Source organism: Scatophagus argus, chromosome 10 (genome assembly GCF_020382885.2).
Source record: "Scatophagus argus isolate fScaArg1 chromosome 10, fScaArg1.pri, whole genome shotgun sequence".
Taxonomy (NCBI): domain Eukaryota; kingdom Metazoa; phylum Chordata; class Actinopteri; family Scatophagidae; genus Scatophagus; species Scatophagus argus.
In genome coordinates, this window is record NC_058502.1 from 3,485,180 (window position 1) to 3,556,888 (window position 71,709).

Here is a 71,709-nt window from a genome sequence, read left to right on the forward strand (position 1 = left end):
GGATAAAGTAATGGATGAGTAGAGGGTAAGGAGGAATCATAAAGGAAGATAGGGGTGTAAAGGCAGGCTGGGACAAAGGGGAATAAAGTGAAAGATGGATGGATAAAGGTAGAGAGAGGGGGTATTAAACAGTGCTTTGGAGAAGCGGACAGGGGCCAGAGGGCCACTAACAGCTTTTGGTTCTCTTTGAGGATCACTCTGATAGCAGCTCACAGACAGCTAATTCTGCTTTGATTCAACTTTTCTAGAAGGATCACGCAGCATCTATAAAAAAGTGATCATAAGGCTACAATGTTGTCTGGCAGAACCGATCGAAGATAAGGTTGGTACAAAAATAAGGTGCCGTGCAATTATTTTCTATGAACTGAACTCTGATGATCTACATAGTATCAAACATTTACAAAGATGGACTCTCTGAGCACCCGAACATAGTCCTCACTGTGGCTGAGGAAGTTAAGAAAGCCAAACTCGATCGGGTCAGGGCAAACTTCATCAGCACATTTCATTTCTCACAAGGATAAATAACACAAAGAGTAATTCTTACAGTACACAGTGAACACAAAGTCACATCACATCACTTTTGCTGAGTCAAACAATGCCATCATCTTCCTCACATCTGTTTTAAAAACTAAAGCCAGAACAGGACGTTTCAGTTACCATGGTGATCAAACGCCGGTCTGCCCAATCAGAAGCCACGCTGCAGGACGCCCCCACTGCTGTGGACTGGGACATATTCAGGACAAGCTCTGTTGACGTTACCTTCATACCAACACACAGTCCACCAACACCATCATAAAGTGTGCAAATGACGCAGTAGTGGCTGGCCTGATCAGTGACAACAGTAAGAAGGTGTGGGGACAACTATCTCTAGTTTTATGTCTGCAAGAGAAAAGCACTGCTGCTTGACTTCAAGAAAACCCACCAGCAATCACCTACAGCCCACTCTGCATCGACGGGACCCCCGTGGAGAGAGTCAAGTCATTACAAGTAGCCTGGTGTGTGGGCTCTCTGACAACCTGTCCTCCTCAAACCTCACAGAGAAGATAATTAAGAAGTCCAGGCAGCACCTGTATCATCTGAGGCTGCTGACAAAGGCCTCACCTGCAGTCCTCAATGAATCACAACCGCCCCAGAGAGCAGGGAGCATCACCAACTGGTACAGCAGGGACTCCGTCGGGGACCATAAAGCCCTTACAGAGGGAGGTGCATTCAGCAGAATGCATCACCAGGACCACCCTACACACCCTGCACACCATCTACACCACACGCTGCAGGAACAAGCAGCAAAACAAATAAACAGCCATAAAAGTCATGTTTACATTTGCTGTGTAATGAGCATAGTATAGTGTGTGGACATGACTAAAAATCTTTATTATATTCATGTTTCAACTCCTTCTCACCCCTTTATCTTATTACAATTTTTCTTTTCAATCTTACCAGCTACAAGCCAATGTGCAGTGTGTGCTGACAAATAAAGAAATCTGAACCCTGATGTGATAAAGTCCTACATTAGTCTACATTTAATCCATTTAAATCAACATAAGTCATAGCATTCAAAAACTTTAAAATATGATGTTGCATTTGTTTACAATGTCCACTTGGCTGATTTAAATTGGTAACAACAATAATGACACACTGATTTTAAATCACATCATGATGATGTTTCTGCATGGCCCGTGAGCCCCTCCTGACCTGATGAACTGTGGTGGCAACAGAACAAAAAAAAAAAAACATCAGCACAAATCTTCTGTGCCCCTCCTAACCCGTTAGGACAGCCATGAAAACACCAGATTTGAGCCGCTAAGGTAAAAAACAAACTTTCTTTTTCCTTCCCAAATGCAAGTGATGTTTTCCTCTCTTGTGGTTGCCTGTGATTGTGATTAGCATGACTGGATGTCACCTTTCTTGTCAGGGTTAAAATGATTTGTCCACTGGCAGATCTTTGTTCATTTGCTTGTATTGGAAGCCGTCCATCTATGGCTAATTAGATGGCCTTTGAGTGTGGCTGCTGCTGGAATTCCCATCAGAAGGAAAATCCCCACATAATAGGACAGAGGAGACTCTTTAAGGAGAGATTACCGGGGGAAAGGACGAGGAGGAGGAGGAGAGGCTCTGTGTGGATGTGTGTGTTTATATACAGGCTGGCTGTGTGTGTAGGAATGTGTGTTCATGTGTGTTTATGCTGAGGCCGGATTTAGCTTTGAAAGCTATGTGGCTTTTCTGTGTAGGCAAGTAGTTTTGTGTGTGTGTGTGTGTGTGTGTGTATTTGTTTGCTGTTGTTTTGTCAAGACATCTGTAGCATGGGAGAGGAGCAAAAGACAATGAAGAAGGGGGCAATGAAGACAACAAATGAGAACCAAATGAGACGTACGTGTGCGCTCATAAAAAATTCACATGAATGAATGTTTTGAAAATTCCTATAAAGTCAAACATGCACCCTTTTCACATGAACATTTTTTTAATTTTTATTATTATTTTATTTTATTTTTCCTGTTGCTGAACCAAACCCTATAAAAAGTGATCAGGCAGATTTTAAATAAATACAACTAACACCAACTTTAACCACTTATTTGACGTGCACACCAAGATAAACTCTTTACCCAAACTGTCCATCGTGGTTCAGCACTGATCTCCCAAACTTAAAGAACGCAGTCGATGGTTACACTGGACATGTGAGCTCTTTAGACAACAAGATTAGAGGAAACCCCACAGACACACTCAATTCAACAAAACAATATATGAACAATAATGAAACTGCTGGCCTTTTTGTGTTGTGTTTTATGTGTTTTGTAAAATCAGAAATGAACTGAAATCATGAACTTTAAAAGAAATACATTTACCAGGTGCTGGAGTCAGATACACACAGATACACGTGTGTGTGTGTGTGTGTGTGTGTGTGAAGCAGGCGAGGATAAGGGCAGCGTGTCACTTGACAGAGTTAAAAAGTGCAATATTGGACAAGATTTCTGCATAAAACCAGCAAACATCCCCGAAAAGACATTTATTTAGCTGTTGACCTTGGGGATACAGCGATGGCTTAGAGAGGCGGAAACAACATGATAAGAGCTTTTCATTGCGATAAGCCCCTCTCTCTCTCTCTCTCTCTCTCTCGCTCTCTCAAGCTCCCGGTCCTTTTCCTACACTCTGCATAACGTTATAAAGTGCCACTGGGTGATTTTTCAGCACTCCAATTGGAATAATAACGCTGCCTGCTTTTTGGTGAAAAACACCCCTAATTACCACAACCTTGCAGCGCAAGAAAAAGGGCAAACTACTTACTTTGACTACATGCGCACTGAGTAGCTCTTGACTTACAACAGTCTTATGCATGAATCTGCATCTTTATTTGCTTTTAATGCATCAATTTGTCAGTCTATAAATAGAAGGTTACGCTGTTGCTCCTTTCATTTTATGATCTGCAAAAATTCTGCAGTTCAGTATTTTGCTGGAAAACGTCAACAAGCACAAAAGAGTCTGATTCTGACAAGAAAAGCTTTCTTTTCCCCCCTAAGTACTATATGTTCACTGAATCATTAAGCTCTCAGCAAGAACTTAAAAGTCAGGCTTCTGAGCGTTTTTTTGTCAGTTATCATCGACACATTTGACACCTTTGCAGTGAGCAAATGACAGTCAACAGAGTTTTTGTGAATGACTGAGGGACTTATATACACCGAATACACTGAACGCCCCTTTCTCGCCTTTTAAACGCTGTTGGTCGTGCAGTTGCTCTGATCGTCTCACACTCATGCGGATGAGGTACAATAACGCCCAGTGAGCCTCATCCAGATGCAATTCTGCATACGAATGATACGCCATCAAACCAAAAACACGCAGTATTTCACGTGCTGGGAATGAGACGGTGCTCTGGTAGCAGGGTGGTCCTCCAATGGTTGCCTTCCACTGCTGCATGAACGCTACAGAAACCACGCTCAGTTCTTTTCAGGAGCAGGGCTATTCATCACAGAGCTGCTGGGGACTGATTTGGAGACACAGCTGTCGCAATCTCCATCTTTCCCTCTCTCGGTTTCTCTCCAAATCACTATTTCAGTCTCTCTCTTTCTCTCTCCCTCTCAATCCCTCCCAAGTGTCAACCCCTTCTCTCTTCTCTGTCCACTATTTCTCTTCTTAATGCTGACTGGGATCATCACGCTCCACTGAGACTCTCACCCCTGCAGTGCATTTTCCTTTGTCTGAGCCATAGAAAAGTTTACTGTGTTGTTCACACTGACCAAGACAACGCAAAACGGGGCTTGTGGACAAGATAAGAAGACAATAAATATGGGTACTGACCATTTTGTAGTCCCTTTGTATCTTTTTTGTTATGCAAAGGCTTTCATGCAGTCTCTGTGCGATGATTATATGCAAAAATTGCATTTTGCTCGTCGGCTCGAATGAGTCAACTGCTCAAGAGTTCAGTTCAGAGTTCCAAACATGCCACCCACCGACTCGCTTTCACTTCCTCCCCCTCTCTCCCTCTGCGCCTATCCATCTATCTTTCCTCCACTCTCCGTCTCTCTGGATAATAATAACCTACCACACCGGGCTCATTACAGCATCAAAGAGGGTCTCCATGAAAACACTGATCACTGCGTTGGGAGCACTCAGCTTTGATTCCCTCTCACGCCCGCATGAAAAGAAACAGCCGAGAAAAACAAGAAAGAAAATCCAGTTCAGAGACTTTTCTTTAACAGGAAATTTATGCTGTCTCTAAATGCAACAAACATTCAACAAAGAATCCAAAGGCAAGTTTGGCCGATCTGAAACGGCAGACGGTTTTGATGGTTGTTTATGATCTTTCGCCTTTGTCCATCAGAGATTTATTATGTTGTGTGATTGCTGTGTCTGCTATTCCAGGAGGTGAGTTTTATTCTGATAATAAGGCTTTCAAATGTCTGAAAGCTGTCTGTGGAAATGACACCTTTTCTTGGTGAGGATACAAACTGGAGGCTGATTAAGTGACAGAACTGTATTTCCTTTCAAAATCTATACGTTACTTTACCATATCTGGGACACAATGAGCAGTCTGCAGCCGACTCAGAGAAAGAGACAGTCTGGCAGAGAAACTGATTGGCCATGAAACTATACTGATTGGGGAGCACAGTAGGCTGACCACCGACCAGCTGACTGAGCGCCTGTAGGAGAAGCTAACCAGATAACCTGCAGAGCACTGGACAGACCCTGACAAACTGAGATCCAGCATATGCAGAAACACAAACCCAACATGAAACTCCTCTCCACAAAAATAAAAATAAATGTTATGGTGTGAAACTAAACTTTAAAGCCTTGTGACACTTGTGGGCTGTGACACGTTTGCATAAGTTATATCAGACTGTAAAAAACAGAAAACAGCCATTAGATGATGTTTTTATTCTCTTTCTCTTCAGTACATTTGTTAATAATAATATTAATAAAATAATTCTTGAATATCATGGCTTGTACCCACAGCAAGTAAAATCTGTAAAATGCAAAGCAAAAACTTTGGTTAAACTAGTTTCTGCAAGTCATGGAACACATAATGAAATGAAAAAGACAGAACTAAAACATGACTGTCAATGAAATTGACAATACAATACAAAAAAATTAAAACAATTAAAATTAAATTTATTAAATTAAAATTATTAATTTAAAAAACTAAAATGATTATTTTTTAATGTCTGGGTTTTATTTTTCAGTGCCAGTTCAACTTTTTCCAGTACAAAAGTTTCAATGCCAGTGTTTCCTTTTACTTTCTTTCTTTGGAAGTTATCGTTCTCTGGTTAGAAATGAGGGTTAAAAATGACTGAACTAACCTTCTCCTTCAAATCAACAAGGCTTTGAAAAATTCACTCGCAACTTCCAATCACTAACTTTAATTTGCTGTCTATTCCAACAAGACAGACAGAGACGGAAAGAGGACAGACACACAATCAAGACGATGGTCTCTTAAGTTTTAGCTCGCCTCCTTCTTTTCGCCTTCCTCTCCCTCTCTTTCACTTAGTCATATGGAGGACCTTGATGTTAAAGAGCAGCTATATTGAAATTCAAAGCAGACAAGTGGAAATCAGTCTGAGTCTGAGAGTTGCAATTATCAGACTGAGATGGTTCTGAGGGCAAGTGCACCACGCGCACACACACACACACACACACACACACACACGCAAAACAGACTGGCATCCATGCGACATGGATGCGTTGATATTTACACAAGCAGAGGGAAGTAAAGACATATTAAAATACTAACAGCAGCAAAGTTGCTAACCGACCACAAAGGAAAGTGTCCGCACTGACCCGTCTGTAGTGGCAGGCCAACAGACAGGAAGACCAACATACAGAGAACCCATACTCATCTGGGAGAAGCACAACAACAACTTTGACTCAAGTTCAAAAAGCTCTTCCTGTGCATGTCTGGCCTCCAGTTAAATGAGGCCAGGCTGTTCATCACATTTTATCCACAGACATGCTGACCCTGTGAGTGCAGCTTGTTTCTTCTAACCCCTGTGCAGTAACTCTCTGCGGGGGCAGCCATCAGTCAAATACAGGGTGGATGTGCTCTACTGCTCAGAAGTACTTTCAGGAAATGTACAACAGAGGGAAAAAAAAAAAAGATTTTTTTCTTTTTTTGTTCTTTAAAATAATGACTCTTTTCAGAAGCAGTGAAATCTTTGTTTTTAATATTGCTGAGGACTGAGGTGTATCATCCATCCAAAACCATCATTCACCCTGAACTGTCACTTCTGTAAAACAGCAACACCCATAGTCTGCTGACGAGCTGACAGGCAAATGTGTCTAAGGACAACTGCTCGCAAAAATGAGAAAAGCATGAAGAAGTTACTGATCGGGTTCAGAGGTGCAGAATTGGCCTAAAAAAAGTTTTTTTGTGCTCATTTCTTTACAGGTTTAAGCTGCGGCGGATAAAAGCATCAGCTAAATGCCCGAAACGTCAAATGGATATGTCTGCAGCAAATAACCAATTGCCCAGGCAACTAGCTATCTCCATGACTGCGTTATTATTACACCGCAGGACCGTTCTATTATGCATGAGAGTGATTATGCCTTAGCAGATTACAAGCTGACCCCATTGCCTTTGCTTACCTGAAGTGTAATTTGGATTCGAGAGAGACGGGAAAGAATGTTTGCACCATCAATCTCTCTGATGTCTGCAGATCGAATGCAATAGAACAGAATAGCATGGGTAGGCTCTTAATGACGTCCTGATATCATTTTAAAATGGAACGGGACAACAACATGATGAAAATGCTTATTTCCCTTGCTGACAACAAAAGCAGTACAAATGGTGTCCCACACACCGAGTCATTCACAGACGCGCGCGCACACACTCCGACAATGTTTCCAGTGGAGATGGAGTCTGCATGTGTGTACACGCTGCAGTATGATGTATTTCAAAGCTGATGTTAAGGGAATGGATTCCAACTGACTGAGAGTGCCAATTGGATATGGCTGGGTGAAAATGACCTCTGCTGTAGCTCTCTCCGAGCAGTCTTATATTTTTGGCCCTTGGTTGTCTCTATTCAGTGCCTTCAACACACAAAAATAGACTTCCCACTTCCCTCCTATGGTTTGCAGGTCTCACTGTGGAAAGCCTATGACACAAGGTTGCTGGTTTCAATCTCTCACCTGGTGGGAAAAGTGCAGACACAGACCTTTAAGTGGCTTTAGGCAAAGCACCGAACTGCTTCAGCGCAGGAGAATAAATCAACACTTATTCAGTCTCCATTAAGTGCAACTTTGAATTTATCACCTTCAATCATTATTGATTCACGATGCCAATTTACCAGCCAGGTTTGCATGGATGCTTTTGCCAAACTTTTGTTCATACACTGATTAGTCTGAGGCACAAAATTCCATCATCTCCTACAAAATATTGTATTTTTTAAGTATGATTTATGTCCGTTCTTCTCTCATTATCAGACCCTCAACACTTTTTCTCTGGATTCTGCCACAGTGGTAGCTGAATTTCTCTTTCTACAAGTCTGGTTTTACTTTTTTCTCATTTGCACTTCTGCCACTCAAAAAGATTTGACGCTCCAGTTTCAATGATCTCTTCACGTGGAAGCTTACCCACACACACAGACACACACAATCTCTTCATTCAAGGTTAGGATCAAAAGACCAGTTTCTACCTGTCCTTTTTTCCCCTCTCTCAAGTGTGTCTCTTTAATGTTGAATAGCCAGAACAGAAAACACACACACTTTCTCTCTCGCTTTTATACACACATACTCATGCACACACAGGCCAGTCAGATCAAAAGGTCTGATGTCCAGCCTGCCGTCTTTGTCTGATCCAGCTTCAAACGGTCACATGTTGACAGCACAAGGCCGGGTTAGAATGTTAATCAGATATTAAAGGATGGCAACACTGAAAAACAACATCTTCAATAAGTTGATGCAAAGTCATTGTACTTCTGGATGTAAAGATCTCTGCTGTATACGCATCCGTCATGCCCAGGCCTCCCTGTTCCTTCAGATAAAGATGGGATTGTTGTATCTACGTACATACAGATGTATGTGGAAAACTAAATTTGCATCCAACACAATCAGCCACACCTCATTCACTCGAGTGCTGCTGTCCTGACAGAAAGGACAAAGGATGAGGCTGGAAAGGCTGGATGCACTGATGATGCATGGCCACGCCCTGGAGACCAAACAGGTAGAGAACATCCTGGTGACAGAAGAGACCAGAAATCATTGTTTTGATCAACATTAACCACCGTGAAGGTGCATTTTTCCAAGCAAAAACTTATCATCCAACATGACAAGCTGGTGTAAAAGATTAAAAAAAGAAAGAAAAAAAAAGACTTACAAGGTAACTGGAGGTGTGCAATACATGCATTTGGATACTGGATTTAGTTCAGCTCTAATGCACAGGATGGGACATGTGCAAAAGACACATGAGAAACAAATGAATAAAACTAATGTTGCAGAGGCTGAGAAATTCTCAGCTACTTTGGAGGAAACCCAGCGTTTGTCTGAATGCAGTCTCAGCTAGTGTAAAAGAAATGCTGGAAACTATATTCAAAATGTTTTCTAAGACAGTCAGAAAACAATGTCATAAGGGTCTGTTCAAGCACTATGAACAATCAAGAAGAAATATTACAATGGATCCCAAAGCATTATGATAACCCAGCTGCTTATTTGCACTGAAGCACAATTATTTAAACCAATAAAACACAAAAAAATTGGATAAAACACCATGAGGGAAAAAAAAGAGCAACGTGAGAAACCAATTTATGCAGGTGACATAAAAGAAGCCTCAAGTGCTTATAAAAACATCCCACCTCACACCAGAGAAAACAAGCAATCAGCACGCAGCTCTGAGAGAATTGGTATCAAGGGTTACGGTGTGAGAAGAACAAGAGTGGGACAGAAAGGAAATAAAAAGTTGGGGAGCAACAGATGTAATGGGATTACAACAGTCTGATTTCAAACAAACCGACAACCCTGCACCACAGTTCTCGAGTTATTTCTAAAATACCAATTAAGCGTTGTGATGTTTTATGAAAATACAAACGCAAAAAGCAATAAAAACTGCACGTCCCCAGTGTTCATAATGCATCTTAGCCACTGTGTAATGAGTTCATAAGCCTTACAACGTGAGGCTCTATGATCTTCATGAAAACAAATTCAATTAAAAGGCAGACAGCAGTACTGATTTAAATTTCACCATTCACATTTTCTTATACGTTTCAGAGAAGTGAAGGAGCCCTGCAATCGTAGACTCGCATTCAAAATGCGTCTCCAGTGTGTGCTTTTTAATGTGTTAAATGATCAGCTCTTGATGCCAGTCTTGCTATAAGTTTATTGCCAAGTTCTTATCTTGATGGTATCAGAGGGAATCACATGTGGAGGACTGTGAATATCCACGCTGAATTTCACCGCATTCTGATCAGCAGGTGTGAAGCTCTCCTGAACACAATGGCTATAGGCAGGAACGAACATGAACACTGCGTTGTTGTGTGGATGAAATGTTTGGCTGTACGGAGAGTTATGGATGATGATTATGAATTCTCCCATGTAACACGCTGACGAACGTGAAGGGTGAGCAATAAATGTTCCATTTAAGACAAAAAGCATAAGTTTAGCGTCTAGCTTCACTGCAACGCCCCTCAGTGGCTTTAAGTTTACGCTTAGCCACTACAGTACGGTACGTTTATATAATCTGACTGGTAAGTTTAAACTTTGCCAAGAAACATCAGGGAAATTAGTCAATAGGTACCATCCCCAGTAGCGTCACGCTGTTAACAAATGTCACAGACGGCGATCAAGAGGTAAAACTTACAAACCGTAACAGTTCTTGGGAAGAGGAAACAGAAAGCACATTTGTGGAAAAGCCCTGTATTTCTGGGCCCTCTGGGTGAGTGTCTGGATGGGTGCCAGTTGTCAGGATGGCCGTGTCCACCGTCCCCTGTCTCTCAACTAATTGTCAAGGACAGCCTGGTAATTCAGCAGGTAATAGCGGAGCAGCCCTCTGCTAATGTATTCCTGCCCAGGAAATGAGACTTTGGAGCCACCATGACAAGATGACTGACAGCTAGATTAGAGCACAGACAAGAGGGAGGACAGGACAGGGAAAAGGAGAAAGGGAGAGAGGGAAGGCTACACAAACAGATAATGTGACAGGAAGACATTTTTTCTAAGAAAAGACAATTTTAATGTGGAGTGAATGTCCATAATCTATGACTTAAGGTGTTTACTAATCACTGAAATATTTATGGACAGGGGGTTTTAGGATAGAATAATGAGTAACCATAGTAACTTATTTTAGAAGTGCCTGTGTCATATTAATAATTAGTTTAATTCACAGAAAAAGCCCCTCCACATCAAGACAACCTTTTCTTGATGCTTTAAACCAGTCATCGTGCTGGCACAGACCTGTCCCACCTTTAAAAGACATTTCACTGTGGCTCATATTCTCTCCACCCTAATGAGACGTTTGTTTGTAACACGTAGTCATCCCACCTTTATAAGAGGCTTTAGGCAAACAAGTTTATTCCTTATTAATCTCAGTGCTGACAGTCTCCGAGAAGCCAAATGCCATTCAGAGAGAGTTTTTAAGTCAACCTTGGAAGGTGAAGGTGATTAAAGTTCTGACATCGTTTGACAACATGAAATCCTTTGCATGGAAAAGGTCGGCCAGGGAAAGCAACAGTGACTTTGAAGAAGCAGCACAAGACATGTTCTCCGTGTCTTCAGGCAGTTCAGACTACAGTGGATAGCTTCAATACCCAGGAGACAGACATTTATGAAGCTTAAACCACCACTCTGCCGGAATAGCAACAATTAGAAAGCAGGCAGGGAGAATATAACAGCTTTATCGATGCCAGTACAAAAGCAGTGTTTTCTCGGTTGTATCAGATCTACAACATTTGGACAACACATGAGTGGAGCAGCAATAACAGGTTGTAAAAGCAAGGCGAAAAAGGCAAGTTTTTGACAATCACTGAAATGCCTCAGTTGATGTCAAATTTAGTGGCAGAGAATTGCAGTCTTCTACAGCATCTTCAGATAATCATGTTGGAATTGATTTTCTATCTGCCCTAGCTGTGTTGTGGTGGAAGAACGCAAGGTCCCTGTTCTTCACTGATCCTCAAAAACCCAACCTGATAGCACACATCACAGAGGATGAAAAAAAAAAGAAACAAGCTGCTAACTAGTCTCAGTAATAACATGGTGATGTTACAACGATGTCAAGTGCCCTTTGAAGTCAACTGATTTCAGTGCTCATAACACAGCAGGGCGTCACTGATAGCAACTGGGAGGTATTTTTCCCCAAACAGTCCATGACAAAAATGGGGATTTTCTGGGGATTGCTTCAGTGAGCTTCAGAGGGCGAACGCTATTACTGCCGGGACATCATTTGACGGCAACAGATGGAACAAGCATTACAGTAAGTCACACTACAAGGTCAGACTCGGGTAAGTCTGTTGTAACCGTGATTGGGGCTTGATTGCTTTGGCCCCACAACAAAGGAAATGACAGCTAGAAGCAGCTGTACGTCTCACACAGAAATCACAATTGGTCGCTTTTTGGATGAAATCCTCCTTGCGCAAACGGTCGCTTTTCAGGAATTTAGGAATTAACATTATCATGCTCGGATTGATCATCATCTTGTGGGTGAGCTGGATATGTGCTGCTACTTTAGAAGTAATTGTCACAAGAACAGAGAAAATAATATCAAGTATTTAGAACAATTATCTGAATTCTCATCTCTGTGCTTATGTTCCTCCCTTTGCAGCTTTTTCTCCATCTCGTGCTGCTCGCCTGCCGTCTTTCCCATTTGCACCTCCTTTGCAGAATACAGAGGAGTGAATCACAGATGAGACAACAAGTTTGTTGTTTTACAGTTTCTGTTTGCTGTAGTTTCTGGTTTTCTGTCACTCCCATTCTCCTTTATTTCCCCCCTTTTTGTTCTTTCTCCACTCTTGTTTCCTCCTTTGAAGCTTAGACGAAAGTTGTCGCTTTGCCGTCTGCACTGCTGTGGTTTCTTCCTCTGTCCGACTGTTGTATTTCTTTTTTTTTTTATTCCTCACAATGTTTTGTCAGCACTCATCTGTCTCTCTTTGCTCCTCTTTTTTCTCTCTTCACTCCTTTCCTTTTCCAACAGAGATGAGAGGATCTGTTGTTTCCTTGTACTTCATATGGTTGTCTTTGTCCTTGTCTATTTCTTTTCAGTCTGTTTTGCAGTCTCTGTTCTCTCCTTCACTCTTTCAGTTTTTCTGTGCTAAGATTAAAAGATCACTCTTGTCTGCCGTTTGCTGTCTTCGCTCTGAGAGTTTTTTCTCTGGTTTTTTGCCACATGCTGCTAGTCTGACGGCTTGGGTCAAACGAGCTGACCCGCCGCGCATTGCTAATGTGCTCTGGGGGGAATCAGTTAAATTATGCTCACTGCGGGGGTGAAGACATACATAACACTGGCATCAAACTCCTCAAGGTTACGCAGTATTTAGCCCTACAGCTTCCAGCTGTTTACAGAAGATGAGGCATGTTTTGCCAAACCGACACGCACATGTCCTATGCCTGTGCTGGCCATGAGGCTGACTGAGGGCAATCACCACGGTTGCTGGCCTACACTGGCCTCCAGCGCTTTCAGGATAGATTTAAGATGACAGTTTGTTGGCAGACACCCAGCTAACCAAACTACTACTATCTCAAGGTGCTTGATTCTCAACACCTTTACCAGAACGCAAACACACACACAGAAGCACATTTCAGTGTGTAGGGTGTGTCTCTGGTTTAGGTCTAACACTAGCAAGCTGCAAATTATTACTTAAACAAAGCTTTACTACTCCTTACGTTTACTTTTGTTATGTATTATGTAGAGGACACAGTCATAAACAGGCAGGCTTTCATTTAATAGAATAACATATTGATCTGTAAGCCAGCTTCTTCCATCTCAAGTGTGCCAGTTAGGAAAGAGAAAATGACAATGGTTTGATGTGGTTATCGATTAACGTTCATGAATCACATAAGACTTAGGCCACAAGATTTCTGACTTTGTAAATCTCACCTTCCAGACTCAATAGGCAGACAAACAAGAAGACAGGCGGATAAACAAAAATAGATCAGCAGGCCGACAGAGGAGAGCAGACGTGTGAAGCCCCCAGAGAGATGCTGTGTCTAGGTGAGCTTTTACAATGTGGAACATCACAACACATCAAACATCAAGAGGATTTCTACAACAACTCTGTTCAGTCTTTTTGCTCACTTCCTCTCTCCCTCAACTCAAATTTTTCCCCTGAAAATCTTTATGTAGTCATTCCTTGTCGGCCACCTTTTGTCTTCCTGTCAAATCTGTCCCTTTCTGTATCGGGTGGAAGGAAACGGGTAAGTGCTTTTCTGGACGTTCTGAAGTAAAAGTGCAGTTTCTGTGCTGAAGTCAGGACAAAATTTCTGAAGTAAGTGAAAGTTATACAATTTTGTGAGAAGCCTGCAGACATCCAAGTCATTCAACTTGACTGGTCAATGGGGGGTCAGATCAGCTTTCACCTAAATAAATGTACAGAACAAACCTTCACTTCGTACGTCTGCAGTTCTGACTGTTTTGTACGTCTGATGCACGTCTGCAGTTCTGAATATCTTGATTTTGGGAATGCTTGGCTAGTAGGAAGTTCACCACAAGTTCTCTCATCAGGTTAAATTATTTAGTGTCCCTGTGGCTAGATGTGTCACGTATAAAATGCAAGGAAACATATCTGTTATGTGTGAGTTCTGTTTTTCCCCTCTCCCTATATTTAAATTAAGGATTTTTGTGATGCATTGTCCCAGTGACATTGTTTGAGCTCTGCTGAGAGGAGCCCTGCATCAAGGTGTCAGAGGCAGCAGGTACATGACCAGTACATGCTTTGATTGTGACATAAAGCGAAGGGAAAGAGAACAATGAAACAGTGAAAAACATAAAAACAGAAGCATCACCTGACTTTAGTTTGCCTGTTTTCACACTCACTGAAATGTCAGCAGTTGAACCTGGGAATCCACAGATGCTATACAGAGAGACAGACAGACTGACAGGAATGCATGAAATGTGAGGATTTTTTTTAGCTAAATACTCAACATAGCCAGAAGTCTCGTGTCTCTGTCACTATTGATGAGGACACCTAAACTTTAAAACAACCATTCAGTGACAACATGACCGCAAAGACACACTTTTAAACTCACATGTAGCATTAGGTTGGACTGATTTCAGCTCGATGCTATAAGGATACAAGGAGCTTTTACTGTCATTACAACCGTAGTACACATTGCTGAGTATAAAAATAAATAAAAATAAGAAGTGAAAAATAAAAAAGGAAAAAAGCACCCTTTAACATGGCAGACAGTGCAAATACAGAATACAACAGTGCAGCACAACAGCACAGACAAGACTGGCTGTGTGTGATCTTCTCTTAAGAGAGTAAAGACTGATTTGCCCTTCTCTATCAAATCACACACACACACACAGGATACCTTGTCCTCAAACGATCACCATATGCTGTGTGTTTGCATATGATCACACATTCATTTTTAACATCTGTATGTGAATTTCTTTGTTCGTGTGTGTGTGCATCGGTGTGTGGTGTTCATGTGTGTGAGAGAGAGCGAGAGGGAGAGAATACCAGCACTGTCAGGTGTATTTAGCTCAAAGCCCAGTGATGAGTTCTCCACTGTGGCTGCAGGGGTCACGGCCCCATTATACGCAGGTCACACACTGACCCCCAGCATGAGAGTTTATGGGACTGAAAGTCCTGCAGTGGTCCAATTGTGTACTATAGATTATTATAGATTACACATATATGTAGAGTAAATGTTTGAAAGACAGACAAAAAACAAAAATAAAATAAGTTAAGCTGAATTAGTTTTACCTAATTCATATGTCAAGTTTATGTCCAATGGCAAACTTACCATTTTTGTACCTTTGAATTTAAAATGAAACCGATGAATTAAAAACGGCACATGAACAAAAGTGGCCGACACTTTTTGATGAAACATTTATGTCGTGTAAGGGTATATTGCTTCGAAACGGAGTAAATGAAGTCTCTTTGTCTCGATCTCAGACACATTAAACCTCTTAAAGGGGAATCACACTGAATATTTATTCCCACACCGTGGTAGAGTGTGTACATTGTGTACCTTGCTTATCACAGCAGAGTATACACAGGACATAATATAAAACAAGGAACTGTCTGAAGTGGTTTGCCGTGGGCTTTTAAAGTTGCATTAACTGAATTTTTTTTGGGGGGGGGAGAAAATTACAAACCTTTCATATATTTTTATCTTGGAAAGCAGTTTATTTACATGTCGCCCACATCTACTTGAGGCCAGTCTCTCAACTCATTTTGCTGCAGTTCTGAGAGAAAACTATAGGACAAAATGCAAGTCAGTCCAACTTCGTTAAAGTCTCGAGGAGCAAAATGTGATTTATTTGTGCCCTCCCCACCGGGCAGAAACAAATCCATCCAAATAACACTTGTCAGTTCATGTGGCTTCTGTTTACACGACTTGCTTCCTTTGCAGTCAGACAGTTTAAATTAAAAAAAACAGGACAGATTTCATGTTGTTATCACCAAATGAAGTAAATGTGAGCTGTGCTCCCTGGGACACAATCATACTACCTTGTGTCCATCAGGGACCAAAACGTAAATGTGGGTATATTAAAAACACATCAGTGCTCTTGTCTAACAAGGACCAAATGTGAGTAAATATAGTATCTCAACCAAGAATCCAGGCTAATTAAAAAAAAATTAGTAGGACTCTTATCATTTGGGGACTGAACACTTAGTAATCATCTCTCACCTGGGGCGTGTTCAAGGGGACAACTGACATTTGTCTTTTGAATTCCCTTCCCTCAATCGCTTTCTTTTAAACAGAAGAGCAGGTCAGACTTCATGCTCCAGGACTCGCAAAGGGGGGCAGAAGGAGAACTGGATTGGGGGGGCCCTGAACCAGCAATTAAATTTCTCTTTTTGCTTGTATTTCTGTCTCCTTCAACTTCCACACTGCACCACAGTCAGCACACCATGGAGTCAACTCGTGACAATACTGCCTGTGGAAAGATCTCGCATGCACCACAGTCAAGCTGCATCGTTTTGCTGCCTGGTTCCACAACATGTATGATGCATGATTACATACCTGCAAATCCTCTGATTGCGTGTCACACTGAAGCGACAACCCAGAGGACAGTACCTCCCTCTGATGCTGAAGAACAACACAGCTGTCAGTGTGATCCAGCCCTCTTAAAGCAGACATATTATGCTCCTTTTCCTTTATTTTAGGAATCTAAAAGAATAGGCTCCCATTAAAGAGAAACTCAGGTATTTCACAAGAGGAAACATGAGTTGGAGCTGGGGAGAGAAGTTTGGAGTTCACTGGGAGGAACTGCCAGCAGGAATTTATTTCCAAAGTCATGGCTGAATATTCAGCTGATTTCAACAGAGTAGATGAGGGAACAATTGCAACAATTCACCAGAGTGAGACTTCGGCTTCTGGTTAAACAAAAAAGGATTTTACTCTTAAACAAAAAAGTCTCCCATTGTATGAACCTTTTCGATAATGTTGACCCGTAGCTTAACAATCTCAGCCTGCAACCAAAAAAAAAAAAAACACTTTTATAGGACGTCATGTTGACGGTCAACGTTGCCTAAAAAGGATTAAGCGGCAGCCACTGCAACTGTGGGCGGTTGAGGTGATCTTCTGAACCAATTACAAAATATTTTGCATACACAAAGAAAAAGCTGTGTAACACACGAAAGATAAGAACAAATATATAAAAATAAAAAATAGAAACAATATGTCCTCATTAACCTTATATTCTGCTCTTCTCAGGTGCAATGAACATGACTGTGGACTGTAATTCTCACATTAAAATGTGATGAGATAAAATAACCACAAATCAATGAATAAACAAACACGGGAAGTCAAGTAGAAATGCAGCAGCAGAATAACTTGTTTAAAATGGCTGATGCGTATAATGCGTATAATTACTGCCAAAAATAAAAAGCGTGGTCAGCAGCAACATGCTGATGTGGTGATAGCAGATCTGTGTTCAGTATCCACTGTGTGAGAGGACAAAGCAGTCCTACTCAGTCAGGAGAAGGGCTGAGTTCTCCTCCAGAAGCAGCAACACGCTTGTTATTTAAAATGATGTATTAGGGATGGAGCTGATGACATGGGTGAGTGAATCAGAACAATGTCTTACACAATAAACCAAGCAGGAAACCTGTGGAAGCAGCTCAGACGCCTTTGTAAGCCTCAGTGCCAAAGAATAAATACAAACGTTGAAAAGAATACTTTCATGCCAGACATGCATCTGATGTGAATGAACCACCTTCAGGCACAGTCTGGATGATGTAGTCAGACATGTAATAATTTCGGGACACAGAAGTGAGATGTTGAAAACACCAACACAATGACAGTGGTCTCATCTTCATCAGTAGTCTTTTTCTGCTCATTTCACTCCCTGTGTCCTTCAGCGAGTCATTGTTTGCCTTACATTTCTCCTGGCTTCACAGATGCTGCTCTGTGGCTGGCTCTAACTTGACCTCGCTACAGGCTGGGACATGTGACATAACATATTCCATCCTTTGTGATGTGTGAGGAAATAAAAGTTATATAACTTTCTTCTGTTGTGCTCTCCGTTGTACTCCAGGTGACTGTATAACATTCTGTACTCACACAGACATGCACATATTTTTCAATCCTTTCAAATAACTGCTCTCTGAGGGAGAAAAAAAAACCTTTTGTCACAAAAAGGTGCATTGACGAATACCATAAGGGGACGAAACTGGGGGATTTTTATGGTGTCTCACAACAAAGGCTTTAAGCAAGACCCCTTATAACAGATTTCATTTGGAAAATCACTGCATTCAGGGTAAGGGCTTGCTCTGGTTTAATCTACAGTATGTCTGTCCCTTTTCCTCCTCTCTCTCTTTACTTTCTGTTTGTTATTAACTTTCCACTCTCATGTCCTTCACATGGACTTTTACAGCCAATATACATCACTTTAACTTATCATCAACCACCTCACAACGTGAATCTTTTCATTCAACACATGTTAAACTTATTTCTCCCTGGTCTGGAACGTGAGCTCTTCACCAGACATCTTTCAGCCAGCTGGTAAAATCTGCTCTTTTTTTATCTGAAAGCATTCCAACTTTATCTCCACACATCCTGCTCGGATGAAATATCAAACCCTCCTCCTCCAGAGCTCCAGCCTGGGTCCATTCAGCAGCTGTGGGAACATCAACACCTCTCCAAATGACAAAATTAACACACAACTCTCGGCGATGTATGCAGCCTTTAAACAGAACACAGAAGCAACCAAGATAATAACTAAAACTGTTGAGAAACTCCTGGGAATGAGAGTCAACAATCAACTGACAATAATCAGATTAGAGACATTACATTCTTTGTTACAGTAGTCTGGAACAGTTTGTCTCTAGTATGCAAGAACAGTGTGCAGCCCAAATGAAATCCTTCATTTACTCTGACCGTTCGTTTCCTTTGACAGTTAGCTGTATTAATAAAGGATAACCGTCAGCTCAGACTAGAGAAGGCTTACACTGCCATGTTCTACTGGGTGCAGAGCTGCCTTCATCCTCACTGCGGTTGCATTTAAAACAATGACTTAAACAGGAAGGAAACCACATGTTTTAAACTCTGATTCACATTTCTGAAAAGAAAAATGTGTGCGTGCGTGTGTGTGTATGTATGCGTGTGCACTGGAAGATGGGAATAATGCAATATACTGAATATTGCATTATTCCCTCCCGTTACCCTTTAGTAAAAGCACCCATTCATCTCAAAAACACAAAGATATTTGAATGACAAACACCTTTTATATGTGTGGCGCACATCCCAATAATGCATTCAAAAGTAGGTTTTCTTGAACCTGCTTTAAGTGTGCATGTCATAATCGGAGAACAGCTTCGCTCTGACCCTTCCTCTCACTGCGAGAGTAAATTAATCCCTTGTGATACACTTTGCAGCTTCTTTCCCCACCAACTTTAAATTTTGTCTTTGCCAAGCAGAGCACAACGTCCGTGTCCGTTTCTGAGTCTCCAGTCATATTAAATTATAACTGCTCATTTGCCTGTGGGATAAGTAGTTTAGGATAAATCCAAACAATACAGTAAGTGCGGTCTCTGAACTGTCCCACCAGTTATTTTTTTCATCAAAAAGTGAATTTAGTTTCATTCTACACCAGATAGCAGCAGTAGCAGTGGAGAACCTCACTTATCTAAAAAAATTAGATTTTTAAAAGGGTATTTGGCAATTTATTGACAGCCCCTGATGATATAGTTATACAGATGAACTCCGATTTTAGGCCAGAATGGGAATGGAAATGGTATTTTGACATGCCATTAAATCCTTCAAAATTCAGTCTCAAGTTGCGTCCTACGTGTGAGTGAGGAAAGAGGGGAAAACAGAGGTCTCAGTGTGTGTGTGTGTGTGTGTGTGTGTGTGTGTGTGTGTGCGTGTGCGTGTGTGTGAACAGAAACAGAGATGGAAAGGCAGGAAGGGAAACAAGCAGACAGAAAGACACAGAGAGAGAAACCAATTGGAAGCAAATATACAGACTGGCAGAGAGAAGCCTGCATTAGAGAGCCACAGAGACAGAAATCTGGACACACACACACACACACACACACAGAGTTATATTTACACATCCATCCTCATGAAGGCCATGATGCCATGCAAACCCTGTCCTGTGCTCTGCTTTCTCAGTCTTGTACTGCCATCTAGTGGAGAAGCACATGATCAAACATCAACATGCAGCAATCTGTGAATCTCGTAAGCACAAGGGCACTACGGAAGAACAAGTGACACATCGACAAGCTGCAAAAGCCTCGACGGCTAACAGATGAGCTACTGTCACTACCCAAAGTGTGTTGCTTGCCTGACCAAGAGCAGGTTTCTGATTCAGAAATAGTAAGAGTATTTTCAGTTCACTGTTAAATAACACGAAGGAAAGAGAGAAAGGAAGTTCACTCAAACCATAAGCCATGAACACTCTCATGAGGCTAAAGCATGAAGAATGAAAAGTTATATCATAATCTGTTCACCGACCACAACACACTACTGCCAACATTTAAACAGTGTCCTGTAATTGGAAGAAATCTGACAAATATCAGCATAAAATATTGTTCATTTACATGCAGAGGCAAAACAGTTTGCTCCGAATGCAGTGAGAATATGAGGGCATGGATCTGCTCCCACTTACCATGTGTGGTGTGTGTCTGATTCATAAATACGGGATCCAATGGGTTTGACTCCATTAAAACAAGAAAGTCGAGCCACAGGCCCATTTTGTTTGTGTTATTTGTTCCCGTTGTGATGCTCAGAGCTTCCTGAGCTTCCTTGACTGCTTCCTGCCATCCAGTGGACGGAGAGCAACATAACAACCTCAGTCTGGTTACCAACAAAAATAAAAACTTTTTGATTTTGATGTGATGTTTGAAGACTTGTTCACCAACACTAAGTGCAAAGTGCCACAGATTTTGAACTGGATTAACCTTATTTAGCTTACTTTATCCATTGTTCACTGGACCAAACAACAAATTCAGTATTAAATTTTTATTTTGATCAATCAACATAAAATCTCAACAACAATGCTGATAAAGGGGCATTACGAGCTATGAGAGCTGACAGTGATACAAAAACATGACTTGTGAATTGAAAGGTTTGTGGTTTCTTAACTGCATAGTCACACCAGCAACTGAAGTCTTCCATTTTTGAAGGTATATGAACATGTGTTACATAAAACAACATAAAATGGTGCCTCAAAACGCAGTGAAACCTTTAACTGTTGTTGCCTTTGGATGTTGTATAAATGGTCAGTTGTTCAGTCTGACACACACACGCATGCACACACACACACACACACACGTGGGTTTTCTGTCATGTCATGAGTGCTGGCAGGGTGGAGGGTACAGTGTGTGTGTGTGTGTGTGTGTGTGTGTGTTAGGAGGTAGGAGCATGTGTGGACATGCTTTTCATTCTATCAGTGACAGCTCTCAGCTGTCCTCCTGTCTGCCTCCCCGTCTCCGTCTCTGTCCCCTACACTGCTCGTCTTTCCTTCTCGTCCCTTCGTTGTCCGTCTTCATGCCACACACTGCACTCTGCTTCTCCGTCTCACTCATATAAGATGTTATACAGGAACAGGAGTCACAGACATAAGAAAAACTTCCACATGCATAAATGATGACTGTTAATTTGAGTATACTGCGGCCACACACACACGCACGCACACACACACACGCACACACACACACACACTCCCAGCTGTCTCCCATGCCTTGAAGTGTGCTGAGAGGTTGGGATGTTGTTGGGTGGGGGAGGTGGAATGCAGAAACCAGAGCCCACTTACTGGCCGATCCACCTTCCCACCAGTCCCGTTAACCCCACAGTGACTGCTACAGCGTTCGCACGCATGTCTGCTTCTGTGTAAAGTCAGCTCACAAGCCTGCGAGCTGCTAGCTGGTTAGCAACACGCTATCAAACGGATGCTGTAGACTTGAGGGCTTGTTCTCCTAAAAACAGTCTGGTGGAGATATGAACCTTTCTCGGGTCCAGATCTTGCTGGTATGGACTCTCAGCGTATTTGCTGGTAAGTCTGTGTGTGTGTGTGTGTCTACTTGCATGTGTGTGTTTATGCATTGGGGGTCTTGATAGTTCAACCGTCTTGATTTTGCTTTTGTGCTTGCTGGAGCAGCACGGGTAATGAAAATGTCTCAATAAATTAGTCGTATTTTTGAATGATACAACAATAGCAAAAAAAAAAATCTCAAATGACAGACAGACTTGCTGTTTCGGCTATCTTAAACTGAATCTCACCAACTTACCAGCTGTCTTTTGTCACCTGCACACAGTTCCAAGAACAATTTACAGAACCAATGAAACAGACACACAGCAATAAACCAGCACAACAAAGCTGAACAAAGGAAGGTAAAAACTGGACTACAAGCGAGTGGGCTTTTTATGAAAACCAGTTAAATGTCATTTTAGGTTATAGTCATGAATACACATTTAAGCAAAGTACTTTGCATGTTGCTAAATTCATCTCATCTGCGGATAAAATGCAGATCTCTCCAGAGACTGTACGAGTGTGTCAGGTGGCTGTGCTCGGGAACAGGAGACGGCTTCCAGACACGTGGCCTGGGAAACAAATAAATACACACTAAAGCTAAGCAATATGAAGTAAATATTATATGTCATTTTATTTTCGTGATATATTCTGGGTGAAAAAAAAAACGTTGCGAAATCCCTGTTAATTAAAAAAAAAACAAACAGAAAGGATGTAGTTTTGGCAAATGCAGAGAATTCAACACCTGACAAATCAAAGTGCGCATTGATTAGCAACATTCTCACAATGGCAACAAGAGATATTTAAAGGATAACTGCCAGGGTATAAACTGTATTAGCACGAGAAGGAAAAAGTCACATAACAATTGTGAATCTTATCTTCTACAATTCTGAAACTTTTATTGAATACCATATATGAAATTACCCTCTGTGGGAAACGCATGTAGTGATGAGCGTCTTAGCATTTGTCCTTCAGGCAGCCTACAAAAGGCAGCTCTGCATTGTTAGCATTTCTCCCTGCATTCACATTTAAGTAATTTAATGTAGCTGACGTTCCTCTTCGAGAGTGACTTATATTTGTCAGTGAGTAGTAATGGGTTTGGCGTCTTTGTTCAAGGACACTTGGACAGGACATTGGACGCCTGTTGATGCACACGCTGTCTCTGGGGGGGATTAACATGTGAGCTGGACAGTTTAACAAACAGGTCTGTCCAAACTGTGGAGCACTTCACAGACTTGAAAGCGATCCATAATTCAACGCTTGATCTCTTTAACGATTCTCTGTATCACTTAAAAAAGTATTTTGCGCATGAAGTGCGTGGTCTTATCCTCATCCACTCATTCCTGCAAATTAATAGACCACACATTAATTAAATTCCCGTGTATTTTACGCACTCTGGTGTGAGAGGACGACGGTAATTATGATGTAACGTGACTGGTTTATCTGGTAAGCAGAGAAAAATTAATGAAGAGAAAAGGAGTCCAATTACTGAAAACATCTATTTAACATCAAATCATATGATCTACTCCTACCTGCTGGGAGGTGTGAGCACTTGGCAGCATCTCAGAGAGAACATACGATGTAAGATTAACTGTAAATGAAATCAGGCAGAAGCAACGAGAGCTGGGAAATCTCCCACTGTCCTCTGTGTTGATCACATGGTCATGAAATCACACTGGATGTAAAACGGAAGAAAGTTATCTACACAAAGGTGCCATCCACAGACGCATGATTATTAACAGCTCAGAAGAGCTTTAAATGCACTTCAGGATAGAGAGTTGGAATGAATGATCTCTAGCTGGTGTTCAGTTTCATGTAGTTTAACCCAGAATGACTAGCAGATCAGGTCTTCAGAGTGTTTAAGTGTTTTACATTTCATAACTGCATTAGTCAGGGCTTTTTTAACTTGCAATTTAGTTTTCATTTGAGCAGTGTATTCATCTTGGTTCTATAGCTGATTTTACTTGATATTTGATTTGTTGTCCAGTGTTTGCTTCAGTTATTTCTACATCATGAACTCAGTGTCTGAACAAGACATCACCAGTTCATTAATTTCAACAGGAATTACTTTTAATTTTCCTTTCCATTTCAGTGATTCGGTTACTGCCATTTTTCATGAAACACACCACTGACAAATTGTTGTGATGGTCAGAGTGGATGCAGCCTGTGAGCCAGTCGGACATTATCTGCATCGCTGCAGATGTGCAATAAAAATGGGGCTCAGTAAATCATTTGAAGGCCTTTATTTCCAGACGCTACTCATCCACTTAGAAAGATATTTCCTTGCCACAGCTTGTCAGAATGTCAAACAAATTATTCCAGCCTCCAAACATGATTCTTTGGCCTCAGGTAGAATAAATTAAGATCTCCAGACAACAAAAAACTTTCAAACTGAATCATAGTGGCCTTTCATGAAACTCTTGAGCTCTTTATTCAGTTGTTACAGGATGGGATCAGGTCAGCTCACCTTGAGTGAAAAATATATGGAGTCTCAAGAACAAAGGTAAAACTAAAATGAATAAACTGAACAGCTGAAGTGTGAAATCTCACCAATCCTCACTATTGTGTAAAACAGGTTTTGGTATCACAACAACATAGCATCTGTTCCCTTTGAAAGGAAGACAATAAAGCAATACGGCAAATATTTCTGACCACGTAAATACACTGATAAGTATTTTACCATAAACATCATGTTTATGTTCTGTATATGTATAAAACCAACGGGTTGGACAACCATAATGTCTCAATCACAACTCCAGTGTTTATAATCCTATTTAAAAGCTAAATAGTTGTCAGACAGAGTTAACAATGTCAGTCTATGAGTGGCAACAAAAAGCATTTCTAGAGGACATAACTTTCTTGGTCAAAGTTGTCCCAAAGGATTACATGGCAGCATTGCAGCCGAGTCACAGCTGCCAGCTGAGGCGATCTACTGGACCAGTTTCAAAACTTTTGTTAAGCGTGACTCATTTGCACACTGGAATATGTATATTTATCAGGCCCACGTTTAATACCCCTTTAACAATAAAGGTAAAGTCACCTGTGGCCAGTACGAAACAGCTCAGATGAACAGATGTTAAAAGATTAAGGATTTAGCTTTATTTATTTCATTTGATTCTAGGTTGCATTTATCCAGTGAAAGTCTTACCAAAGCATGATTATCTGGTCAAGCACAGAAGAAACCAGCCTCATCAACAGATCGCAGATTAACAGAAATGTTACAGCTATCTACAAGATCAACGACAAACTTCAGAACTGGTGTCAGTCACAGAAAACACAGCCAAGACTCTTTCCACCAATGTTATACCATCAGTCAGGTTTCACACACTGCCAGTTCATATACCACCTAAATTTCATAATAATAATGAATAACACACAATGTAGTGATCACGATAAGATAACTGACTGATGATTCAAGCCCATTCTCTGGAAGTTACAAAAAGTCAGTGGGGACACAGACTGAGGAGGCAACTTGAGGTTCAGTGCCCCCCACAATTTTTCTCTTTTAAAGCCTGCTTAAATGTCTTGTCAGTAGGGATTGTTTCAATTCGCTCACCACCATTTCCCACCGGTCACATGACTCAAACCAGTGACATTTGGTCAATAGCTGGCACATGCCCACATCCTCATGGACCGAAACGCAGCTCAAAATGATCTCCACGCCCACACTTTTGTTACCTTTCAGCCCGTAAGTGGCAGAAAATAGCAAGAGTCTTAGCTGTTGTTGTTCTGTCGCGAGTGTTGCTTCATGCGGAAATTAGAGTTCGGTGGGCGATGACTGACAGCTCCAAGTGGCTGCTCTGCTCCTCCCTTCTATTTTTGTATGTGGTCACATCAAAGCGTACTGGCAGGACGAGGGAGGAAGCCAGCGACAGACAGAGACAATGGCTGACAGCCAAGGAAATGAACACTGGCACACTCCTCTTGCAGTTTTAGAAAGTTTTAAAAAGATCCAAGAAGAAGCCCTGAAAGTGTGTGTGTGTGTGTGTGTGTGTGTGTGTGTGTGTGTGTGTGTCCTCTACTCTTGCTGTCTGAAAGAAACAGGATCCTAGCCTGCTCAGCTCAGGCTGACAGTGGATCACCACTAGATTCCAGAAATAACATGCAAAAGATGTAACTGGCCAGCGGCGCTATGCTAATCTACTGGGTCATATTAGAACAAAACTGGGCGTCCACTTCTACTTGGACAAATCATTCAACGTCACAAAGTTCAGTGACCACTCACAGATACTAACTTGTTTTCAACTCACGAACTCAAATTACAAAATACCAGATACCAGACTCATCAAGAGCAACCTTGGTCTTTTGGATTGTTGCACATAAGATAAGCATAAAACACAAGATAATGTTTTATTGATCCCCAGAGGGGAAGTTTGAGTATTGCAGAATCTCAGAACAGAATAGGTACAGCAACAAACAGGAAGCAAAAAGTAGAAATAGGATAGGAACTATCATGTATCAAATGCTCAAAACTAAATGTACAATAAAAACTACATATACCCACATAAATACAAGTAAGCTATCATGTATTACACACCACAAAACCACAAAATACACGCACACTCTGCATGTACAGTACAGTACTACAGAGTACTGACCTAACGTGGATGGTACAAAAGTGTTGCATACAATGAACCGATTTAGAATTGATTTTAAGATTTTATTGATCACTTTTAAAGTGATCTGGGTCTGGCCACCATATAAGCCAGTTCACAGTCTCAGATCCTGCCATTGCAAAGCTGAGGTTTAAATCTCGGGGTTTTGTCATCAGGACCCTGCGGCTTTGAAATGACCTGCCTGAGGAGGAGCAGGCGAGCAGAACATTTTAAATCATTTCTTAAACGAGTCATTTTTAGAATTTGCTTTAATATAATGTTGTTGTTTTTCTTTTATTCATTTCTTGCTCTATTTTTTTTTAATCTGTATTTGCTTCCTCTTAAGTGATGCAGTCTTTTTATTGCTCGCTCTCATTTATTTGTATTTATTTGCTGCAATGAAGTTAAATGTTTGTCAGAAATAAAAAGCAATCTGCCACTCTGGATAATGGTGCCGCTACACTCTCATTCATGCACACGTCTCTCACATGCAACACCTAGTGGTGAAATCCGGTATTACCGATCCAGCAGCAGCGCTTTCCATAAGCGCCAGTTGTCTGCAGTACAAGTCACGTCAGTGTCACTTTTTACATCATATTAGCGGCAGCTCAACTCACAATCAGTTGTAGTGGACTGCAGTGCATCTTTATGGTGCGTAGCAGAATTTACATGCTCATAAAAATACAGTTTTAACTGTAAGTCTTCCAGCTGGAAACAACATTTGTATGAAGTGGTGCTAAATGCAGGTCAACCGTTCTGAACTCTAACTGATCCAGACTTAATGTCAAGTGGACTGTAGGTGGTCTTCCCAAACTCCCTCTTAGCACTCAGATTATAGATTCGTGCCAAGGACTTACACAGAAACAGAACTGATCGCAGTGCTCAGACGGACTCATGAGGCATTCAGCCCGGAGGCTTTTCACCAACATGGACCGCGGGTCACCTGACTGCTGCTGATCTGTCTGCATCTGTCTGTCCCTGCCTCCCTCTCATCTGATAATTCACCTCTCTTCCAGTCTTTCTCTCTTCCTGTAAATTCTCTCACAGTCACATTAAAGAGTTTCAGGTTGCAGACTGTTTGCCAGGGAAATGTTTGGTGTGTGAATCACAGTCGCCTGTTGCTTCAGCTGTGATTTCAGTTCCGGTGTGTTAGCATTTGGGGTATGACAACATGTCACACTCACCGAGTACCTCAGCCAAAGTGAGCCCAAAATAAAACGTGTTATGAAAGTATGAATCAGAGTTTGAGCGCAGAATAAATCACGGGATCCAAGTATGCTCAGTCTGAGGACGACACCGATCAAGTAAAGAGACAAAAGAAAGTCTGGCTGCCCGATTGAACCTTTGTGCATATCTGTGTGTCCCAGGTCCAGTACTCTGCTCCGAGGACGAGACTCGTCTGGTGAAGACCCTGTTTACTGGGTACAACAAAGTGGTTCGTCCAGTGAACCACTTCAGTGAAGTTGTCGTGGTCACTGTGGGACTGCAGCTAATACAGCTGATCAGTGTGGTAAGGGACAGAGCTGGTAAGAGTTGGTACTAGCAAAGACATGATATTAGGCTCACAATATTTTTATATGAAAGCTTCAGACTTCCTCCAAATGCGTTTTGTTCAAGACCATCTGCATTATAAACAAAAAAAGAAATTAAAGACTGTCATCACTGTAATTTAGCAGCTCTTATATTGTCCTTATACTTTCTGAGAATCTGAAAAAAAGACTGATGAAAACTACGACGAAAAATATTTGTCAATGAAATTAAGACAGTTTTTCAGCTGAAACCGAGTCAGTGACTGAAGAAAAATTAATGCACAAGAACAAAAACAATGACAAAGTCTATCCACATTTTCTTCACTGAATAAAACGAGATGAAAATGATTGGCAGAGACAAAATCCAATCTGGACACTAAAATTTCTTAACTTTAAGAAATATCCTGCATTGCAAGAACCAAAAAGGCCATCCAGTTAAAGCAGCAGCAGACAAGCTATTTGACACAAAGGTAAAACGGCTTTTCATACAACGCATCATAGGGTTAACAGCAATCATGAGGTGAAATCACGTGAACATGTCTGAAGTGAAATGGGAGAATTCATCAAATGACATTAACAAAGGACAAGCAAGCAGAGACAAAGAGCAACAAACATGTGTCACTGGCCTTGGTACTGAACCCTACAAGGCAGGTCTGAAAAGCTTCAGTCAATACAGGAACAATTACATTTCATGCACTGGCCAAGCGATATCCAACAGAAGATAAGCCACAACACCTTTAACGAAGCTGCAGTGCCTGAACAAACAACAACAAACCGCAAGACTTCACACCATCCGATAGCAAAGCAGCCAAAACGAAGCAAACAAACCGCCAAACAGCCGGGAACGCGGGCGATTCAGGCTGACTGCTCACCTGAGTCCAGCCACAGCCCGTTAATGAGCTCACAAGTCAATGCAAACAGGTGAAGGTGACGAGTGTCGACACGCGGAGGCCTCGAGCCTCGGCGGCCATATATGCGTTCACAGGCTCAGTGATGGCGCGGCGGCCACAAACACAAGCGCAATGCGAATTGAAACAAAGTTGCTCTTACTGTTCGTAGCTCTCCTTCTGCGTCCTCACCTCGTTACACCTGTCCGTAAGGACGACCTCTGAAGGCGGCCATGAAAGTCCCTCCACAGCACTTCATTTGTCTTTCTTCATGAACTGGAAAGATCTCCTCCTCCTCGTTGCAGTCTTTATATCCAAGTTTTTCCACGAGCTGTCGACAGTGGAAAATTGTCTCACTCACGACAATATCCGTTACTGCTGATAACATCTGTGTAGCTTCGTGTACAGAACTTATTTTTATCCAAAGTCGCGCTGGCGTTTGGTCCACCATTAAATACCTTCACTGGGAAGTTTGCGCAGGCGTAACCGGCCTGTCTTCAAGGTAATATGGCGGGGAAAATATCGCCTTTGGTTTTTTTAGAAAATTACACATTCCATAAAAAGCATTTAAAAGTTGTAGAGTGTACAAATACAAACAATACAAATCATATTTTGTCCCCGAATGTCTGAAGTGGATTGTGACTGTTTCCCATCCTTTTCAGGATGAAGTTAACCAGATTGTGACCAGCAATGTCCGCCTCAGACAGGTAAATGTGTGTGAATTTATCACAACAGAAAGAAAATATGCAAACTGTTCTTATAGAAATCCCACTAACAATGATTAATAGGCTGCACAATGTACAACTATGCCACATTGCAGAAAGGTACATAAAAACAAAGATCCACTCTTTAGCACTTCTGAGCTTTGCATGACACCTGCAGTGCAGTTCATAAACTAGTTATCAATAACTTTCAGACAATCAGTCTGTTGTGGAATTTATGTACACAGCTGTAACTGCAGCTCTAATATTATTCTTATCATATATTTAAGTGCTTTGTTTACCTGTGTAAAAGATTATATTTGTTGTTTTAACTTCTAGCACTTTTAGATAATCCTCAGCTGGAAATAAGACAACTGAACTTTGCTTTATTGGTTTAGTGTGTTTTCTGTGCATGTTTTCCAATTTTCACCCCAGCAATGGTTGGATGTGAACCTGAAGTGGAATCCAGATGATTACGGAGGCATCAAGAAGATCAGAGTCCCTTCAACCGACATCTGGAAACCCGACCTGGTGCTTTACAACAAGTAAACACACACTCGCTGTTTCTTCAGTACATTAAAAGTCCTCGCACATTGCGCTGCTCCTGTCACACTCCTCCTCCTCCTCCTCCTCCTCCTCCTCCTCTTCCATAGTGCTGATGGTGACTTTGCCATCATCCATGAAACTAAAGTCCTGCTGGAGCACACTGGGATGATAACATGGAACCCTCCAGCCATCTTTAAGAGCTACTGTGAAATCATTGTCCTCCATTTCCCATTTGACCTGCAGAACTGCAGCATGAAACTGGGAACCTGGACATACGATGGCCTGCTGGTCGTCATCAACCCGGTGAGTGTTATTTAGAAATGTGTAGGGTTGGAAATAGAAGTGTCAGACACACACACCAAAAACAAGTGACTGAACTGTGAAAATACCAGTTTAAATATGCAACCCACAAATACCCTTACCTTATTCACCACAGTTACCTGTTGTATTGCATTATTTCCTGTTCTTCTGTCTATTAGGACAGCGATCGGCCTGACCTCAGTAACTTTATGGAGTCGGGTGAATGGGTGTTAAAGGACTACAGGAGCTGGAAACACTGGGTGTACTACACCTGCTGTCCTGACACACCCTACCTTGACATCACCTACCATTTCCTGATGTTGCGGCTGCCTCTCTACTTCATTGTCAACGTCATCATTCCCTGCATGCTCTTCTCTTTTCTCACCGGACTGGTCTTCTATCTGCCCACCGACTCAGGTAGAGTCCACAAAAACCAAAGAGAAGGACAAGCTAAAGCATTGATGCTGATTAAAGAATACCAGTTTATACACGTAGCCCATTTCAAAGGTATTTGCTCACACGTGGCACATTTCTGACAAGTATTATGAACTGTGAAACAGCACATGAAGTCAGCTGTTCAGATGCCTACAGGGACACTTTCATATGTGGAAAATCCAGTAAATCAAATAGAATGTGGGTACTGATCCCGATAACTTTCATTTAAACTCACAGATTGGAATTTTCCGGTCATTTGCTCATACTGTCCAGAACCTGTGATGTTAGAGCACAGAAAAACACAGAAATGTCACCCAGCGCCGCCGGCTGCTTGTATCATGACCTGCAGTGTAAATGAATGTCCGTCTCTGTGCGTCTGTCTCTCCAGGTGAAAAGATGACTCTGTCCATCTCCGTCCTGCTGTCTCTGACTGTCTTCCTGCTCGTTATTGTGGAGCTGATCCCCTCCACATCCAGCGCCGTTCCTCTCATCGGGAAATACATGCTCTTCACGATGGTGTTTGTCATCGCTTCCATCATCATCACCGTCATCGTCATCAACACGCATCACCGCTCTCCCAGCACACACACCATGCCCCCCTGGATCCGCAAGGTTCACCATTTATTCTTACTACCTGCCAGTGACCCTTTTAAATGTGCCACAGCTGTTGTTTGAAAGGGTCGTAATCAAAGCCTGCATCTGCCTGTCTCTCAGGTCTTCATCGAAACCATTCCCAACATGATGTTCTTCTCAACAATGAAGCGTCCCAGCCAGGAGATCCGGCAGAAGAGGTTGTTCCCCACTGACATGGACATCTCTGACATCTCAGGCAAGGCTGCTACTAAGTGACGGATCCAGCAGACATGTTCACTTCGGACAAGTGGTGCATGTGCTGGTTGAAAGACAGACTTGGTTTATTTTTTTCCTAATATGCAGTTAATTTCACTCTTAAAATATCAGTCAAAGAGGTAAAGCCAAGTAACCCCAGAGGTGAAGAAATCCGTCATATCACAGAAGACAGAGCATCCTAAAGTTGTCCAGAATGTTTTATGTCTTATGTCTGTCCAACTAGAACTACAGTCTGTCCCTGCGTTCTCCTCTGCAGGCAACCCCACCCCCACCAGTGTAACGTACCAGTCTCCCATTGCTAAAAACCCTGACGTCCGCAGTGCCATTGAAGGGGTGAAGTACATCGCTGAGACCATGAAGGCAGACGAGGAATCCAACAATGTAAGACAACCCCTGCATGAATAACAGACACAAGTGTGTGTGGACCTATGCAGGCTCTTTAAAAAGGCTGTAAAATACAGAAAATGTTCCACATTCAATGTAACCATGTGTGCCATATTTCTTTCCTTCCTCAAACACGACTTTCCGTCTCCTCTCATCTCCTTCCAGGCAGCAGAGGAGTGGAAGTTCGTCGCCATGGTTTTGGACCACATCCTGCTTTGTGTGTTCATGGCCGTGTGCATCATCGGGACGGTTGCCGTCTTTGCTGGTAGACTCATCGAGCTCAACTCGCTGTAGAGGCCTGAGCCACCGAGAGCACATGTTGTGTTATCAGGACGGACGTCAGAGTCGTGTTTGTCATTGAACTAGTTCAGGTTGTGTTTGCTCTCTTTATCCCCCCCGTCCCTCACACACAGTTTGAATTGATTTTTAATGCTGTGAAGTTTGTGCGTTTGAGTCTTGTGATCTCGATGGGTCATACTTGAAGATTATTCTTGTCACTAACAATTTTTCTATTGTATTAGGTTTTTTTCTACAGTGTTTTATTGCTCTGGTGGGCTCTCTGAGTGTATTTTTTGGCAGCTTGATTTCAGGTGAGAGGATTTAATTCAATGTTACAACAAGAAAATAAAAACGTCAGACTGTATAAATATTAATGTCCACCGTGCTGAGGACTAACTGCTACATTATTAGAAAACGCGTGCACTTCCTGTTAACATTGTGAGTGAATAAAAAATCCCATTCCTGTAGGTCAGTCGAGATCTTCAGCTCAGAGTGAACGTGTAGGTAGAAACTCCATGTGGTTGTTGGAGGTGAGGGAAGAACATGTGTTCAGCTCGTTCACAACAGACCTAATTTAAGTGCATCCCAGTCCAATTTAATTAGCAGTTCTGTAAGTGGAGTCTGGTTGACAACATGGTCCTGGTCTTTGAGTGAAGGCAAGATATTTTCCTGTCTGGAAGTTTTATTGTCTTGTTCTGCCTGATACTCATTTACTTCTGAACTTCCTGTTTATATTTATGAGTCGAGGTTGTGTGCCAACATTTATGGGCGAGTGATTACTTTGTTACTGATGCATCTAAATTCCTCTTAACTCTGTTGTACAGCTTGTCAAGAGCTCATTTTGAATGTTATTTGATAAATGTTTCTGACGTTTGTTGAAGGAACTCCATTCTCAGGCAGTCATCTCAGAGCTGCCTGAAGCTGCTGCTCCTCCAGAACAGTTTTGATTTGTCACTTCATGGGCATGGAGTTTTTCCACCAGTGACCATATACCTGGCATCAAAATAGCTGGAATAAGTGAGGTCAAATGATCGTTCCTCATTTAGGGAACGTGACGTAAGCACAGGTTCGGATTGTGCCAAAGCAAATGAAAAGTGATGTTAACAGATAAAACAGTGATATTTTAAACAATGGATGGGAAAAAATTCCATGACATCAGACATATCACAGTTGCGGTGTTGCCTGAGTTAACAGCAAGCGGCTGAAGGCAACGTGATTTATTTTGCAGCTGTGATTCCTTAGTTTGGGTTAATAATAATAATAATAATAAAGTTCTGCTGTCCTATTGAGCTGATCGTTTTCTGTTTTTGTCATTTACATGTATTTGCAGTTGTCTGTGAGTTAAATACACAAAATTAAGAAAAATCATGTTCTATTTAACTCACTTAATCTAACGAATTACAGTACATGGCTTTAGTATGGCGGAGAGCTTCTGCAAAGGAAGATCAGTTTCTGAAATTGTTTTATTGGAGCTCACAATCTGAGTTTTTCTGTAGGCTAAATGTTGCTTTAACAACTGCAAGAAACAGCACATTTCAGTCTGTGAAGTCTCACTGTGGTTTGTAATTTATTTTCATGAATAAAAACATTGTTTAACAAATTGCCCCATGGAAGTGGGGGTGTGCTTTGAACATGTCCAGTTCACTAGTCTGGTCAGACCTACTTATTGCATAGCTGTTTATTTGTTTGCCATTTTATCTTTATTATTGTATTATGAGGGTAATGTCATCTAAAGTCAATTTCACTAATGCAACTCCATCATAAAATCTATAGCCTTTCTTAGTCTTGATAGCAGGCCTATAATCTACTCATGATTGTGCACTTTCTTATTCGCATTTCCCCATTAAAACACTGCAGTTTCCACATGGCTTACAGAAGGGTGTTGAGGATACCATGTGAGCACATTCTCAGACTGAGTAAATCAAAATTTCACCCAAATCACAACAAGCAAATATTTGTTCACTTACCCACAGTGGTTTATGGCCTCACAGATAAAACTAAACTAATCTATAAACAGTCAGAAGATAGCAGATGTAGGAAGCAGAACAAAGCAACTACTGCCTTCCTATGTTGTTGAAAAATTTTATTAGGCGTGCCATGCACACACTTAAAGACAACCAGCATTGGCAAAAACATAACAAAGAAACCTAACGGAAGAAAAACTACAAATACAAACAGGTATGAACACGTGTCAATGTGTTGAGGAGCTGAGAAGTTTTTAAATAATAAAATGACAGCTTCACGTTTTCATCACCAGCAGGTTTTATGGGGGATACGAAGCTTGTTAACACTGTATCATCCAGCTCACCACAAGTCAGTTAGCTGGTGCAGTTTACCGCCACGCAGCATTTTGCACAGGAAATGACCAAGAAGTCAGGCTATTTTAAATTCATGACATAAACTTTTCTCAGCATTCAACAAAGGGTTTTTTGTGCCGTGTGCACATTCAGAAGGCTCTCCCAAAGCTTTACAACTTTTATCAGACGACTTTGTGCCGTTGTGAGGTTTTGAGGACGTCACAGCTGACTGGTAAAATCCCAAATGAAACAGACCAGAATACACATATCAACTGTTTTCCCCTAAAGAATATTTTGTCCACTTAGCCTGGGTGTGTTGCTTGGACCAGACCTGGTGATGCAACATATTTACATTTGCATAGACACTCACTATTTCTTCCAGTTCCATTCAATAACAGAATAAACTGTAGTCAAAACCTGAACCTCCTCAATTTTAATGTTGCCACAATGGCTAACATACGGCAGATCACGCGGTAAACTAACGAAAACAGCAGCAGCAACCAAAGCAAGCACTGTGACAGCACCAGGCATCTACGGAGTGCACACATTTAAAAATGCTTAAAATTAATGTAAATACCTAAAATATTTCAATAAATGTTAATCTGCAGCTTCTTGAAGGCCTCTATGCCTCTGATTATTTAAAACCAAACAGTGCAGCAATACTTGAACTACAAGTTAAAACTCATGGCCAAATAAATACACAAAGAAACTCAGTACAAATGGAGTCAACAAATACAGGACAACAAGAAAACGCAGTGCATTTGGCAAATGATAATCCGACTGAGAACTATGAATGGCAACAACCAGAACGAGATAATTTGGCATTTTTAGCTCCAGTCTGTAAATCTTTCCTCAACTGCCAAAAAGTTCAGTTCATTGTCAGCATTGTTTATTAACACTCATGCTAGCATCAAACTAATAAGCTGTCTAAGGTTGACAGCCTTCACCTAAAAAAGCTAAACTAAAATGCAACTGTAAATGTTCACCTTTCCCATACTGCAAAAAAAAAAGCTTGGTTAAGAAAAATGACATCAAATTTTTTCCCACATGTTGTTTCTACCCAGAGAGAGCACACAGAACTGCAGGGTTACACTGAAAGGTCTGAAGAATCACATTTGACCTACAGCTTCAGAAGCTGCTCTGCAGACGTGAGTGCAGCTCACAAGGAGAAGTTGTGTTAGTCGTGTTCAAATGCACCAACTGCAGTTTGTCTGGGTAACCTCTCATGTCTTAGATATCACTCGTCTGGAGCAACGGAATAAATTAAAAAACAAAAATAAAAAAAAGACCACGAATCGTTAAAAATTACAGCAGGATAAAACATGTACATGCATATAAGGGTGGGCGGTTTTAGGTCTTAGCTCGTGATTGATCTTCAACAGATGAGGAAAATGAATGTCCTCTTAAATGAACTCTCTTTTATGCAAAGCTTTGTTTAAATGGAGAAATTCATGGGCTGTTTAAAGTCTGGCTACAGTCTACAAGGCCTACAGACTGAAGGCAAAGGTCAGAATTCAGTGGATGTGGATCTTGACTGCAATTACATAGACTGTGATTTTATATTTTCGCCACCCTCACATGCATCAGTGTTAAATGTAGTTACAACAAAATTATCAACCTTATTTATCATTAGGCTAAAGGTTTGTATGGGGGATTAAAAACAGCAGCCTGAAACCTCATATGTACTGTAAACACATCTGACGATGTTCTGACTCTGAACAAGTTTGTGTTAAGAACTATTGTTATGATCTTAACAATAAATAATGAGTACGTACAATACTTAAATCTTCATCATACTAAACTGTGATATTCAGCAAAGTGTGGCGGCACCACTCCGAGTGGAGTCAGGGTCAGTGAAGGAATTTAGATTTAAGCTGCAACTATTTGTGAACCAGCAGTTCTATCTAAAACCATACCAAACCTAAAAGAACCTCTTACTGTAAATCACAGAACACAAAAAAAAATATCTGTCGGCCACTACACACAAAGCATCACCAGCAGCCATCTTGTCTACTGAGAAACAGCCCGAAGATTAAAACTACAATCATCCATCTGACGCCTTCCCAATCAACCAATCCATGTGTTTAGGCCGTGATACACTGGCATCATTTTTGGCAATATCACTGGACAATTTGAATATTAAATATCATGAAGCGTGCGTTATGTTTTTAAATAAAAATACATTTCATCTACATGATCTCCTCTGCGAGCTCGAGCTTAATATGATGGTCAGTCAAAATTAGACAAAAAAAAGAAGAAAATGATGAAACAAAAAGCTCCAAACTGAGTAAGATTGATTACGTTTTTGGTTGCAAGGAAGACAGATATCATTAAAGTACAGTTGGTGACCATCCTTGTCCAACTATATTAATCTGAAATGCCACCTGTCTATCATGGCCAGAAGCAACACCTTTCATTGGAACAGAACAATCAGACGTCACTGCTCCTCTCCGAAGCTATGATGGCTGAGAGTCTGTCTCACAGGGGGCGCTGTCACTCTGCTGACTCTCTGTTTCCACCACTTCCTCCTCCTGAACCATTTCTTCTCCCTCCTCCTGCTGCTGCTCCTCTGATTGGGTCTCACACTCTACTTCTTGAGTGGGTCCTTCATCTTCTCCGCACTCTTTCTCATCTGAGGAGAAGAAGAGGAAGACGTGTATTCAACCAGTAAGTGAAGACGCAGAACGAACAGAACGGTGAGACAAAGAGGCAGCGATTGAGATAAGGTGAAGAGTTTCCAAGACAGTAAAGGATTGATTCTTGGGAGTTAAAAATCAGTGATGAATGAAGAAAAATTAGCACCATTCCCTTTGTTAAGTTTAATAAAGTTAAACAGGAGTTGATTGAGCAACAGAGAGTTTCAGAAGCTTTACTAACATCCCTCAAAGTCTCACATCCAACAGCTTCAAGAGGAAAATTAAAACGGTCTCTGTTTGACACAAATAAAACCCTTTCATGATCAGAATCAAATCTAGAGGCTCCCGTGTTTCAGAAACACAGATTTAAAGAGCATAATTACATCGTTAAAATCACTGCCTCTTAATGTAATTTTTGGTATGATTCACAGTGGATCTTAAAATCAAACAGGATTCACAATCTGAACACACCATCATGGGCACACTTAAAATTTCATTTAGTTACACAGAAAATAATCATAAATCCAGACTGTGGCAAAAGGAAGCTAAGAGCCCCATTCGGACAAGATCAAGTTAATAAAATAGTTAAAGCCCTGCTCTTCGATTACTGAACTCTTTGCAGATCACACTGTCCAGTTACAGGAGGTGATTTATGATAGACGAGAATATTCGGTGGAAAATCACATGTTCTGAAGTGAAAGTAACAGGAAACGCGGGTCTGAAAACTCAGATATATACCGTAAAATCAAAATAAAACTATATGTGCGATTTAAATTAAGGAAGAGTACACAAAAAGGAGGAATTAACTTCTATAACTATAACTAGGATTGGGTAAAAATGTGCTAAAGGTAAAATTAAAACCACTAATCAGACCTCTTACGTTGAAACAAAAAATATATCAACAAGCTCCCATCAAGAAACACATCTTGTCAGAATGGAGGTCAAACAGATAAAATATAACACCTGATGCACAAAATATTTGACATCCTTGATTTTTTTTATGTGAAGTGATGTGACCAGGCACCAACACTGCTGTCATACTGACATACTGCTGGTGTAAGTGACACAAGTTAACAAGAAAATGTTCCACATTAACTGTGCAGACTGGAGAGCAAATCAATCAATAAGGAGAGTTGTCTAAATATTTTGTACAGTCAGTGAAGACCATATCTGGGTCAAATAAGTGTTTGTTTTAATTACAGTTTTGTTTAGCATTTACTTAAATTCAGAGGGCACCAAATGTGAAAACTAAATGCATCAGGACAATTCAGATAATACTGGATCAGTAGTCCTGCAACTTTTGCAAGAGCCTAGGAGATTTTACAAACTTTGCATGATGAATCATAGCTGTCTGATCAGGATCAAACGTATCAGTAAACACTATTTAACCCAGGTCTGGTGTAGACATCCGGTAACGGCTAAAATCCGTTGTAGTTTTAGTTTGATTAGTGATGGTGATTCATGGTAGGCATCGGTCTGCAGTCTACAATGTTATTGATTCTATAGCAAAGAAAATGGACCCATTAATCATCAGATCTATCAAATCAGTTCAAATTAAGCCAGATCAGACAGTGCAGGGAGAAGAGGGGAACCTGGACTCTGCAGAGGTCGGTTCTGAGGGTTCTTTGGACTCTGCTGGATCTTGAAACTGTGGACCAAATTCCACGGAGCTGGAGCCTTGGCTAGAGGCAAGATCACACCATCAAACCCACTGGTCACTATAACGCAACACAGTTAGTGTGCTCAGAGGAAATGTGCTGAGGAAATTCTGTGAATGCACAATCTAATGGATGCAGGCTGTGGTGGGAAGTAAAGACTTATTTTTGCTGCTTCGACTTTGAGCTAAAGATTATTAACTTGTGTTTTTAAACAATGAACCACTGAAATTGACTAACTGGAATTTTTCTGTGACATATACTCTGTAACTGATATGCCACTCTTAATTAGTTCAAAAGAAAGCAAGCAAAGAAATTTGTTTCCATTTTTTGTAGCTGGTGTTGCAGCGCCATGAAAACAAGAAAGTTGTTTTTTTCTACTAATTTAATTTGGTAAAATTGTTGTATTTCTCATGTCTAATATGATAAGTTCAGTTGTTCTGTTCTGTTCCTGTAGCAGACAGGATGGTGATATTTGAAGGTGGTGGTGTCTCACCGCTGTTGGCTCACTGCTCACTAACTACTCGAGATGACAAAAGTTATCAAATTGGGAAAAGAATCAAACACAAACAAATGAGGTCAACAGGCGCACTAGCTAAGAAGCACTGAACATGGCAGGTTAGGACATGGATTAAATAACAAAAAGATGCACAAAACAGTGTGAGTATGAATATGTGTGTTTGTGCAGATCCCAAGTCTGAACCAACTTATTTTACCTTGTTTAATGATGTATTTTCAGATGTTTATTTTAGTCAAACGATGTCTGACTGTGGTTCCAGTATGTGTGAATCAGACACAGTTGTAGCAGGGGTTCTAATTAGGACTTGCTTCTTTCAGCGTAGCTCTTCAGTTTAACACAAAGCCCTTTCACTGATTTCTCAGATCTGAGGAGACCTGGTCTTGGTGTCTCTTTCTTGCTGCTGGTCTGTGTTTTTGTGTTTTTCAATACCTCCAGAAGGGGGCGCGCTTTCCTCCGTGTCAGTCCCAGAACGAGGTGACGGTCCAGGGGAACGTGATTCTGCTCTCAGCCGCCTCTCATAGCTGAACTCTGGAAGCCGTGGAGCCTGAGGGCGTGTCTTCCTGGCCGGATTCAGGAAGTAGCAATATGCACAACGAAATGCTAGGAGGTTGGAAACAGAAAGAAGGAGAGAGAAAGAAAACAAAAACTCAACTAACATGGTTTTCTTTTAACTGAGACAGACCTTCTCATTCAGCGTGGAGAGTTGCTGTTATTACCTAGATATTCAAACTCCTCTTTCAGAGCCATGCCGTTGTGAGAAAAGCACTGCTGGCAGATCAGGGCGTACCTATGGAAAGGAAGGAAGAACAGAACAAGGGAGAGAGGTGGTTTGATATAACAATTTTGTGACATTCAAAGTATAGTCCATGAGTTATTTGGGAAAAAAATCCACTTATCTGTCAATTCGACTTCTGTCACTGATTGCCTCTTTCCTAGAGGACTTCAGTTAAGGCCCTCAAAGGTTAACAGGGCCCAATAGGTACAACTAACTAGCAAACTCAGAGGGTCTTTGTGATGAAGGGCTCCACTGTTCCTTTACAGTTTCTGTTGCAGACTAATATCAACATGTCTTCATCTACACAATTAAACTGCTGGTGACACCACTGACACCAATCCCTTGTGGAGAATCTGCAGACTGCTCAGTCAGAATATGAGTTTGGGAATAAGCTGTGTCTGACATGTTAAGAAAGGGTCTTCACCTGTTCTGTGGTCCATCCCCTACCAGGTACTCAATGACTCGGTCCACAGTTCCTCTGTCTTTGGGCAGAATCGGTCTTGCTAATGGAGGACCTGGAGGGTGCAGGCCTGCAAAGACAGTGCACACAAGTAAATTAACACACACACACACATATATTTTTTTCTGTCAATATGAGTTTTTACATTTTAGACTTGGTGCATTCAGCCAACACAGGCTCTGCTAGCATCAGCTGCTGATGTTTCTTTTTTTCATGCTCACACAGCAACTTTTATGCTAGAAAACAGTCATTCAAAGGCTTTGCAACCTACCTACACCTGGTACAGGGGAGCACGGTGTCCTGGGTACTGCCCCCTGGTGGACAGAGCCAGACAGAGCAGATCTCTCTGGCGGTCCTCCTGGAGCTGAGAGAGGGACAGGTTCTGTAGGGAGAGCAACATGGGATAAAAACACAGACAGATGCCTAAAAGAACTAAGTCAAAGGCAGCTGGACGTGCTGCTCATTTATGCGGCCTTTGACTTGGTACTTCACCCATGACCTGGATGCCTCAGAATCAGAAGACTTCACTTGTAATATTCCGCGATGGAACAAAACAACAGACAAGCTCTCACTGTCAGGCTTGAAGCCGTGGCACTTACAAACTGTGATACTGAATCACACTTAATGTTAAGTATCTCTGTGTGCCCCCTTACCCACAGGTGTGACCCCTGGTCCCACTGGGGGCCGTGCTCCCACAGGAGTCATTGCCATGGCAACTGGGGTTCCCATGGGCATGGGTCTCATTGCCACCCCTCTCTGTCGAATCTCTGCAGAGAGGAAAGAAATTCATTGCATAATTAATTATGTTGCAGAGGTAAGTATTTGTGTGATCAATCCTCCAACCATTTTATTCTTCCCTTTATGACGCTTTCTTCTCTCTGCAGAACTGCGATCAGCGTTCCATCAACGGCAACAACCAGCAACCTTTAAATATGATACTTTATCTTACTGTTGAGTACTGATGTGTGTCATACCTTGTCCTGGTCTGGGAGTCATCTGAGGACGAACTGGAGTCGACTCCAGCTCCTGCAAAATAGCAGCAAATAAAACCACCAAAGTCAAACAAAACAAAAGTTAAACTGAGCAAACAGATATACAGGGCAGAAAACCAACTGCACTCACAGCTTTCTTCTTAGCTTCAGGATCAAAACGTTCCAGGATGAGTTTGGCATTTTTGTACGTCTCTGTCTCCATCACCTCCTCCAGCTGGATACACAAAACATGGAAACGGATGTTCTAACATTCTGACTGAATTTGGTGATTGGGTTCATACCAAAAGGAGCACTGGGTCAAACCAGGGCAAAATAGCCTATGCCATTTTAGCAAAATCTAAATGCTGAAAAGAAAAACGTAAAATAAGTATTAAATGTTCAAAGGCAGCTGCAGTGAACAGCAGTTCTTGTTTGATGAATCAATATCAAAAAACACCACTTTTTAAACTGAAGAAAGAGAGATCATTTTGCATTTTGACTTTGAGAGAACAGTCAGACTCCCTCACACCATAATATCAAAACTACCCTTCAACAAGTAAATAAAAGTTGCATGAGTGAAATGTGAACTGTGAAGAATTTGTCACTTACAATCTTTTTTTTGGCAGCCTTTAAATCTTCTAATTTATCATCTAAAAAGAAAGGAAGCAAAAAAACTGTTTTTGTTGCACAGTTTAAAATAGTTTCAACAGAGCTGTTTGTCTGCATAGAGCAAGCAATAAAAGTCATGTTTCTATGAGACAGCACGATAGTTCACTATTGTTAAAATATGTGACAGCAAAGCATCAACAAAAACCTGAAAAAGGGTTAGCTGGAGGGACAGATGGACAGAGAGGGACTGATGGACGACTTACTGTTTCTCTCAGTGCGTTTTGAGAAAAGGAAGATCAACAGCTTCCTGATGAACCACACCCTGTTGAGGAGAAGGAAAAGGACAGCAAGACAGAGGTTCAGTTTTCTTTATAATAAACTTCAGATTCAGATTTGTAAACAAACACAAGTACTCTATGCTCACAGCTTATCGAACACTGCACATAAGGAACAGAGTATTCAAATATTATTTTAAGATTGCAGGTGGATCAGATTGAAAAACACACGTCTGCACTTGGCAGAGGGTCGCGAAGGACATCATAAAACAACATGAGCACTCACAGCACAGGGTATATGAAGAAAGGCAGAGCCATCGCTATTCTGTGCAGCCATTGTTCAGGCAGGTAGAGGCAGTACACAATCAGAGAGGTCAACAGGTACAGGATCGACGAGTAGAGGAGCAGGCGGCCGACCCACAGCTGCAGACACAAACATTCATACATACGGATGAGAGAAAAGAAATCACAGCTCAGGATATCAATGCACGTCTTGGATGTTTTGGTGTCTTTACCTTTTGCAGACGTTGATTCTTGGCTCTAAACTCCTCCAGCTCTTTAATCTCCTACAACGGAAACATGAGGATTAAAACCTATTTAAACTTTTTCTTGATTTCTTTAACTCGAAGTTCTCTTCTGTTGTCTCTTTGATTTAAATGGGTATAATCAAATGTCAGTTGCTATTTCAGGCTGGTTCAATAATGACCATTCTGATAAAGCAAAGACCAATGATGTCAGCTGGATAACTGTATCAATTAAAACACAGAATTCCTGTCACACATTTTGTGACCATCCCATAATTCAACAATCTTACTTTTGAGACACTAGACATCTTCATTATGTAAAAGTGTAACGCAAACTGTTACTATGTAAACCTAAAATGCAAACCGTGACAACAGTTTCTTGTTTTTGTGTAGTCTCACTGAAAATCCAAGTATAACTGTATATGTTGAACTAAAACGCAGACTGTGAGTCATATAATTTGATAAAATGTTAGTCAGTACCTTGTCGAGGTTCTCCAGCTGCTCAACAGTGGTTGGCTTTGTCTGGATTGAGGATAAAGATCAAGAAAGTATCATCAGGTTTGTCAGATCAATTAAAGCTGGGCTTCTCAGTTTCACTCACGGCCAACATATTCAGTACTGATTGGTTTAATTCAGTAAACAATCAACCCTGATTATGTAAACACGTTTACTTTGGAGTTAACAAGGTGTCAGCTCGTGCTTCACTGGAATATCACAGCTACAGGCAAATAAAGGTCAATGTGACGTACCACTCCTTATTTCTCTACATCTGTATTATGTGGATGTTTCTGAAAAATGACTGAATGTAAAAACCAAGAGTAAGACTTTCTATTGCTCAACCTCTTGTGCTGTCTCTCTGCCTCCCTCTCTTTCCCTTTGACTTCTCCATGTCTAAAAATAGTACATGAATTTCATCCAGCTCGGGAACAGGGTTCAGTGTGTTGCTGGTTACACATCCAAATTGTTGGTTATCTTCATGACACTTCAGTGTTCAGAAATAAGTTTTTGTCGGTCAGAAATTAGTCACCTCACCTCTTCTCAGTGGTGTTTTTCTCATTTTAATCTAAGAATCGGGTGTGCTGTGATCAGGTAAATGTTGCCATCTGCCGTATACCCAGTGAAACAAAGCTATCATGAAACAGAATAAATTTTTTTAAGGCAAGTTTTGAGACATCTGCTGAAGACCAAACACCAAATAAAACATTTGAGTAAAAGCATTCAAATCTCTCCATTTTAAAATGAGACTGGGCAGCCTTGTTGATTTCTGTTTATCTTCAGTTGTTACCTTTATACTTTGGAACTGATATTAAGACTGACTAATACTTGTTGAGGTATGGAATGACTTTATGTATAATTCCTCTTAAATCCTCATAATGAAAGACAACCATTCAAATGTCACTGTCAGCTCTCTCCCTGAGGATCAAAGGCCTAAAATAATAATAATAATAATGATAGTAACCAATTTTATCAACTAAATTTCTTCTTTACAAGGTCTTTCATTAAGATTTAATGAAATTCTTCCTTTTCTATCATCCACTTACCTTCCATCTGGATATCAAGGCTCCCATATCTGTTAATTACAGTGGTCTCCTCTTTGATTCTTTTGCTTCACTGTGGAAGAGGAAGTTTCAGGTAAACAAAGCACCTAATCTTCACTGTTAGAGTTAGACAACATATGCTGCTGGCATTAAACAACACATTTAAGCCTTGCTACATTTACATGACACTTACATCATCACAGGATTTAGCAAGCTCCTTAAGGAATAACTGGACACAATGGTTTCCATTATGTTACTGAACTTCTTAGGAAATTCTTTGCTTATGGAACCTATTTAAGTAACACCACAAACCTGGGACTGATAAATACCACCCTGCGGGGTGGGTCGTTTGCTTTTACTGAACATAGTTCTTACTCTGTAACATATTCAACGTACTGGAAACTGTTCACTCTCCATGGCCGATAAAGACTCACTATGAACAGCTCTTGTTTTATCTTGCTGAGTAAAGGGCAACATCTACTCAAAGGTTATGATGACATCCATGAGCGATTTACATTCTGACTAAACATGACATGACTCAGTAATGCTTAGACATGATTCTTACACATGCCACCGCTGTTGTGATACCACGGCTATCATTTCAGGGCATTTCAAAGAAAAGACAATGTGAAACCGGCAAGAAGATAGCTAGTGAAACGTTCAGTGCGAAAATGAGTTTCGTTGGTTTGCACTCGCAACATTTTCAATACGTTCATTTCAGTAAAAAGGTTCAGACCTCTGACATTACATTTATAACCCTTGCAAGCAAAGTTGATAAAAACTTGAGGTTAGCATTGTTGTTTCAGCTAGCCTAATGGCTGGACTGAATAGAGTTATAAGTTAGCATAAATGACACATTAATGAGTTACGGCTAACGTTAGCTGCTCCATCAGAACACTGGATGTTTCAAGCAGCTGCTAGCAAGCAAGATTAACGTTACATAACCACACAAAGAAGCCGTTAGTCACCTAAGCTTTACCTTCCCTAATTCCTTTGGTGTGAAATTGACAAAAACCATATGTAAAGCGTGAGTGAACTGTTGTACCGCTGTCGTAGCTAGCGACTGCACCATTGTTAGTAATAACATTAACAGTTAACAGCAACACACAAACCCCGTCTGACTGAGGTTGTTCTTCTACATAAAGCTTTTCATTTAAATAAATACTTACATTAGGTGGCGTTAATTTGTTTCTGTTATTCGGTCATTTGGTCAAGTTAGTGAAGAAACGAGCAAACAGCAGACTTTCGCTGTTACCTGAACTGACATTTGAACTGCACAAGCGACAGTTGGCGCGGCGTGGAGACGTAACGGACGTAGCTTGTGGATGACGTATGCCGGGAGCAGAGGTTGACTTGTTTCCCAGAGTCCTTTGCGTTGTAGTCTTTTATGATTTATTTAATTTTTCCCCATGTTGGGAATGTCAAAGCACTAATGCTAAAAGAAGGGCTGCAGTGAGCCATTAAACAATTAAATGATTTATCATTTAATTCAACCGATTCATTAGTTAAAAATTACATGTTTATTTGTTGAATGGACGTATTTGGCACATCTTATTTCAAGTAGTCCCATTTTTAGAGCGTAACTGCCCACTGACTACAGTCCCAAACACTGGAGCAACACACACCATTATTTTACCTTATTGACTGTTACATGAAGCAGAATTGATGCCAACACCCAGCAATGAATCGTCCTATCCAGCCACTGATGTTAAACTCACAGCTGAAATAATAAGTGATGAATAAGAGAATGTGCACATGAAAGCCTGCAAATAATAAATATTCACAGCAAATGATGAAAAGCCAAACATCAAATAAATATCAGTGTAAAATAATGAAAACAAAAAAAAAAATACACACTGGAGTTAATTAAAACCCAACAACTACAGAATAATACAAATCCAGTCGTCAAATAAAAACATTTTAAGATGTACGTCCCATTTTCATCACTAGATGTCGCAATTTTATTATTTCATGTGAATGCAGGATTCAAGTGTGTTTCTTTTTATGTCTATTTCACCCAGAAGTCCCATTGACATTAAAATCTCTTTTACAAGAGAGACCTGGCCGAGGTAGCAGACACAAATCGCAACATGTTAAATCAACAAACAACACATTACACACCAAAACTCACTCAAACAAAAGAGAAAACAGCTATTTTGAGTGAATAATGCCCTTAAATTCGTTAATAGTTACTAATGTATCTACATTCAGTGGAACAGAATAAAACATTTTTACTGGGCTGTCACTAAAATGTGATGATTTCACATATTTTGGCCATCACGCATGTCATAAATGTGTGTTATGTTAATGTATATTATAATACAGTCACCTCCAAAATATCTACGACGGAATAATTTCTTATCCAGCTGAAAAAGGGGCCAATTCATCTCCCTTCCTGCAGGTAACAACAGCAGGTGAGGCTGATATACAATATAAGTAAAAGAATGTCATAGTTTTCCTTTGAGTAAAAGTGACTCAGTCTAATAAAAAGCGAAGTCAATCTGAGTGGTGAATGTCACACATCAAAACAAACTGGGGTCCAGCTCAGCTCCTCAAACACACATTATGCTCCCGTCGTGTTTCCACATGGTAGAAAGTGTTGTGAAGCCGTGGAATCTCCAATATTCAGCAGCATTTTCTCAACTCCCAGCAGAGCTGTTTCGGATTAGGCTGCAGTGTGCACAGATTTGGCCTTCAGCTTTTATGCTTACAGCTTCCTCTGGAGTCCGAAGAGTTATGGGCCTAATAAAACGCTCCTTTTTCCTCCTTCTTCCTCCTCACTCACTCACACACACACACACACACACACACACACACACGCAAAGTGCTGATGTATATTATAGCTGATGGATAATCCTGATGCTGATGTTATTTCCGTTTCATTAACCTTTAATAAATTAAACACTCTGAATAAAAAATGAACAGTGGGGACTTCACGATTCTCCAGTTTATATACACACAGAATGCGTTTGTGTGCGTGTGTGTGTGTGTGTGTGGGACAAATGGATGTTTCAGAGTCGACACCATCATGAACGCACAGCGTAGCCAGTTTGACAAAACAAAACAAAATAAAAAGCCTTAAATGAGCATTCTCTCTCATCACAATGAAAGCAGAGACGAAATGGCGGACAGGTTGTGTTCGTGTGTTCTGATTCTTAATCCTGAAACGCAGGAGAAAATCTGTGAACTTTTCCCCTAATTTCCCCAGCTAAAAAAATCTAACGTGCCTTCATACTGTGTCACTCTCACCTGATTTTAAGAGCCACGCTTTGCTCCTGTCGCCTCCTTCCCACGCAGATATCTGCGTGGAGGAAAGGCCTCCTGCACGCCACCATTTGCTGTCTGTATCTCTTTTATTGACTGCTCTTTGCAGCGGACGACACATGGTACAAAGACACTTCGGTCTGGGGAGTTAGACCACTTACTGGACTTGGCAGTCAGTGTGTGTGTGTGTGTGTGTGTGTGTGTGTGAACAGGAGACACCTGCGTTGTCGACATTTCGGTAAGACGAATTCTTCCATCCTTCTGCTTCTTCATCATCCAATGAGATGGTGTTTTATTCGCTCTTTTGATGAGTCTGTCCTTATCCTCGTTTGCTCTCTTCAGTTTGTGTTCTTTCATCCAGCCAGACTTTCCACACAAAAGCGCCACGTGTCGACATGCTTCCGTTTTTCATCTGGGTCTTAATTAAATAATCGGAATATTTTCTGACACGCTCTGGGCCCACTGAATGGTGGCCTAACTCACGCGCTGCATTGAATTTACATGCAAATTTGTCTTGTTATTTAAAAAGGTTTGATCGTTACTTTGGCTGGACAACAACAGCAACACTGTGGCCTTTAAAAGTTATTACAAGTTTATTTGCTTGGCCTAATTTTTTCAAACTAGTTATATTGTTCAAACGATGGAAAGGACAGTTTTTAACATTTAAGTATCGAAACTATGAACTTCACGACTTCAGATCCAAATAGCGTTAATTTCTGTGATGGAAATTTCTCACTGAAACTACTAGGCCTACTACTACTACTACTACTACTACTACTACTACTACTAAATATAATAACAACAATAATAATAATAATAATAATAATAATAATAATAATAATAATAATAATAATAATAATAATAATAATAATAATGGGGTCTATTCCTAAGTTATTTTCCAAGAGCTGCACGTAATATAATTTGGAAAAGGCCGAATTGTGCAGTTGTATTTTATTTGATTTTCCGTGAGGGGTTTGATGTGCGTAATTGCGGTGGGCCCAAACAAATGACTTTGGTCTCTCCATCATTTCGCGTTTCACCGTCTCGAATCGTATCAGCCTGAAGCGACGACAGCTGCACATCACACTGATTTGGATTCACCGCTGAAATCAGTCCCGGATACAATCTGCGTGATTTTACTTGAAACTTTCAGGTCGTTTCGTTCATCATTTCTGTTAAAATTTCCGTTTGTCGCCCTGACAACCAAACAACCAACCAAACAAATGGGCACAAGTTAACGTCAAAATGAGTTGTCTGGTTCCCGGTGTATTTATTCAAACACACACAGGCCTAACGTAACCTTCAACACACGTACAAGCAGAGCGCACAGGACACAGCGTGTTGCATGGCTGTCCTACGGAGGGACACGCGGGCCAGTCTGATGATCTGATGATCAGATCAGAAACAGGATGAGGAGCGGTTGAAATGAGTTGAAGTAGATGACCTTCCCGTGAGGACAATGTCCTGTTTCCTTCAGGCTGCTGAGCATTAAAAAGCCAAAGTCTTTTAATTAGACATAAATATTTAGGATGCAATAAATGCAAAAATCCCTGTACACCAGTAAGGTATTTATATCGAAGGCCTAAGGGGATTCTGTTTCAGTTCCTTTAAAGACCTCCATCTGCTTATGATATGTGATGCCCTAAATGTAGCCATGATGCACATTTTAGGTTTACATTTGGCTCATTCATCGAGTTCTCTTTGGTTTCAACAGAGCTGCATTACTGCAAGTGATTTCATCCAAATTTATGGGCAGTAAGAAACAATCAGAGACAAAACCACACAGATAAGAACCTGAGAGGCGTAAAGATCACCTGGAGTTGCTTTGGTGAGTGTGTGCACAAGCGTTTGAGAAGCAGCCGTGAACACACACAAACAGCCCAGTCAGATTTATGACAATGTCAGACATGTCTCAAGTGCAGGAGCAGACGATAATGTGTGAAAAGTAAACATCAGCAGCCGCCAACACACTAGAGGCTTTTCATAGGAGGAATAACACAGGTGTTTAGGTGTTAATGATGGCTCCCCTCATTAGTGTCCCACTGTGACAGAGCCAGCACGCCATACCTGGAAGCAGCTCAATAAAATGTATCCATCGTCATCTTATTATTTATACCAGCGTTTGGTCTTTCAGGAGAACGTCAGTTATTTTAACTGTGGTATAAATTAACCTTCACGATGACACTTTGTGCTTCATGGCAGTGCTGTGCGCTGGTCCTGTTACATTCAAAAGCCACGGCAGCGTGGTTTACACGTCTCAGTGTCGACTCAAGGCCTTTCCTGTCGACAGCAGCTCGCACAGAAAGCCAGTCAGCCTGGCGGCCTTCCCTCCTTCCCTCTGCCTGTCATCTCTGCTCCCACGTCTTCTGTCTCCTCTCTGCACAGTGAACACACAGTCTGCACCAGGTGGAGAGGCCGAGAAGGAGGCCAGCTCCCCACCAGCGCAGGGCCTTTAGTTGTTTTAGTAACATATTTTGATCTTGGTCAGTGGTGCTGTTGTCAGGTCCTGTTTTGGGGTACTTCTGTTTAAGGCTGTGGGTTGGCCTGTACCATTTTTGGATTTCAAGTCTTATGTTATCAATAAAATATTGAACGATAGTGGCATCAAATATGTTATGGTACTCAACTGAGTTCATATGTGTTAAAAAGCCTAAACATTATTTTGTGTGTGACTGTGTCTTATTTTTACATGCATCTGCAGCACTTTCACGTAACCAGCACAAAGGCTGATGAGAACTCAGCTCAGGATCTGGTCAATAAATGGCGAGGACGTCACTGCGTGCATCGGCAGTGACCCTTTCATCAGGAGAACACACACGTGTGCTGCAGTGAGACGTCCTCATGGTGAGTGAATGCATGAAATACAAAATGATTTGATGTGACACGCATATTTACTGGGCAATAAAAGGAAAAAGTCCCACTGCATCAGAGGGTCTTGCTTTGACAGAGCTCTTAGTGTTTCCTGTACTTGTAACCTGAGGACTTCTGCTCGTCTGTCCGATTGGCTGTGCTGCTGCTGCTGCTTTTACTAGCAACTGTAAAACAACTGCGACCAGGGGCAGGGAAACTTAACAACAAACTAGCTGGTGATGATCACGATGCAAAGATGCAACAACAAAGTAAAAACTAATCCACTCAGAAGAAGAAACTTTGAATCGATAAATACCTTGCACAAGACTGAACAGACAGAATTTTATGATATACTGAAACATTTTTGAAGCAACAATATCCCTCACAAGGTAAAGGATAAAATTCAGCAAGAAAAACTGAATCTTTTAATGATTTGGAAGATGTTTAACACTGACCTATCAGTCCTCAGCAAAACATCAGGACTAAAATCATGTCAGTGAAATGATCGTTTTCCCTTCAAACACATCATATTTTACACAAATCTGGCAATACTGCAACTTGATGTCATTGTCAGCGAAAGAATCTTTAGAATACATGAGTGTATTCTGTATACAAAACCGGACTTAGTTACTGCCCTGTGATGCTACAAGTCAGTCACTCGGCCACCATATTTCAGTAAGACAGAGAAGAAACAAATCAGACACCAAGCAGCTTTCATTCTCCCATCGCAGCTGAACTGCTGAGATGTTTTCCTGTAACTGGACTCAGCCTGGGACTCAATGCCCGACCACAGGGCATGAAAACCTTTGAAAATGTCTTCTGGGTTTTAATTAAACATCATTCAGTCCCAACAAAGCCTCTCTCATATGCATCCAAAATGCACTTTGGAGTCCAACATCCTGCACAAGTTGTTTGTGTTGTTTCGCTCGCAAACTCGCTGAAATTTGCTTTGAAAATCTGGTGTGGTTTTACAGAAGAAGCCAAAAATATCCGACAGGACTTGCATACATGCACCAACAGTGGACATTCAGTGCATGCAGGGGGAACGTTGTTCTCTGTGCTGGATAAGCACACTGCTGGCCAACACTCACCAGAAGATTTAAAACTCAACTCCTCTTCAAGCCTCCTTACTTACATTCGATACAGAATGTCACACAGGCTTAACTACACTTTTGTTGTGTATCAGTGTGTGTGTGTGTGTGTGTGTGTTTGGGGCTGGCCTGCAACAGAAACCGGCAGCCCAGCCTGTACTGTAGGCTCAGCTAATTGCTCTCAGCAGATCCAGTTTGGGCAGGCTCAAGGTCAAACACTACAGTATGTGTTCTTCACTTTCCAAAGGACACTGAGAGGTGGTTTCACTGTGGTCTGGGATGTGATGAAGACATGTGGCTTATTATTTATGATTCTTCTTTTAGACTACAGGGCTTTGGCCACAATGCAGAGCTTGGTTTATTAAGTTGATATTGAGTATAATTACTACACTGAGGGCTGTAGAGTAATAACTAAAGAAACAGAGTAGGTGGTTGACAGCCTAATCTGTTTCTGATATTTTTAGGTTTTGTTCACGCCACAGCTCGTTCATATCTGAAGTGTTTTAATTATCCATGTATTTACCAAGCTGCTGTGCGCCAAAGTCTGACTTTGGCTCAATCTCTGCACCATTTTTGACGGAAAACAACATAACTGTGCTGGACCACAGCTCCGCTCCGAGAAGACTGACGGAGTGCCGAGGCCACTGCTTCCACGAACCGCGGCAGCAGTACGCTCCTCCGTGGAAATGGACCCTCTACCAGGAGACCCTTCCCCTCGCCTCCCCACCGCCGTCCTGCGTCAACCTGCCGGGGAAGGCTGTCTATAAGGGCTTACCTTCCCCTCCGGAGATGATGTTCAATAAGGACTGCTTTCTCCACGGCGCGGCTGCTCCGCGTTTTCACGGCCAGGCGTTCAGCGGAGACCCGCCGAGCCTCCACGGCAGATACACCGTGTTCAGTCCGGACTCCCAGCTCCTCGTCCCCGCAGGCCTGAACAGAGTCCTGCCCCCTGCTTTCGACCAGTTGCTAGAGTGCGCAGAAAAGAGCCCGAAGGCGAAGGAGAAAGAGGCCGAGTGGACGGGCTGTGACGGCGGGGGGAAGAGCGAGGTGAGGTCGGGGTCAGGCTCACCGCGGGCTGGGAAAGAGGACGAGGAGGATGCGCGGTTACCCGGCGGCTGTGGAGGAGACGACAGTGAGTGGAAGTCATCCAGCAGCCTGCTGCAGTAACGAGCGGGCTTCAGTTAGAGGACGTAGCCGAGATGTTTGAGTCTGACAGCAGCTTCTGCAGCCACAGACGGGCTCACACATTTGCGCAAACATCCTGTTGTTAATACAAATATGAAATAATTTTATCATTTCTGCAGAGTCCAGGAAAACTTTCCGTGGTGTAAAACAGAGCAGGTTTCTCTCTGAACACACAGAAATTCACATAAAACTGACTGAACATTTGGGCCGTCAGGAGCAGCCAAGAACAGTCATTTAGCAGGCCTTCGTCTGGGATAAAACAGACGAAAATTCAACTCTTTTATTTATGTATTTGTTTGTTTGCCACACAGCCCGCTTCTCCGTGTTCAGTCCGTCTTACTGAATTTATCTCAAACTTGAAGCGTATTGTGATAGAGAAATATAATCCACACGTCCAAAAACATAAAGAAGGTATTGAATGGCTCAATATAACAATGTAAAAAGATAAGATAGGATAAGATGAGCCTTTATTAGTCCCGCAGTGAGGAATATCTCTCACATCTAATATGCAGCTCAAACTCGTAGACGAGTTTTAAAAAATCGTACTTTTCGTTAACGTTAACAGTTTTCATTATGTAGATTTCGGTCTGTTTTAAATGATGGTTAGAAATGGATTATTGCAAAGATTCGGCAGTTGAAACATCAGTTAGTAAAAGCGTACTAACCGTGTTTGAGGGCGTAAATGAACGCGCACATCTCAATGCAAACAAACAATGTAACATGAACACGTTATAACGAGACCCTTCGTCTAAACTCACATCACGAAGGTCATGTTAACTTCTGCAGCCCACTGACATTGACTTTCACCTTAAATTAAAAATTAAAATTATTTTCTGTTAAATTCGATTCGACTGATTCACGCGAGTTTGTCAAGTCAATTTAAAAGGGTTTTCTTGCGGTTATTTGGAAAAGATGTGAAGCCGAACACCAAACTAAACTGCACGTGTGTGTGTGTGTGTGTGTGTGTGTGTGTGTGTGTGCAGCAGAGCCCTGTGTGAGGAGGAAGAAACGAAGTCCCTACTCCAAGCAGCAGATCAGCGAGCTGGAGCGAGAGTTTCTCTTCAACATTTACATCAGCAAGGACCGCCGCCTGCAGCTCTCCCGCCTGCTGCGCCTCACAGACCGGTGCGCTGCATGTCGCAATGCGCCTTTAATTAAATCCCACTTGAATATTGCATTGTAAAAAAATAATAAATAAATAAAATAAAATAAAATAAATGAAGCAGGACAGGCAGGATAATTCCGATTCAGGAGCAGTAAAAGGGACACACCTGGCTCAGCTCAGGTTAAATCAAAGTCAGGGTGACGGCTGATTGGTGCTCCGCTCAGCAGGTGTTATTCAGGTGTTATTCAGGTGAATCCTCAGTGACACTCTGCAGTATAACACACTCACTGTACTGCTGTCTGATTCAGCAAAAAATAAGAAAGTACTGAAGTGCTCTGAGTATTTCCACTTCTCACCACCTTATACTTCATACTCCACCGCAATCCAGAATACTTTTTACTCCGCTAATGTATTTTTGATATTCTTTATTTAGTCTCATAATACAGAATATAATCAACAAGAGAAATGTGATGGAATACTGTAGACGAAGATAAAGAAATTCACAAAAGTGATTCAACCATGTGTACCATCTTCAACATTAAGGGATGAACACATGAAAACATCCATAACTGCAATATAATAAAATATAATACAATAAGTATTAATGTGAAATCTGCACAATGAGTACTTTTACTTTGGGTAATTTAAGTATGTATCTGTTTTGTATTTTTGATGCTAATACTTTTGTACTTTTACTTCAGTAAAAAATTTAAATGTAACACACGGCTTCAATAATCTCACAGTCAACAGGGCAAAAACCTGAATGGGACTACAAGGCAGACCCATGACAATTTATCTGTTATTAACTGATAGAAAATGAATCAGCTACTAATCTGAGTTCTCTTTCTTTTTTCATATCGTTACTGAGCGAAGATCTCTTTTTTCTTTCTTAGGCTCTGGGAAATTTTGATTTTCTTAGCTTTTGCACTTCATATTATCAACTGGCAGGTTGGCATTTGTGGCCCAGCTAACAGTTAAGCAAGAAGAACGAGAACTTCTTAGTTTGTAAGCGTCATCATTGTCATATTTTATTGAGCACATGCATATGTCAGGCCACAACCAAAAGCGATCACACTCTGAGTGTTCTGTGCGAGGAGAAACTCGAAATAGACTCTAGCTCAGCTAACTGTACAAAACGTGTGTGTTCTTTCCTTTGCTGGTGCAGACAGGTGAAAATCTGGTTCCAGAACAGAAGAATGAAAGAGAAGAAACTGAAAAAAGACAGACTGCAGTTCTATACAGGATACCACCTGTTCTGACGGACAGAAGAGGAGGAGAAGTAAGAAACTGTGGTTTTCTTTCAGCGTCAATCACTGTGTCACTCCAATGACGTTAAATAAAAATCCAAACAAACTAATGAGTAAAGAAACTCTGTTCCTCCCTGCCATCAGAGGAGAAGTCCAGCACTCAGGTTTAGGCCCAGTTTTTCTTGTGGACAAACACACCGTGGACAATGAGAACCGAATGTTCCATGTCTCATCTAGAAAACACCCCAAACGCTCCTCTCGCCTCATGCGAACCCGACTTTCCTCTGAAGTCATGTGGTCTAATGTGGAGAAATGAAGCCGCTCTCTGCCTCAGGCCTTCGTGGCCTTTAAATGCTCTAAAGCTGGGCACACACATTCTTTGCTCTTTTCATCTCCAAACCAAACTAAATACAAGGAAACATCAAGCACACATGCAGAGCTTTGTGTTCTTATCTGCAGAGCCTTGAGTTTTGGGCTTAACTTTTCCTTTTTTTTTGGGAGGATTCAGTGTTGATGTGCACTGCTGACAATCGAATGACGGGTGAATGAGGTCTGGGTTGGGCATCTGAATAGATCAATCAGTTGTTTGTTTCTAACTGACATTCCTGCAGGAGGTTAATAAGTAACAACAGTACGCCTCAGAAGATCAAACCGAATCATCTACTTGCAATGTAAATATGATCATTTTAGGCAAGCGAAGACAATCTGCATGAACGATTCTGATATTTGTGAGAACTCATATTGGTACCTTTTTGTTTCTGTGTTTTAGCTAAAAGACTGTTAAGGCTGACTGCATCAGAAAGACATACAGCTCACTGAGTGAATGAGTCATTATTTCCAGCCTATTTTCTACTTTTGTGTCAAGTTTGTGTCCTTGCATTTATTGGATTTCAGTATATTCATGTATTACGTTTCAATACATGTACACTTGAAGTATCTATGAAGTAAAATATTTAACAACCTTCTCTGTAAGAGAAGCCGTTTGTTGTTTGTTTTGAAGGGGCTTTCATGGACAAGTGTGTATTCATTGATTTGATGTAAAAACCTTGTCGTTAAATAAATCTGAGTTGTGAAGAATTTATCACATGATTTTGTGTTTTTGACTCTAAAATTTACTAAGAGATTTTAAACCTTCTGAAGCAAAAAACACATGGAATTCATGTGGTCAAATTTTCAGGTAAGGGTTAGTCTGACGATGAAAATATTGGGGGACAAACCAGTTTAGTCACGTCAAATTTGTCTCATAAAACTGATTTTCTTGGAAAATAAGAAAATATTTAAGACTTGCCTCAAATGCCAGTTTGTGACAGTGTTGTGTGAGGCCATTCACAGAGATTTGTTTTATATGCTAATAAAATAAAACTAACGTCATGTGTGATCATTTCTGCAAAACATTACATTAAGCAGAATCACAATTAAATAAGCTCATATTTTAGTTAGATGATGCCTAAATCATAATCACAGCCACATTAACTAAAAAGCAGGCTGTTAAGTGAGTAACTGCAGCCCCATGTTCCACTAATATAAAACGCCACATGCACAACTGAAGAGCATAAGTCTGAAACTATGAAAGAAAATAAGCGAGCGTCATTAAATAGCTTGTCTGTCCCGTATGCCGAGTTCTGACCCAGACTTTGAACAAAGCCGGTCCAGACGGCAGAAACACTCGGTGAGTCCAAGGCTGCAAATGAACCTTGAACCGCAACACACCACAACCACCACTTCCTCAACCTAATGACTTTTTATTGGGGGCAATACAGACAGTCTGCTGTCTCTCTGCCTTTGTCTCACACACTCACCCAGTGTGTGTGTGTGTGTGTGTGTGTGTGTGAGAGAGAGAGAGACTGCGCATGAGTGTGTACTTGTGTGTGTGACATAAAAAGTAGGAGATGAAAGGACAGATTGTGTTTCTGGTTGGAACTGAAGGCATTCAACCTAATGACCTACAATAAAGTCGACCACAAGAGCCTTTTCTACCAACACAAACATGTTTTAAACCGATTTATGTTTATATTCTTATATTTTATTGCTAAACATTTAGTTGTTTTCTTTTTTTAACACTCTCAAAGAAACAGAGAGCGCAGTAACAATAACTGTAGAAGTATAATCCTAGTAGCAGAACTACTACTTACTGTCATGCAAATAAGTAGCTGAAGTATTAGTATTCGGCAGTATTAGAGACAGTAGTACATATCAGCAGCATCAGTAGTAATAGTATAAGTACTTGTAGCAGTAGTTGCAGCAGCACTACTGGAAAAAAGTGAGATTATAATTCAGTTATAAGACGATGTAAGTGTTTATCAGCTATAACTCCTGTTGAGCTCACACCAAAGGTGAGGCTGGCTTATAAAGAGGAATGGCACATTTATAGTTAAATACAACCGTAAAAATATTAAATATGCATTGACAGAAGTTTGAATTATTCGCTCATGTTGCTTTTATCTGCTTACTGCAGTATGTTTGAACCACGTGTCTGTGCCTGTGCGTGCTGGGGCATCTCAAGTACGTTAGCAGTGAAAGCAACAGTAACAAGTGACAGCAATGGAAAAGCTGCGTGCGTTTCACAGCAGGTTGACCCCCTCCAGCACCACAGCAGCCCAGATGACACAGCCACATACAGGACTTCATCCAGCCCGAATCCTCAGGGGTCCCGCTACATTCAACAACAAGCGCTGATTCACGTGTTTTCCCGAGACCAGTCGACAAAGTCTGCACCATCTTGATAATGTGCTAAGTACGGAAGAGGCGTTAATGAGTTACCCTGATGCTGAAAGAAATCAGAGGACTGAAACATTTCTGTTAAACTGTTTCCTGTTGAACAGCTGGACATTCGTATACACTGGTTATCCATTGAGAGGCAGGTGGGTTCAGGTGGTCTGAAAGAAATTTTGTGTTATTTCATTTAACTAATGCGTCACTCATTGTTAAAGAGGGCTGTTTGCTCAAACCTTACCCTTCATCCTGTTGGAATCAACCCACATAAAGTGAGTCTGGAGTTATATTCAGCAGTAATAAGAATTAAAACTGATAATTCACAGGACCAGATCTTATTAAATGCAACGTGTGCTGCAACGCACACACATCTGTGCCCAGTTGAGTGAGGCAGGGCGGGATTCCCTCCAACTTCTAACTCATCCAGCCAGCAGATGGCGCTCAGAGTGCACAAGAAACAGCGATCAAGGTCTATGTTACAACACGGCTCGTGTTTGTGTTTAGGCCACGCCCCCATCCGGCTCTTCAGCCTCTTCTTCCAGCCAATGGAATTTCACTTTCACTCACAAACAAGGACACAGTGACGGTGAACGGAGACAGTCTTCAAATTCTTTGGCATGGCGCCAAATATGGTGTTTGAATTGTAAAGTTTACAGCATGTTAGAATAATGTAATTAAATTATATGTCCAGCTCGAGTAGGCCGTGACCACCGATTCATCAGACCAACCGATGGACTGACAGACGAATCCAAAATGTCCATTATTCATCAGCTAACAAACAGTCCTGCGCGCACACACACACACACACACACATTCCAGTGAGGATTTAAATCTTTATTTAGTTTGAGGAACACATGCACGTTCAAATTTTCCAAACAATTTTAAACTCACCAAAACTGGAGATACGTGGCTTTCACGTGACCGAAACGGATCTCAACAGCAAAACATCCAAATGGAAAAAAACCCCCAAACACTCTCCTAAAATGTAAAATCCAGGCAACATAATTTTATTTATTGGTCAATGACATAATAAGCGGGCTGCTTCAGTAGGTACATAAATAAAAACAAAAGACAGCTAAAAGAAATTCACACAGGCCTAACATAAGCGAACCATGACAGCAGAAACGGAACGATTTGAAGATGCAGCTGAACACGATTTGTTCCTGTAATTTGGGGCAGCAGTTACAGCAGGAGCAGAAGGAGGCTTCGGGCCAGAAAACATGGACTTCTGGGGAGAAGGTCGCCTCAGCGCTCCAAGGAATACACATTATTTTTACTGAAGGCTCAAGATCAAGGAAATCACTTGTCCAGACAAAGAAAAGCCAAACACCATCTATCTATTCAGTCCCACTTTGAGGACACACACACACACACACACTTCAAACAAGCTTGTAAACGACTCCCTGCCACTTTTCATTCAGCTTGTAAACCACGATTCAAGAATAGAGTTTTAAAAGCTAAATGTGCTACGTCCAGATCCATCTGGCAGCAGGCTCACATTTCTGAGCACAAAAGAATTATTTGATTTATTTCCTATACTGGGTAAATACAGTCTAACCATGTGATCCACTTTGTAACCAATGAGCAGCCGAGAAGAAGGTAAGGGCAGGAAAAAAATACTACCATTTTAGGGGAGGATGTAAGCCACTATACCAGCCCATCTAACGTTTTACAGTCGCACTTAAGTGTATTTTTATTGAAATAATAAAATAAACATGTCGCTAACGAATTATTATTCCATGATGGGGCTCCAGACAGAGGAGCCGTACGGTGCACATTTCATCCCGGGAGGCTTGCAGGGCTCGGCGGCCGGCTGCGCAAAGCCAAGCCGGGGAGCGGAGGAAGAAGAGGGGACCCCCGGCTCACACATCCCGGATTTTTCACATTTTTCCACCAAACAATCCAGCTTAAACGGCTTTTCTCCTTGGACAAACACGTCTACTACCTCGCCATCCTCTCCTCCGCAGCTGCAGTCCACCCCCGGCGCCCCCATCCCCGGCCTTTTCCATCCACATCACCTCCTGAGCCACCACCACCACCACCCGTACTACGGCCCGCAGACGCAGACCCACGCCGAACACCTCGCATCCTCGGCCGCTACCGAGAGCAGATTCGTCCGCTGTTGGGAAGGGGCGACTCCCAGCTCCGAGTCCTCTCTGTCCCACGCGTCGGCCGCTTTTCCCGGGGGTCTCCCCGCTCAGAGTGACCTCTCCAATCCGAGCCCGAGGTTCGAGGCGGTCAAACCCGAGAACTCACCGCCGCCACACGACAGCCCCGCGGAAAACAGCTTCGCCAGCCCGACCGAGGTGGTCCTCGAGCGGCTTGGCAGCGCGGAGGAGCTGGGAAGGAAGCCGGAGCCCAAAAAGGAAGACGAGGAGAGAAAAACACAGCTTGACCCGGGTAAAGACAGATACACCAAACACCAAACTCAAGAATGTTTATTAGTGTGCGCATACGCAGGTGTGTGTGTGTGTGTGTGTGTGGGTGAACGCGGCCTAAGTAAGTGTGTGTGACTTTTATAGCCCTATAAATGTCTTGTAAACGGTAAAATATAAAACTTTATTGTCCATTAAAATAATTAAGGTGCTATTGCTGTTATTTACCCATTTGTCACAGGTAGGCTGGCGCTGCAGATGAGTAGGCTGATGAGTTTTCGTGCAATTAATCCCCGAAGCTTGTTTTGCCAAAAAACATCTTAGACATGCAGTACAATTGTATTATACTACAACTGTATAATTGTACAAGCATGTCTATTCAGAAACACCTTCACAAGTTACTCAGTTCACCCTTTACTGCTGACAGCTTTCACAAACGTAACATCAACCAAATGCCTAAAACAGCCACAAATAATTCTTATATTTTTTGTATATCAAATTTTAGATTCCCAAGCTTATTTATCAAAAAATCTGAATTACAGTAAGCGAAAATATCAGAGAAATGAGAAATAAGGTACAAGATGAAGCAAAACGACATTAATAATAATTATTATAATAATGGTGATGATAATAATTTTCCTGGCTTTACACTTTAACTTTCTATAAATATAAGCCACTTTTGTAACAGATTAAAATCCTGTTACCTTTAAATAAAAAACGTTAAAAGAGGCATCAAAGGAGGTCTCTGCCAACCTGGAGTCCAGTCCAGTTCATCACATAAATAATTCAGAAAGTGAGGCAAAGTGAGCAAAGATGTCCTCTGTGTGTGACTAAACGACTGCCGAGCCAAAGCCAGAATACTTGTTGCTCTCTTGCTGTCTGTCGGTCTTCACTGTAATTTCACGGCCCTCTCTGGCTGCTTTACGTGGCAAATAAAGCGCTTTTCATATGAGTCAAAGTCTCTCCCCAGCTGCAGTTTAGCAATTCTAAAAACGAGGCCCGGCTTGGCCGTTTATCCACACGGCCTCCACTCGCACTGAGATCTCAGTTTCACATAATGTGACACAATGTGAAATTACTGAAAGGATAAAATGAGGATCCTAATGCCACTAAGACTCAGAGCAGTGTGACTGAAAAGAGAGCCGAACTCTTTATTTATGGAGCTGTGTTTTGAGTGTGTGCTCTTGTTTCTTTTTCTAATGAGCCAAAGGTTTAAGGCTCATAAAACGTGTTCCTGAGGATATTTTCTTTGATTTTTATGTCAGCCTTTGAACTCCCCACACAGCACACAGGCATGCAGATGCTCACCAACCCACAGAAAGTTAAAGGTCCTGTGTGGTTAAAGGTCCAGCAGAGATGGACCATAATGGAGTTATTAGTCCATAATCACCCCAAACTAAGAATTGTTGTGTTTTTGTTACCTTAGAAGGAGTCTTTTTACATCTACAGAGGGAGCATGTCCTCTTTCACAGTCATGTTGCACCACCATGTTTCTACAGTAGCCCAGAGCGGTCAAACCAAAGGGCCTATTGCCTTCTTAGCAGCCAACAAGGGGAGGGTGAGACGAGGGGTGATGAGTTACCTGTAGTCTGCGACCACGCCGCTAGACACCCCTAAATCCTACACACTGGACCTCTAAAGTAAAAAAAATCTGTGCCACTCTGTTTCTCCTTCTGCAGAAAATCCATCAGCTAGTTGGATCCACGCCAAATCCACCCGCAAGAAAAGGTGCCCATACACCAAACACCAGACCCTGGAGCTGGAGAAAGAGTTCCTCTACAACATGTACCTGACCAGGGATCGGCGCCTGGAGGTGGCAGGACTATTAAATTTGACAGAGAGACAGGTCAAAATCTGGTTCCAGAACAGGCGGATGAAGATGAAGAAGCTGATGACCCGGGAGAGGAGGAGCATGAATGAATGAGGCTCTGCAGTTTTTTTCTGCAGTTAAGGCTCAGAGCTCCAAGATGCCCAACATCTGTAACCTCAGCCGGCATGATCGGCTCTCCGTGGACTGCGGCGCTAACATGGCTGCCTTGGAAAACTGCAGTGGTGAAGCTCTGCAGGGGACACCAGGATGTGTTGTAGCGTTTTCTTTTTGAAAAAATATTCCTATCAACGTCTTTTGGCCTTTTCATGTTAGACCTTCTGAACCACGGTGTAAAATTCTTCCATCTGCATGCTACCAAAATGAAGAACCTGTATAGTTGTAAATAAAGCCCAGAATAAAACATTTACAGGGACATCCATGAGTTAATTAAAAAACATTCTAGATGATATGAAAGACTTTAAAACACATCTGTTTTTGATAAGGTTGCATATTTCACATGTCCAAAAGTGAAACTACTTGGCACATGAAGTACTTGACTTCACATAAACTATCCGCGCTTTCTGCCAAAATGCAAACTGTGTTTTATGATTTAATGCTAAAACTATTGTCCTCATAAAAACGACTTTCAGTGTGCCAGACGAGGCTGCGCTGCGAGGCAACTATCAAAGATGTATCCCATGAGTCATGTTGAGTCTGAGCAGCGGTCTGTTGTGGCCTGAAAAACAGCCTCAGAGTGTTCATTCAAAATGAAAATGAAATACTTGTGGAAATGAAGCAAACAGAAGCCTGACACTTAAACTAATCGCCTAACAGAGACAAGAACAGGAATTGTGTTCTTTACTGATCTGTTTGTTGGCTTTAGTTTGGTGTCTGTTACATTCTTGGTTTGTAGTGCTTATATTTTAAGTCCAGTTCACCCAAGATACTGTTTTCACGTGTGAACTATATGAGAACCACATGTGAAATCCAACAATGTGAAATGTGCCTGAATGTGAATATTTAACACGTGAAATGTATTGATTAGTATCTGAAATGTGTTCCAGAATGAACAAATTCACATGTGCTCCTTTGCAAGAGAAAGTTTCTTCTTAACCTGAAACTACATCACGTGACTTTACTGTACACGTTTATCAGAGAGGTCACGGATGGCCTGATCATGTCTGCCTGCTAGGCGGCATTGAAGAGAGACGTCACAGCTCCGGTGCTGCATTCACGTTACCTCTTGTCACCGCAGAGCACAGACTCCTGTGAAAAGTCTAAGAAACACTCTTTGCCTGCGAGGCTGAAGAACAGAAAAATGTGTCGCTCATTACATGTGCACAGCCTGAGGTCAGCCCACGTGCCCACGTGCTTACAGGTTATCATTGCTGTTATTATACACAGTTTGCAGCTGTAACCTCAGTGCATGAGCAGAAAAGTATGTCAGGTTTGCTAAGTTTTAAATATGTGTGATCCACAGCGTATTTCAGGTGTGTCCAGGTGAGGGATGCCGCCTGAGAGGCCTACAAACTGATGATCATGGTTATCTGGCACCTCCTTCTCCTTACAACCAACCCCAGTCTTACCCTAAAATAACACTCATAAGGGACTTTTTACATTTTGTTCCTTGAAACCGAATAAGCTTCATCGTTATTTGTTTTTGTTGTTGTTGTTGTTTTTACAAAACGTGCATGTTGTCCAATGGGGCGTATTTGTTGTTAATGTTGTTGCTGTTGTTGTCATTGTTGCTGTGTATCTGTTGTTACTGTGGGTCTGATAAGCAGATATGGCCGCCATGCCTGTTCCTTCTCACACACACACACACACACACACACACACACCAGTCATGCTAAGCTACGGTGTGACAGCCGTCTGATGGTTCTTCCTGTGTTTCATACGGTCACATCACGTTAAGACAGACGAACGTCATCGGGACGTGTTGGTGTTTTGTTTGTTTGTTTGTTTTGTTTTTCACGAGACGGACTCAAACACACCACCTTCTCTCCGGGATAAAACGGAAACACAACAGGCTCCTGCGCTGCGCTTCAGCTGGAGTCAAGATGTGATGAAATGAGGCACAGGCGAAATGTGGGCATTTTTTAAATAAGAAAAATAAAAGAAATGAAAGCTGGATTACATCATTATTAATCATGCGTCTTTCCTGTTGTTTTTTTTATCATTATTATTATTTTTTTTAAAGAACTTACTTCTTTCCACTCAAGATGCAGTCCCACGCGGACATCATGACAGTAAAATTATTTTTATGTACGTAATCGTTTGGTTAGATTATTCGAGATATTACAAAGTTAAAACTGTAGCCTAACATTTACAGATTTTTTTGCATGAAAGAAAGAAAAACACAAATATTAGATATTATTCTACTGCTAGAATTACTGCGTCTGATAAAGAAATGAGTCTTGTGTCATAATATCATCCAGAAGAGAAACAAACGCTACACAAGCAGTATGTCGCGTTTCGCTGGATTATGGTGCCATAATGCTGTTTATGTTTTTTATCAGAATATATTATTCCAACGTCAAGGTGTCTCACTGCTCTCAGGTAACGTGGTCCCGGGTTTCAGTCCACAGAGAGACATTTCTGCCTCCGTGTTTTGTCAAAGTCAGTGCGGCGCCTCGTAGCTTCCCTCGTTTATTGCTGCCATATAAGCTGCTCAGCGCTCATCCTACTGCAGGGTCATAAACCAACAGCATGCATTTGGAGAATAAACGTGACTTTCCCCACACTCAGCACACACACACGCACACACACACACGGAGGTACCATAAAGTAATTTAGCCCAGACAGTCATCGTGACTATATGGTTTTATTGGACACCCTTTCCTGCCTCGGAGCTTCAACTGTCCTTCTAAATGTTAAAGTCATTGTCTGCAGATGAGACCAGACAGCCTCAATCACATCTAGACGCACAAAACACAGGAAGTTTCACCAGGCCTAAAACAAAAGCCTTTGAGTTTTATTATTATTATTTTGTAGGCTTTTATTTTTATTTATTTTTTTTTAAATCCAGACCATCAGATGTATTTAAGGTAAGACCAAGTTGATCTACAGCTTTAATGCCACCAATCGTCACCAGCACCGTTTGCTGTGATGAATGATAAGAAATTTTAACTCTCACTGCTTAAAAAACCCAAACGGTCTCATATCGTTTCATTTCTAAATTAAAATGTCGCTGCTTTTTACGCACGCAGTGTGTGACTTATTTCCAAATATTGACCGAGTGCTGGCTTTTTACACAACCGGGAATAAAGCCATAAAGAAGAAGAAAGCTGAGAAAGAAAAAATGGAAATTTGTTAACGTTGTATAATAACAAAATCTAAAATAATGTTACACTTTTTTTATTTTACGCAAGGCAAGAAAAATGCAGCACAAGAATTGTACGATAAAGGATAAGATAAATAAATAATAATTATTATTATTAATAATAATAATAATTAAATAAATAAATATTTTTTTGCAAAACAAAAGAAAAGAAAAAAGAAAGAACAAAAAAGGTTTCGAAATGCCTTTTAAATGTATCAGAAGAAGGTGCCATAAAGCAGAAGACAACCACATTAACGGCCAACTACAACGGAGGGAGCACTTACTGTGCTGCAGAAATTAAACTGGACGGCACAGTAATGCTGAAATGATCGCTCTCGATTAAATGTTGTTCCCCACGCAGCGTCTGCACTAACAGCAAAGCAATGCACGGCGGTGCACGACCTAACAAACTGAAATCAAACACAAAAGTGTATCTCGTTTTTAAAATAAAAGACAACAAAAACAGATCGGGGGTTTTTTAGCTGTGGTCTTATTAGGAGGAAGTTGAACAATCTTCTATTCTTTAAAGTGCATACAAGCGACGACATGAAACCACAATGTGGAGTAACACTTAGAAATCTGTTTCTGAATCGTAAACCGAGTTTGGTGATTTCACGGTCTCAAAGTGAAGTTTATCTGTTACAGAACCTGCAGCATCAACAGGCAAAGTGCAACACGCTGCCTGTAGGGACAAACTCCGCCCGCTGGGTGGTGCTGTGGCGCTCAGCGGTTCTATGGTGTAATGGTTAGCACTCTGGACTCTGAATCCAGCGATCACCTCACGGAGCGAGGCTTGACCCTGATTCACCGTCCGTCCATCTTCAGCCCACGTAAACGTAGTGAACGTAAGTGTGACCAGCTAAAGTGTTTTTATTCCGCGACATCCGGCCTGTTTCACGTCTGCACTTGCAGATTACGAATTCAGCAGCTGCTGTCGCGTTAACAGCTTGAACTTTGAAATCTGAACTGGCTGGTTTCTGCTCGGGTCCTCTGGTCCAGAGGTAGTAATGCATAAAGGCAGCAGTTAAATGCTCTTTTTCATCCATCCTGATGTAAGTCAGTAGACAAAGTCAAACAGTGTTGTTTAAATCGTTTACATGTGAGCATAGTGCATACACACAGTGGTCTCTCGTTCTCATTAGAGCCCTCAGAGGCCTGTGTTGCTGCTTCCGCTTTCCCATCTCCTCTTCAAACCGAAAACCGAGACCTTCGGGTCCCTGCAGTCACCTGAACCTGCCACCTGGCATCCCACCTCACTGACACAATCTTTAAACGTTTGCCAGTTTATTTAGAGTGCTTATTTTAAGCCAAAAGCAGTGGAAAATTGAGAAATTCCTCACAACGCATCTAGAAAATAATTTTGAAAACTTCTACCAAGTATTGTAAAAGAGTTACATAATTCAAAACAAGCATCTTGTCATTTAATCAGCCAGTTGGCTTTCACCACTGATGAAGCATAACATAAATTACAGTTTTGATATGAACGTACAGCCGTTTAAATGTTGTCAAGACATCTCTGTGTTTGTGTTCTCCGAGAGTCGCATTGCTATAACGGTGAAATCATAAATCATAAATCTAGACAAAAACAGACGATAAATTCCCAGCTGGTTGAATTACTCGGGAGTGCAGCGATACTGGAGAGTGTCAAAGAATTTCCACCCTGAATTGCTTTGTAATGTCGCTGTCGTTTTATTTAAATGTTGTATTCACAGTCCGTTGTGTATTTCCTCAGGATGAGGTGATGAATTCTGAATTCAGGACGCAAGAGGAAAGTGTGGCAGCATCAGGAAGGAGAGAAAACGTAAAGTTTCTCATCCGACTGATTTTCTGTTTGCTCTTGTTTTCCAAGCCTCCTTTTACTTAGTCTCTTCAACTAAAATGGCAGAAATGCACAGCTGGGTTGTGGTATTAAAGCACCTAAAGTAAGATGGCTGCCGTTACGAGCTGCAGCCATTTGTAGAGCGAAGACAAAAGAGCCTTAATGCGTTTGTGACTTAATGTAAATCCTGAAATGTTCAATGTGCTGAATAAACCGACGATGGCACTCTGAGCATAACCACAGGGCCAGTTGATTTCAGCTTCTGCAGAGTATATGTGGCCATTAAAAGGCCCTGACAAGATTTGTGCCACTTAAGTCTGGCAGCAGTTATCAGAGAATGTCAGACGTGAAGACACGTAGGCGTGTCTGCTGTTTCATTTTCATTTGTTGGCTCTGCCAAAGATGCTAAAGAAAGGCTCATCTGAGCATCAAAGCCTTGGCAGTGTTGTGTATTTGGATAACAGACAGCACACCTGTACTGCGTTATGCCCCCATCAGATGCTTCAGATAAAAGACAGGTGATGCTAAAAGGTTTATACTAAAAAGCATAGAAGTGGGTCGTGAACGTGGCCATTTGGCTCATGTTATAGACAACATTTAGCTTCATATAAGGAGGAGTTAACAGCACAATCAACCCAATTGATTTAGCAGTAAATACTGCAACAACGTGCTGTGATTTTATGGAACCCACTCTGCATGCTGCTGCTTGAGTTAGCCTGCTGGATTGTCTTCCAGCAGCAAAACAAAAGCTGGACTTTACTGCCATTGACGGTGGGTTCAATAAAGGAAACATTGCTCACATTGTGAAGCTTACTGTTCCTCAGAAAAAAGATTACAGTGACTGGAAGAGGTGTTTCACCTCCACAATGCTACAGTGATAGAGCTCATTGTTTAGCTGCCCGGCCCACAAATCTACTGTTTTGGTTTGTCGACTGCAGCAGGCAGCTGTTTTCAGTGAAAAAGCTGTGAAACCTCATTGCAAACTACCTGTCCACCATCAAACAGCAGACGAGCAGCTGGGGGCTATAGCTGAGGAACTCAGTGAGAGAGCATTCAGTAGCTGAAGAGCCAGATATTTTCCTCTGGAGTTCGTAGAAATAAAAAAAAGAACAAAAAGAGAGAGAGAGAGAGCTAAAAGAGAGTGAATAATGGGAGGAACTTATAATTCACAACTCAAAATGTCTGCTGACGTTGCTTTGTAAAAGTTGACTGTATAAAGAAGAAACTGCTTCCTACAACAGACTGTCTGGACAAAATGGGATGTTTCGTTGCTAAGTTCACATCTTGCTTCCGCTGCCCCCACGTGGTCATATTTTGTTACTGCAGGTTTAAATTAGTCGGACTCGGCCTTCTGTGTTTTTTGTGACAATAATAATAATAATAACATATCGACAAGCATAATAAATGTTTAAATATATCAGTATTTCTGAAGACGATATTCTCTAAGAAATTCTCAAACAATCCAAATAATTTCACTAAATATTAAAAATTTTCGAGGACCACTTTCATCCGATAGCCTAATTTCACTGGGAAATAAATTAAAGTTTGGCTACATTTTAAATTATTCTCCTTGCTAATAATCTGTAGAGCACTTTTCAATTTTCCTTATATTTTATTCATTCAAACAAATGTAACAAAAGAGGAATCTCACTGCAGCCGTGCAAAAAGATCTCACAGAAATGAACGAGTTTAAAATTCCTTATCGCACACTGTGGAAAAGAATTGTGATTTTTCTTTACATTACACACATTTTATTTATTTTTTTATCTGGAGGCCTAATCACATGGAGATTCCGCAGTGCCGCCGTAAAGAAGAGCTTTGCTGTGTCACCGCTTTGAACACGCTTTAAATGAGGCTTTGCTTTAAGTTTGGGGACTCTGATATTATGAAGTTTTGCTTTGAACATTTTTCTTTTTTTAAGCTCTGTCTCATAGAGGTTTGGCGGTGGACTAAAGCGCTTTTGGTTCAGATTTCCGTGATGTTCTCGTTTCCTGAACAGTGATGGACAAATACAGGCGAGCCTAACATGAAAATGCAGGTTATTTTGTTACAAAATAATGATAATAATAATCATAATAATAATGAACTAAAATGCATGGATTAAAATAACATATAAAGCTGGCCTGCTGGTGCCAGAGGATGCAGAAAAAACATTTCGTATTTTCGAAATGCAGAAAAACAGATTAGTAACATTCTGAACTTGTAGAAAATGGCCGAACATCCAGATTGGTCATAAAGTAGGCTACACGAGGTTCAAGAACAACACTAAAAATAGTGAAAATAGTTTGTCTCGTTTAAGCAACAGCTTGCTCTCTGTCGATGTTAAAGAATACGACTGAACAACAACAACTTCAGCCGCCTCTAAGGGCGACTCATTTCTCTAATATTCCTGCTGTTCACGCATCGATTATTTTCCCCGCAAACGACCGCAGCGTCTCGGACTGAAGACGGGCGACCCGCCTCAAAACGAGCGGACGGGAGTTCAGCTCCGGAGACGGCAGGTCCCCTCAGTGAACTCGGCCTGTGATCCACGTGTTTCAGGAGTCACGGAGAAGAGTATTCGGAGCATTTTGAAAATACAGAATCGCTTCACAGTAAAGAGTGTAAAGGATTCCCACTTCCGCCAAACACCAACCACAAAATGTCAAAATTAAGTGAGATGCGCATTTCAAGTACACGCAGCTTTCACGTGGTTTCAAATCAATTTAAGTGACTTACAAGACTGGCACCAAATCAAAAAGGCAACAGACTGCAAAGTAGACACACTCAAAGGCCTTTTTGAAAAGAGTTTCGGCTGAATTTACCGAGGCTCGTGTGTGTGTGTGTGTGTGTGTGTAGAAATGTGTGTTTGTTTATTTGGAAGCGCAGCTTTCTCTCGAGTGCAGCTGCCACTAACTCTCCTTTCTGTCTGCGTGATTTACACACACACACACACACACACACCATAAACCCGCTTTTACGAGCCAACACTGCCGGCCATTGGCCGCTAACGGTCATGTGTGCGCGTGCGGCGCGGACCCTCACGGGCAGCCTGAGCTCGCGCGCTCTCGGCAGAGCAGACCTGCTCCTCGGGACCCGCGCGCCTCCATGGACGGCTTCTCTCTGCATTTGTTGTTGTTGTTGTATTTCTGCAGTACTCAAGTCACCCCAAAATGTAGGTTCGTCTAATTTATTCGTTAAATGTTGCATTTTAATGTGAAAACGTGCAGCAGCCACACGAATGTCCCACGTTAACACACATCACATATAAAATAACCTGTGAAAAAGCTGGCGACATTGGCGTTGATTCATTACGCGTGTTTTCTCTTTCCTGTCGACCATTTTAGGTTTGATCTTCCAAACTGCCTGCGGACAAACGGTCTCTGACTGAAAAGCTGATTTGGTTTTGTGTTTTGCTGTCAGGATGCTGCAGAGGAAAATGGAGTCCAGCACAGCGCTCACATCAGGTACCAACACTCAGCTCTGACACTTGAACTGCACTTTAACACTCCTGGTGGAGTGGAAAGGAGCATTCAACCAATTGCTCCACTGGAAGTGTGTGTGTGCATGTGTGTGTGTGTGTGTGTGGAGACTGAATACAGTAATTATGATTTGTTATGCGCATGGATTAATAGACTTTAAATGCATGATGCCTAATGGGTACACTTAACTCAGTAAACGTGTTTATACAGCCACTGCAGAGACAGAATTACACAATCTCTGAATTTGTTAGTGGGCTTCATTGTGCGTGGACGTTTTCACCAGCAGAATGAGTATCTTCCATCACACACACATGAGCTGCATATGAACATAATCACTCAGCTGCACATTAGCAGAAGCAGCCCTGCTGTTGGTGTTTACTGTTCCTGTGTGTCCAAATGCTCCAACCAAGTCAGGACAGCCCACAGCAGGGTCCTTTGTGAGTCATTCTGGGTCATAATATCATTGCTTTTGGTTAAAAATGCGTCTTTAAGGGTCTGTGAACATCTGCGGACAAACCAGTAGACGCTTCAGTGCAGGGAAATTTACACGCATTTGAGAAGACGAGAAAAAGATGAATGGTGCTGATACAAGGACTGTTTGTGCCTTTGAGCAGTCCTCAGAGTTTGGCTGTTTCTCATAGACATGCAG

The 71,709-nt window shown here is 41.5% G+C and overlaps 4 protein-coding genes across 6 annotated transcripts; 3 read left to right on the forward strand and 1 right to left on the reverse strand.

The window, feature by feature from the left end:
• The first annotated feature begins 21,871 nt into the window (after positions 1-21,871).
• chrna1 (cholinergic receptor, nicotinic, alpha 1 (muscle)) lies at positions 21,872-34,201 on the forward strand. The gene is made up of 10 exons (XM_046401309.1): positions 21,872-22,078; positions 28,017-28,159; positions 29,728-29,772; positions 30,202-30,311; positions 30,420-30,615; positions 30,792-31,029; positions 31,436-31,659; positions 31,762-31,876; positions 32,153-32,277; positions 32,446-34,201. The coding sequence occupies exons 1-10, from the start codon at positions 22,024-22,026 to the stop codon at positions 32,572-32,574; spliced, it is 1,380 nt and encodes a 459-aa protein (XP_046257265.1). The 5' UTR covers positions 21,872-22,023; the 3' UTR covers positions 32,575-34,201.
• Positions 34,202-34,627: 426 nt separating this feature from the next.
• lnpk (lunapark, ER junction formation factor) lies at positions 34,628-46,144 on the reverse strand. 3 transcript variants are annotated; one of them, XM_046401311.1, is made up of 16 exons: positions 45,989-46,144; positions 44,823-44,892; positions 43,762-43,803; positions 43,273-43,323; positions 43,044-43,180; positions 42,746-42,804; positions 42,483-42,523; positions 42,025-42,108; positions 41,877-41,928; positions 41,556-41,669; positions 41,174-41,266; positions 40,867-40,972; positions 40,384-40,454; positions 40,097-40,267; positions 39,085-39,174; positions 34,628-37,488 (listed from the first exon to the last, which is right to left on the reverse strand). In XM_046401311.1, the coding sequence occupies exons 2-16, from the start codon at positions 44,847-44,849 to the stop codon at positions 37,313-37,315; spliced, it is 1,314 nt and encodes a 437-aa protein (XP_046257267.1). In that variant the 5' UTR covers positions 44,850-44,892; positions 45,989-46,144; the 3' UTR covers positions 34,628-37,312. The 3 variants fall into 3 exon arrangements, with proteins under 3 accessions (XP_046257267.1, XP_046257266.1, XP_046257268.1); XM_046401310.1 differs by having other exon boundaries at positions 41,174-41,284; XM_046401312.1 differs by lacking the exon at positions 39,085-39,174 and having other exon boundaries at positions 41,174-41,284.
• A 6,316-nt stretch (positions 46,145-52,460) lies between these two features.
• On the forward strand, positions 52,461-56,499 carry LOC124065687 (homeobox protein Hox-D11b-like). Its single transcript, XM_046401314.1, has 3 exons — positions 52,461-53,156; positions 54,193-54,334; positions 55,480-56,499. Exons 1-3 carry the CDS (start codon positions 52,538-52,540, stop codon positions 55,571-55,573), a joined length of 855 nt encoding a protein of 284 aa, XP_046257270.1. The 5' UTR covers positions 52,461-52,537; the 3' UTR covers positions 55,574-56,499.
• A 3,333-nt stretch (positions 56,500-59,832) lies between these two features.
• LOC124065686 (homeobox protein Hox-D9b-like) lies at positions 59,833-63,600 on the forward strand. Its single transcript, XM_046401313.1, has 2 exons — positions 59,833-60,673; positions 62,328-63,600. The coding sequence occupies exons 1-2, from the start codon at positions 59,989-59,991 to the stop codon at positions 62,570-62,572; spliced, it is 930 nt and encodes a 309-aa protein (XP_046257269.1). The 5' UTR covers positions 59,833-59,988; the 3' UTR covers positions 62,573-63,600.
• The last annotated feature ends 8,109 nt before the right edge of the window (positions 63,601-71,709 follow it).

Bases quoted from the DNA above. Each gene is read 5' to 3' on its own strand.
- lnpk (XM_046401310.1), bottom strand. From the start codon at position 44,849: ATGGGAGCCTTGATATCCAGATGGAAG. The intron at 42,805-43,043 runs GTGAGTGCTCAT...TCTCCTCAACAG, and splicing joins TTCTTCATATACCCTGTGCT to GGTGTGGTTCATCAGGAAGC. The intron at 40,268-40,383 runs GTAATAACAGCA...CCAACCTCCTAG, and splicing joins AGAGGAGTTTGAATATCTAG to CATTTCGTTGTGCATATTGC.
- LOC124065687 (XM_046401314.1), top strand. From the start codon at position 52,538: ATGTATTTACCAAGCTGCTGTGCGCCAAAGTCTGACTTTGGCTCAATC. The intron at 53,157-54,192 runs GTGAGTGGAAGT...GTGTGTGTGCAG, and splicing joins CGGCTGTGGAGGAGACGACA to CAGAGCCCTGTGTGAGGAGG. The intron at 54,335-55,479 runs GTGCGCTGCATG...TTGCTGGTGCAG, and splicing joins CTGCTGCGCCTCACAGACCG to ACAGGTGAAAATCTGGTTCC.
- LOC124065686 (XM_046401313.1), top strand. From the start codon at position 59,989: ATGTCGCTAACGAATTATTATTCCATGATGGGGCTCCAGACAGAGGAG. The intron at 60,674-62,327 runs GTAAAGACAGAT...CTCCTTCTGCAG, and splicing joins AAAAACACAGCTTGACCCGG to AAAATCCATCAGCTAGTTGG.
- chrna1 (XM_046401309.1), top strand. From the start codon at position 22,024: ATGAACCTTTCTCGGGTCCAGATCTTGCTGGTATGGACTCTCAGCGTA. The intron at 30,616-30,791 runs GTGAGTGTTATT...TCTGTCTATTAG, and splicing joins TGCTGGTCGTCATCAACCCG to GACAGCGATCGGCCTGACCT. The intron at 31,660-31,761 runs GTTCACCATTTA...CCTGTCTCTCAG, and splicing joins TGCCCCCCTGGATCCGCAAG to GTCTTCATCGAAACCATTCC.